General features: G+C 43.3%; 2 protein-coding genes and 1 long non-coding RNA gene across 17 annotated transcripts in view; 2 read left to right on the forward strand and 1 right to left on the reverse strand.

Moving 5' to 3' along the window:
• Positions 1–7286: 7286 nt before the first annotated feature.
• Positions 7287–42293, reverse strand: ATG4C (autophagy related 4C cysteine peptidase). Of its 3 annotated transcripts, none has more exons than XM_027883126.1 (12): positions 42211–42293; positions 41874–41965; positions 39788–39918; positions 38887–38970; positions 37993–38226; positions 34975–35311; positions 33045–33115; positions 32002–32138; positions 28868–28946; positions 28129–28205; positions 24652–24771; positions 7287–10910 (listed from the first exon to the last, which is right to left on the reverse strand). In XM_027883126.1, exons 3-12 carry the CDS (start codon positions 39861–39863, stop codon positions 10806–10808), a joined length of 1320 nt encoding a protein of 439 aa, XP_027738927.1. In that variant the 5' UTR covers positions 39864–39918; positions 41874–41965; positions 42211–42293; the 3' UTR covers positions 7287–10805. The 3 variants fall into 3 exon arrangements, with proteins under 3 accessions (XP_027738927.1, XP_027738926.1, XP_027738925.1); XM_027883125.1 differs by lacking the exon at positions 7287–10910 and adding an exon at positions 20192–21493 and having other exon boundaries at positions 39788–39915; XM_027883124.1 differs by lacking the exon at positions 7287–10910 and adding an exon at positions 20192–21493.
• A 449-nt stretch (positions 42294–42742) lies between these two features.
• Positions 42743–44851, forward strand: LOC114057173. Its single transcript, XR_003571144.1, has 2 exons — positions 42743–43012; positions 43762–44851. It is a non-coding gene; the product is annotated as an uncharacterized LOC114057173 (long non-coding RNA).
• Positions 44852–49456: 4605 nt separating this feature from the next.
• Positions 49457–71409, forward strand: part of DOCK7 (dedicator of cytokinesis 7) — a 96941-nt gene continuing 74988 nt past the window's right edge. For all 13 annotated transcript variants that reach the window (XM_027883072.1, XM_027883073.1, XM_027883074.1 and 10 more), the window contains exons 1-2: positions 49457–49570; positions 58748–58853. In XM_027883072.1, the coding sequence (XP_027738873.1) occupies positions 49533–49570; positions 58748–58853 (144 nt within the window). In that variant the 5' untranslated portion in view covers positions 49457–49532. The remainder of the gene's footprint in view (positions 49571–58747; positions 58854–71409) is intronic.

The following is a 71409-nucleotide window of genomic DNA, read 5'->3' on the forward strand; positions in this document are numbered from 1 at the left end:
GAGCTGTTGGGATGATCTCTGTCTGTCCAGGTATCTCAATCGGAGAGGAAATGCTGTCAGTCCCATTTTACAGATTGAAAAGTGAGATTTAGATTAAGTGTCTTGCTCAAATTCACAAAGGCAATCTTTGATACCACTTTGGGTCCTGCATCCTATTTCTGCCTCTTCACGTAACTACCCTTCCCTTCAGTTATTGCAAGTCCTCCATCCATTTATTTGACTTTTCTGAATATTGCAAAATTACTCACTTCACAACTGAAGGGAATTCCTGGGGTTAAATAGCCCCAAGACCTTCTGCTATTCCAACATCTAAACTAAAAAATACATCAAATATTTTGTTATGATATTATGTGTTCGATCCAAGAAATGTCAGGATACAGCGAATCTCAATGGGCACGCTCATCTCACATGCACAATTCCAAAATCTTTTGGAGTAGCATGGTCAGGTAATGTTGTTACAGTGTAATTTTATTTAGTGGTGCAGCAATCTATAAAATGGCATTAAATCAAAAATATCCCAGAGTGCAAAAAACAGAAAATGCTGATGAATGACCGAGGTGTGCTTTGCTGGAAAATGCAGAGCTGTTCTGCTGAGGAGGAATGGATACAACTATTCCATATTTTTCCAGATTTTTACCTATATTCAGGTCTATTGAATTTCAGTTTTTTTCATTGAAGGATCAGCTTCAAAGGCCACTTGAGTGAATTCAAGGTAAACGTTTCTATTTTTCTTTTTGCAAAAAGAACTGTTATTAAATCTGCTGTCTTGAAGCCATTTAAATTATTTTGTCATTAAAATAATCACCAAAGTACGATAATGCTTTACAGACTACTACAAATATGGGACTTCCCTCTGAGGTTTACATTTTGCATATGAGGTGTAGGATGAATGATACCATTCTCCTGGCATTTAAAAAAAGGGAAAATCAGTGAAATGCCTGCTCGAGGTGTATAAAAAAAAGATACAGAGAATAAGACATTACTCTGCATCATTTTAAATTTAAAGAGAAGAGTGTCAGTCCAAGTACCCAGAGCCAAAAATAAACCCAGCAGAAATAAAGGCAGAGCTGATCAGTCTCATTTAGGTGTCTAAAATTACTGAAATGCAAACAATAAATTAGATGCAGGTTTTAAAGGAAATTAGATATTCAAAATCCTGTTCAGTGCCAAAAACTATGGGTTATTAGGAACAAAATAGGCAAGATAATAAATTATTTCAGCATCATATAAAACCTCCCTGCTAGCCTTAGATCAAAGGAGGAAAATACAATGATCTACCCAGTTCATATCTTGAATAAGAAAATAAAGCCCCTAATGGGACTTATCATTTCTGAACAGAGATTCACTCGATGCACATGTTCCTTGTGATCCCTTCAAATGGCAGTGTTGCCTCAGCAGGGAAAATGCAGGCGTAAGTTGCACTGTTTTTAAACATGTTAATGTTTTAGCAAATGCTACAACTGAATATTCTGTGACCAAAACTGCTGCACGCAGGAAAAAAAAAAGGCCCAGTCAAGTCTTGCTTCCATGTTAATTTGGGTTTATGTGGTTGGTTTACATATTATTAAAGCCACCCATCTGATCTATAACAGCAGCCCTGCTGACACTGCCTGACCCAGTGTGACAATCTGGATAGAAATTGTAGGGCTGGCTGTTCAACGTCTGTGACTTTAACAGCATTGCTTTGGGCCTGGAATCAATTCTCTCTGTTTACAGACCATTTCACAGCCCTTTACCTGCAACATCACTTGTGTCAGTCCCATAAATACTTTGGTGTATATAATGCTTGAATTAGCATAATGGTTTAGGCACAGAGCTTTAAGCACAAAGAAGGACATGTCAACATGTTCTCTTCACTTAAGCAATTAAGAGCCATTATGCTGCTTCAGTGGAAATATCATCAAGGTTAAAGACAATCCCAAACACCCCTCTAACCTTTTTATTCTAAGTCTAATAAATGAGGCATAGAAATTGAAATGTTAGTAAACAGTGCTACTTGCAAGCTCTTTTTGTATCACGTTTAATCAGACCTCTCATTCACCACTTGTGAAGTGTGAGGGAATGGGCACGTTAACCACAAGTCAAAAGGATTATGTATCCTTTTGCAAAAGCTCACCTCTCTGCAGAGGTTTCTTTTGCATCGAATGTCTCGTTCTGGATGCTCTGACATGGCAACTTAAAGAAATAAAGTAAAAGTAGGCAAAGGTAACTCACAGATTGAGTCACAGAGAGAAACACACAGAGAAATTCTTGCCAAAATCTTTCTTTGTGTAGGTGGGTAATATATGATTAATTTTGTTTTTTTTTTTTTGTGTTTACCCCAGGCTTTGTATTTTTCTCTCTCTGTTACTTAGGAAGACAATCCAGTGGAAATGTGTTACCACAATGCCTTTGTTTCTATTTTAAGCTGGGAAAATCCAGCAGAGGCCAGAACAGTTGCTCGTGGGTAATTCTGGTGAGATGCAGCAGGGGGGAACCGAGGCACTAGATTTTCAGTGCTTGATTTGGGGGTGTCTGGGGATCTGTTTGTTCTAAATTCATTCTCAGTACTCAGTGCCCTGATTCTGAAGGCTTTGAAAAGTCTTAGGAAAAACTGGAAGTTTTAGGAAAAACTCTGTGAGAGAGAGAAAGCCTTGGTAGGGAAAAGCCCAAACAGCACAGAGAAGACACAACACTCCAACAACTGTGTTTGTCTACCAAACACAGCTAAATCCTTCTTTTCCTGCTGCAGGAATTGGAGTATTTCATGTTTGGGAAATTCGTGAGCTCTGTTGTAGGTTAACATAAATGTTAGAGATGATACAACTTTTATTAATGCTTTGATGAATTTTTAATTTTTTTATTAATGCTTTTATTAAATTTTTAACTAATGTTTTAGTCACTTCCCCAAATCTTTTGGAAAAAGAGAGTGGGTGGGCAGTGTAGGCTCCTTGGGTTTTCTGAAGACTGTAAAAATTAGATGGGAAGCAACACTTTGAAGTGACACCTCCAGACTCAGAGCTTCTTTTCCCTGTTTTTTTTAAAACATATGATTTTTATATGCTTTGAAGAGGACAGTTGAATCCCTCTGATATCAGTTTTCAAGAACCTCCCCATGGTCCGTGGGAACTTGCTGAGTTTCTGTGTGGATCAACTCATCTCACCTGCTCTCAGCTCCATCCCCTCCCCGATGCCACTCCAGGCTGGGATATGGCAGCAGCTGGAAATGGTTCTTTCACTCCAGGAGAGGTTTAAACAAATCTCACCTTCATTTCAATACTATCAGCTGAAGCTGCAGACCCAGCAGCCTGGCAGGAGGGAGTTGTCTCCCTATGTTATGCCATCCCTCAGGACCATCCTGAGGTTGCCAAGTTACAGCAGAGATTTCCTATGAACCAGGCAGAGCTGAAATTAGGTTGGGTTCACTTTTAAAGAGATCCAGCTATGGCAATTTTATAATTGAGCCATTTTGTTCTGCTCTCAATCAGCTTCAAAAGGAAGGACAAATTGCTCAGGTTGCAGTTTAAAATCTGACAATAATAAGTAAACATTAGAGCCTGGCTGGATCTGCTCCCAATCCCGTGTAATAACTTCCTTGGAAGGGTGGTTTGAGATACACAGGAAGGCCTGGGCCTGAGGACTTGATTTTGTTCTCACAAGTCCTGTGATCTGCAATCTCTCACTGTATATCAGAGGGTGCTTGGCAGCTTCTCATGACTAACCATGAGCATCAGCCCATCCCTCAGGTGAGAGGAGCAGGGAGCGTGGCCAGGCTGAGCTGAGGCACCAGTGCATGGCCATCCACGTTCCATTAATCATAGGGTTGAGAAAAAGTTGCAGATTCCTCATTCCAGGTGTGCAGTAGCACCAGGGTTTCAGTTCCACATTCAGATCTCATGAGATCTCTCTTACCCTTCCCGTAGAGTGATGTTCTTCCATTGCAGGTGTTGCTCCCGTGTTTCCTGAAAAAATAGGCTGGAGGAGAGTCACTGGGTGGAATTTGGAGCTTGGTTGGGAAAACTGTTGTAGAGAGATGAGAGCGACAGAGAAGGGTCAGTGCAGAAAGGTCTCTGCTCTCAGGAACAGAGGCAGGACATCACTGCATTCCTACGGCACTTTGCTGACACATCCCTAAGAGTCCCTTTGCTCTTCCATGTTTAGAGCTCCAAGGATGGGGTTTGGTATTTAGTAACACTTTAGCACCTTCTGAGGATCTCAAAGCAGATGTTAATTAAGCTCCCAAGCACTTTTGGGAAGGGAGTAAACAGACCAATTGCCACTTTATAGGAAGGAAATGACTGGCCAAGGTCATCCACTGAAGCTGAGCTGGGAATAACATGGAGGTGATAAAACAGGGATGACACAGTTGCCTTTTCCAAAGAGACATGGCCTGAAATAAGAGCTTACCTGAACTTCTACTCAAATTTGAGGGAAAAAAATGTGCAAAACAATCGGTAAGAATTTTCCCATTTACACCACAAAATCTCTTATACGTTTTCCAGCCCTAAATCTGATCCCTCTCACTTCATCCGAGATAAGGCCTGTGCTTGATGAATGAACACAGTAGATATTGTACTCCTGGTAGGAGGCTTTGATTGGTAATGTTATTTTACTCTTCTAGCCTGATTTCCTAAGACAAGATAACGTTAATTCTAACATGTTTTCTGTAGCTGAGTATTAGCCTTATTTCCTCATCACCTTTGCTAGGACCAAAAGTCCATGCTGGAAATAAAAACCAGAGCAACCTCTGCCCCATTCTGGGAACTGTTTCCTCGGGATGGAAGTAGCTCAGTAGTTACTTTCCAGGGTTGTGGGACCTACCACAACAAGTCATTCCACCGAGAAATTGAGAGCAGGCACAGCCACTACCATTCTCATTATTTTATCTCTCTCATTTGTCATTCAAACACCCCTGTCCACTTTCACCATCTAAAAGAAATGATAATTGAAATCATGTTCGTGTGTTCTGAGGCAAGAGCGACTCCATGATCATTTGGCTCTATCCAGGCTGTAACAAAGGCTGCCACAGATGCTTATTCCACCTTTTTTTTTCTGCACAAAGAAATAAAGAGCAGTTGCACAAATGACATGTATGTCAATCTTTAGGTCACAATACTTCCTGCAGTTGTATCCCAAGTAGGAAACATCAAGCCAAAGGCATTTAAGAATTAACAGTCTGTACCCACGACAGGAAATGGAGTTTATAAAACAGGTGGATGAAAACCAGTATTCACTTGCATCACATTAAAGCAAATCCATTTATATTTTATTTCCTATACACTGCCTTGATGTGCATTTTTACGATAATCCAGCTCTGCAGTTCCTGTAGGATTTGGAATATTTGCAGGTGGGTTGGTATGGCCTGGTAGGACTTCAAGGCCAGGTTGAACTGGGCTTGGAGCAATCTGGTCTAGTGGAAGGTGTTCCTGCCCATGGCAGGGGGTGGAACTGGATGGGCTTTAAGGTCCCTTCCAACCCAAACCATTCTCTGATTCCATATTGTGATTCTGTGACCTTCCATGAAAGAAATGACCCATCACAGGAGAAAAGGGAGACACTGTCCAGAAAATTCTGTGCTACGCCAGCCAAGGGTTGTCTTTCTACCCTGAATCCACACACAGGTCATAGGACTCTTTTGTAATGTCATAAGTTGTACATAAATCCAGGGAAAAGTTAGTGCCTGGTGCTCCAGGCAGTGGCAGTTCCCTGGATTTTTGTCCAACTGTTCCCCTATATCAGTATTGCCATCCTGGGTGCAGATTAACCGTGATTGAAACAACGCCCATTGGAAGCCTTAAAACCTTAACCACCAGTTTTACTTCTAAAATAAAGTAAACTGCCAAAAGTTCTGATAAAAGTGACAATTTATATTTTTAAGTAGTACGTCCGGAATTTTCCTATAGCTGTAGACAAAGGAATTCTTACCCAGATAAGTATAAGAGCACCAATAAATTTAAGGTAGCTTATGCAAGTTAGGCACTAATGAATGTCATCTTCTGTTTTGTCATGAAAAAAGATCTTTCTGCTGCTAAAGGAGACTGATTTAGATTATGAATAGCTGTAGTGATTTGCAAAAATGGCTCCAGAGAGATAGACTGAGATTCCATACACTCATGGCACTTGAGGTTTCTGCCCTTTTTGTTGAAAATTAATTTGTCCTGTGGGTTATTGGATTCTAGCTCAGCCAATGTATATTGCTCAGTCATCACAAATTTACTTAAAATTTAGTGTAGCTGAAGTTCATTCAACAAGACAAAAGTCCACACTTGAAAGCTTCTAAAAATCTTTTTAAAAAACTGGCTGTTGCTGTAATTGAAAGCACTGGGGTTGAGGTGGATTTACAAAGTGTTTTGCAGATGTCAATAAATGGTTCATTACAATAGAGAGACTCTCCAGTTTCCCCTTCAGATGGTGAAAACAAATGGGTGGTTTCTGTCCCCTTGGTGCAGGGGGCTTTTAGTGCCTTTGCCCCACTCTTACATTCCTAAAATGAGAAATGCCTGGGAACACATACTGCAGCTTCCTACACTATTTCTTTAATTTGACACATATTCTTTTTTATATAATAGAGAGAGAAACTCTGGTTATAAAATGTCAAATGCCTCCCCTTTCATACCATTTCTTTCCTTTCTTTGTTCACTTCCATTTTTCCCCCCTTTCTTTTCTTTTTTTTTTGCCTTTGATGTATGAGTAGAAATGTCATTTGTATTCTTGGAATCCCCATCTGAGTTTTTACTCTCACTTTTTAGGATTAAACATTGCCTTTGCTTGTACATTTGATGTAACAAATAGGTTAAGGTTAAAAAAAAAATTAATTCTGTTCAAATCAGCTTCTTGTTTAAATTAAAAGGCTGTAACTAATTTGATCGATGGATCCAAGTCATCTGTTTGCCCCACTTGGTGAATCTGTGGAATAGGGACTGGGGGTAAAGGTTTTCAGACACAAAACCATACAGAGGTAACTGGGGTGCAACACCCACGTGGGCGAGGATATAAAGAGGGTGATTAAAGAATAATCAGATATTAAACACTCACAGCAAAGTGGCTTTTCATTAACTATAGAGATAAAAATCTCAATGAGGAATAATTCTCCTTATTTTAAGCTTTATCAAAAACAGTTTCATGTCTCTTTTAAATTATGGGGATTTTAAAAAAGAAAAATATAAAGGCAACTAAACCTGGTGGCACATGGGAAAAACTCATTTTGTGCACAGCCCCCATGGACAGTTCCCAAGCAGTGAGCCTATAAACACTTTCTTTGTGTTCCTTCTACCAGGAATTATGGATTTAAAAAGACAAACAAGGACTTAAAATTCAGTTTAAATTTAATAATAAAACCACTTCATACACATCTCAGTAAAATAGGAGAAAATGGGAATAAAAATCCTCACAGTCAAAATCTCTGTTCAGGTGGCTATTTTTTATATTTCATTTTTTTTCACTGGCTCTAGTGATAGATCTGAACACAAGTGATCAAGTTTAAGCTCTGAGACTCTCATCTGTTTGCTTGATACACAAGGCTTATACAATTGCAGGAAATGAAATACAGCGAGATAACCAAATCATGACACAATGGACTGGAAATTTTAGATTAATAAACCTCTTTCGGAAGAGAACTAAATAACTTTTACAGTTTTATCTGTGGCTATTTGTTTCTTTGAAGATTTATGGTCCTTGCAACAGATATGCATCTTATCCTTCACTCTTCAGATTAAAGGCAGATGATTTTAAACAGGCTCCTGACTGGCATGAGCTGGAATTGCAGATGATTTTCCTTTAAAAAAATGCTAAAAGTGAACTTGCAAGTCAAATGAGAATATCATCGCATATGAGGGGCTGAGGATAAAATCTACATCCAGCTAAACAAGATCTAATCCTTATTATCACAACCAGGGATCCTCAGGCAGAGCTTTACCAGCCACGTGCAAACCCTTAACGAGGAATTACAACTTTTCCTGCTGCTGCTGCTTTAATTGATTGATGCTAAAAGTTTAGAAACTCAAATCTAAGGCGCTCTCACAAAGCTCCTTTAACCAAGCCTTCCCTTTGAAAGCGGGCTCCTCAATTGGAACTGGCAGCCCACATTTTTAGGTTTCAAGCAGCTCTGTCATTCCAGGAGGAATGTGTCTGCCACTTCACACGATAGCCTGGGCTGAAAGACATGTACTTTGAATCAGAGAATCAATAGAACACTTAATGGACAATTAGGAGAACAGCTGTAGGACTGTCAAAGGCCCATCTGTACAGGGCTCCAGAGCCTGGGCTGGACAGCGAGCTCAGCTCAGCGCCCCGGGGGCACAGCCCGGCCCCCTCCCACCCACAGCTCCTGCTGAGAAAGTATTCCTGTTCCATTACAAATTTTAACACGTGTAGAAAATTATGGAAATTGCTCGGGCCATTTGTCAACTTATATCATGTGAATTGATCAATAAATTTCGCCACTTTGTTGTTAATGTAGATAAATTTTGGCATTTAATTAAGCCACAGCGAAAACGCGGCCACTTTTAATTTCGGCAGATGCTGCCTTTTCATCTGTAATACAGGGGTACATTGGCAAATACAATCCAGCTAAATATTTATAGACAATATGACAATTCCTAAAAGAGTTATCATCAATGATCTTGGTTCTGAAACAATTAGCATTGTTTGAAGGAGCTCGTGTGGAAAGCTGGAATAAATTCTGAGCAGCAGATGAAGTTCTGGCTATGCAGGTACATTTAATACATAAAGCAAATAAATCTACTTGTTATAAACACTTATGCCCACACTGATTATTACAGGAATACTGTTCTACAGCATATATGGGCACAAACATGGAAATATATGTGCACCAACACAGAAATTCTGATAAGCCAAGGTACAAATTCCCACATCCATAAATATTTGTGCTCTCCACATAACATGTTTACAGATATCTCTAAATTAGACTCGTATAGTGATATTATCTTTTTTCCAAAAATATAATGAGAGAGACTGAGCTCAGGAAGTCACATCATGGAAGGAAACATTTCACATATAAACACTTTTTGTAGGAGCACTAAGAGTTGACAAAAGCATTGCCGTTCATAACTATAAATGTATTTTACTTTTTAAAATAACAACTAAATTTCTAAACCTCGACAGTCAGGGATCAGCCTTTAAACTTCCAGATATTTTTTAAGCACACACAGGTTTGGCCAGACAATAAGCAACATAAATGAACATCTTAGGCTTTCTATATGGCCTTAGGGAGCCTGGGATGAAATCCTGCCTCTGACAGCCAGAGGCCCCAGACACAGCACTCAGCAGCAAGACTTGACATGATGAACTGCTGAGGCTCATCTGAGTGGGGAGGGGGAGTGGGCCTGGTGCTGATATTTCCAGTGCCCTGGGGGTAGGAAAAGCCTTGAAATCCCACTGCTGCTTCCGCTATAATCCCCTGACCGAGCAGGCTCCCGCCCTGACCTGCAGTTTTTTGCTACAGAACTTGTTTATCATTTAGAGGACACTGGTGCTGCAGCAGGAACTTGTGTAGGGAGAAACCAGGGAACAGGGAAATCAGTGGTGCTCACACCCTCTGATCCCCCTGAAGGACAGTTCAGCATCTTCCCACACTGCCACAATCCCATATTCCAGCACCAGGCAGAGGGCAGACATCCAGCACCCCTGTAGGTAAAATTCCTTTTGTTTGACTCCATTGTGGATTTCTCTGTTTTCACTGCTGGGTAAAATCATCCAATTTGACAAGAAGAAAAAAAAAAAAAAGAGAGCACTCAGACACACCAATCATTTTTTAAAGTGGAGGGTCTGGGTTTGTGGATTTGTCACTACTGCAGCGTGGTTTGTTTTCAGGTTTTCAGAGAAACTGGTCAGCAGATTTCCTGAAGTTGCTGGGGAGTGCAGGGCAGAAGACTGGAATACTGTTCAGACTGAGACTAACTGGCTTTTAGCCGAGAATTTCCAATTCACAGAGAGAGAACAGGGAATCCAAATGCAGTAACTGTGTGGTATTTGAAACACAGGGAAATCTGGACAGGACAGAATATACTCCATAAATACAGAACATTCTAACCAAATCTTGAGTCATTGAAATTATCTCATTGGCCTTTCCTCTCAAACAGAAAGCTTTGTCTCAGCTTGCCAAGGCTTTTTTTGCATTTCACAGCATTGCTTTTACTCTTCCGGAACTGGATCAACACGAGTTCATCAGTGCATGTCCCAGATTCCTGTTCCTGATGGCACCACGATGCAGGACCCCCTCTGGCTCAGGGAAAGGTTTCATGTCCAGGCTCTCAGTGCACAGGGATGGGCTCTCTGTGCCCAGCTTGCCTGCACCGAGATGGGCTCTTCTTACAGGGATACACTCCCCAGACCCCCACCAAAGAGCCTGTGCATAGGTACCTACAAGCACCTGTACACCAGGAGGAGATCCAGAGGATGGTGATGGGTCTCTGCAGCTTCATCCCACAAGCTGTAACTTCTCCATGACCTGATGTGGAGAGAGGCCTGTGGAGATGGTCTGTGTGAGATAATTTTTTATCTTTTCTTGTGGTCCATGCATCTAATGACATGTGTTTTTTTCTGCTGAAATTAGAAGAAATTTGGACAAAAAGCAAACTTAAAGGTCTAAAAAATTCTCCCTGTCATCTGCTGCAGTTCAATGTCACGTGCTCCTGTAGTAGGTTAGTGGTGACCCCCAGTGCTGAGCTGTTGTGACACTCACCCTCTGTCCCCATTTCTGCAGAGCATGAAAGGACCCATCCCAATCCCTGGCACAGCACCAAGCCCCTGAACACCTACCTGGCAACCACAGATCCATCATGGAAGTTGGCCTTGCTGTAGTGTCCTCAGGGTTGAGGTGGAAAATGCTTGGCAGTTTGAGGCAGCAGCGCTTGTTTCTGATGCAATATTATGGAATATTTATTAAGTTCTTCATGGTGAAGACCTAAACTCTGGATAGGAGGGGATCACACCACGAGGAGCAACAAAAAAGTCTATTAAACAATCTTTGTTTTTTAAAAAGTCTCAGTAACAATGACCCCCATTTGTCTGTTTGACCAGTGGAGCATTTTTGTGGGAGATCCCTATTTATCTGATTTATTAGAAATGCTCCATTGAGACAGAAAGCATTTTTCTAATAAACCTAGAGGTTAGCACCATTGTTTGCAGTACAGCTGACCCTTGGATTTGCTGTAAAACCAGAATCATTAGAAATGCTCCATGGGTTATATTGGAGCATTTCTAATGAAACAGAGGGTCAGCTCTATTGAAATAATGTAAAATACCCAGATTCATGAGAAAAACTCCATTGAAATGCACGGAGCGTTTCTAATAAATCCAAATTTTAGTGGAGCTCAACCCTGAATCCATTAAAACCTTATGAAAAAATAGTTCCTGAGCATGCACCTGAAGGACTTTTTTTCTGTGTTAATCTCTCATTTATTTTAAAATGCGTTGTAAAAATAGCAAAAGGCATCAGTGAAAATTTGTTATTTAAAGTCTGCCATTCCCTCTCCTTACACAGGAGCAGAGCCACTGCTGGCACCAGGACACAGCCCTGGAAACACAGAACCTCAAGCAGCTTCCAGGAAGAGGGATGAGGAATAACAGACAACCCTGGGTTTACTGCAGTCTGTCCCACATCAGGCACATTCCAAGTGGGAATAAGTGTTGTGAGAGTTACAGAGCTCCAGCATGGAAGTGTCCAGAGAGGAGCTGCTTTTTGAGAGCTCCTGGGAATCTCAGTCTTTTCTCAGTGTGGAATTGCAGGAGAGATCCTGGTTTTCTCCACAGCCACTTCACTGGGTCTGGAGCATTTCTGGTGTTAATTCCCACAAGGTTGTTTCCTGGGAGCCTGAAGTGTCTTTACTCATAGTTGTAGTAGAGGATCTCTCCATGGTTTAGGAAGGAGCATCATAACTAAAAGCCTCACTAGGAGATACAGGTGTGATGCACTTTGGGCACATGTCCTGGGATGAGGTCCCAGGCACGTTGAGGCTTCCACAGTTTATAGGTGTAATGTCTGATGGAGAGATTACCTTGTCTGCACATAAGAGAAACCACAGCTTGCTTTCCCCTGCAAGTCACATATTCTTAATTTAAAATCACAAGGCCAACAATAGAATGAGATTTTTTTATTACCACCGAGCTCAATTAGCTTTCTGTACCATTTTTACTGGACAACACTATTCAAAGCCTGGTGGGCTTCCAAGTTTACTTTAAGACAGATTTAATCTTCTAAAAGTATGTCCTAAAGATGAGATGGTTTAATGCAGTGTTGGGCTTTGTCCTTGCCACAGAGCTAAATCACACACCCATGGCAGGGTACACCTTTAACCCACAACATGACAAGGGAGTTGAATGTTGGCAGATTTATTTTAAGGGCTTGCACGAGTCAGCCCCTCACTGCCTCCCTTGGATGGTCAAACCCCACCTCAGAGCAGAGTTGAAGAGAATTTTGTCAGTTTAGCAGATAAACTCCTTGTGAAAGTTGCTGTGGCAAGTTTCCAAGATGATGATAGTGATGATGACGATGACTCTCACTTTTCTCTTTTTTCTAAGCTTATACTTTATTTTTGCACCTCTTACCTTCCACCTGCTGTACAGGCACAGCACTGCATGTACCAGCCAGGTACAGCTCTGGGGAAGAGTCTGGAGAAGAGTTTGGATCAGCGACCTTCTGACAGTCCCCTGCCCTCAGGTAACACATCCCAAAAACTCTGAAATCAAAGGCCAAAGGGATGACTGGATTTATGGGCTCAGCCAGTAGACCCTGAGTGAGTGGGTTCCTAAACCTGCTGCAGGAGGTGAAAGAGCTGGATTGATTCAGCCAGGATTGATCAGAGCAATGTTATGTTGGGCTGTTTCTGGCTGATGATCGTGATGATCATCTGAAGGCAGGGTAGAGGAAACACCTGGAGGTTTGGACATTACTCTGTAAGAGAAGCAGCAGCATTTGAACTGTAAAACTCTCCCAGCAGCACCAAGAGTGGGAACTGAACTGAGTCCTGAGCCCTCGGGGGACCTGGGGACATGGGTGGGCTTGGCAATGCCGGGGGAATGGTTGGACTTGAAGGTCTTGAAGTGTCTTTCCAACCCAAAAGATTCCATAATTCTATGGTTCTAATCCATGGAGCTCTGTAGCTCAGGTCTCAGCTTCAAAGACATTGTAAGAAGCTTTTTTTCAGCTCAAGGGCACTGAAAACCAGCAAACCAGTTTTGGACAAAGGAGCTGTGTGACCCTGACCCTCCCATCCTGCATGTCCCAGGGGCTGCCACAGCAGGGAGTTGTGAGCAGGACTGCAAAGTCCTCAAGCACCTTCCTCCTTTTGCAGCTTTACAGACAACCTGAAATGTGCTTCAGAATAGTTTGCTTAAAATTAGGCATGGGAAGACAATACATTCACCACATCCCCTTACAAGGCTGTTCAAGGAACTGGGCTTGTGTGTGTCGTAGGGTTTTATAGCAGCATTCTGTCTCCTGCTTTCAGCAAGCAGCAGAGGAGCTGGCTCACCTCACCTCTGTTTATTTTATGAATGCACACACTCAGCTTGTCAGCTGATGGTGCTGCTCCTTTTGCTGCTTTATAACCACCCACACACATAGATATAAAATGTATATGAAAAGTATATTATTATAATTCTATCTCAACAGATTTAATTCTTAAATGCTACATATACTTGTTTAATCTCTCATTTTAGAAGTAGGAAAGGTTAGATTATAACATCAGGTTAGCTCTCTTTGAAGCAGGTAATAATTAAGTTGATTCACTGTTGCAATTACTGTCAAATCCCCCTTAATTACCACGGATTTTATAGCAGCTTCATTATACGTCTGCTGTAATGCATTGTGGCCCAAAGGAGAAGTGTTGCAGGAAATTCTGCATAGCATGTATAATTCTAACCTGCAGTTAAAGCTTCTAGTGAAAGCCTCTGCACTAAATTTATCTTTTTTTGACACTTTCCCCCTTATTATTTAAGGCAGTTGAGCTGGAGTAACACCACTAAAATATACCCCTAACTTCCTAAGTGAAAATTGATCTATTCATAGGTATTAGGGATAAAAATGGAGAAATGATAAAATTAGCAGTGACTTATCCTTGGGAAACTGCTCAGCAACAATAAAGATCACTTCTGATCTGGTGTCATGGGGGGAGAAAACTTCTGTCCCATCCTGTGAGTCATGTACCCCTGAACATCCACTCCTCACTGGAGAAATCCCACTGAATACAGCTTTTAAGGCAGTAAGAATTTGCTGGAGCAGTCTGCTATCCATGAATATTTTCATCCATTGTTCCTTTTACATTTTAGAAAGTGAATTTTCAAAGCAACTCTCCTTTTGAACTGACCTTCCCACTAACTTTTGGAACAACACGGCCTCGTGAAACTGCTGCTTTATGGCTCATGTGTCACTGCTTGTTTCCATTGGAAAAATCTTTACAAATCAGGGGCTGTAAATTGAGCCTGCAACAGTTCAAAACAGATAACTGAATAATGTGTCCCATGGATTCTCTTGCAACGAAGGAATTTACTCCCCAGCATACATTAGATGCAGAAAGGGCTCCAGTGTCAGTGACACTATTGGCAGCTGTGTTAACAGTGAAGGAGCTGGCTTTGTACAGCAGCACAGTTATTAAATTTCTCCAGAGACCATGACTCATTAATCAAATATTCATACATCTCTGTAAATACACACTGAACAGAGAATACCCTCAGAGCTGAGCATCCCAGCACAAGTGCTCTTTCATGTCCCTCTGACAGAGCCCTGAGAACATGCGGTCATGTTTTGCATTTCTAATGCCGTGTGTGCTCCGGAGCACCCCGATCCCTAAAAACAGAACACAAATGATCTTACTGATCCCAAGTGTTACACAGGCACAATTAAAATTGCTTCACTATGGCTTCATACCATCCTTTTAAAAGTGAGGACAGTGAATCAATTCTTCTGTTCTTTGTTTACCATCAGACAAGTAACTTTTTCCCATACGGATGGAGAAACCCAAGGCCATGCTCCTATTAACACAAGAATTTGTATTAGCATGGAAACAACAAACCAATGGTTGGACTGGGAAGGCCAAAACACTTGATATATTTGCAAAGACATGAGCTTGGATTTAAAAAATGCCGTATTTTGTGTTCCCCTACTGCCATGCGGAGGCACATCTCACCTGCTCCAGGGCAGGCACAGACACAGCTGAAGTTTCAGCCTTGCTGAGGTTGAGACCATATTTCAGAGCTGATGCATCTCTGTGATCAGCTGAAGCTCTTCCCCATAAGCCTTTGAAACAATTCAGTTTTCTGTTGGAATTCCCCATCCTCATTCCTGTCCAGGACTTTGGTTTTGACTGTTGCAAGTTCTGATTTACTCTCCTGATTCAGGCTTGCTGTGGTTCATAAAGGTTTTTTTGTAAATGGGGATGAATGTAGGTTTTTAAAATTCTGTTGTGCTCTGCTGAACTCAGGGGAACAAGGGAATGGAAGGGAACAACCTGAGTCTTCAAGTCCAACTCACAAGAAGTGTGGTCAGCACAGAATCCCAAATGATCTTGGTAAGAGTAGGAGATTTACAGATAAATCCTGGAAAGAGGTGAGTCTAAGATTATATTCCTTTATAGTTTTTATAGGCTGGGACATAGAATTCACCCCTGGAACCAGTCCCTAATTACAGATTTTGAAGGGAAATTTGCATAAAATCCTTATTGCCTGGTTTAAGGATTGAACTCTGATCCAAAAATACTTCCTTTTTTAGTTCCCTTCCTAATAAATACAGATGCTCTCACATAAGCACCTCCACAGTTCCTACCACATTCATTTCAGTGCATTTTAATTTTCTTTAACAAGGCTTGACATTTACATTTTAGAAAGAAAATCCTCTCCTATATTTAATTAGGGCACTGATTGAGACGGGATGGCAATAACCTCCTGCCCTTCAGTGCAAGACAGAAGCCCCACCTTTCTGCAGGAGCCAGCACGTGCCAAAAAAGCTGTTTTGAGTATCTGCTGTGTGCAAACAGCACGAGGTTGTACTTACAATCCCCTTTGCCTCCTGTCCTCTCAACCCTGGGCATCCTACAAGTGATCCCACTCCCCTGCATGACCTTATCCACTGACCAGCAAGATGCTGCATGTGGATAATACCTAAAACATTGACTTTAATAATGTTCCCTTGGGGCACAGGGATTCACCAGGAGGATCAGAGTGTAGGAAAGGAGGAGATGCAGAGTAAGAGTAACGTGTGAATGCTGAGCAGAGCTCACAAAGCTTTGGTTTTAACACAGCCTAAACACCCACCAGAGCTGGGTGAAAACAGCAAACATTTATTTGAGCATCTTCTTGCATAAATAAAACCCTGCTGATTTGCTTTGATGGCATTTACGAGCACATTTATTCATAAACATTAGAGTGAGCAAGTTTTTATTTGCAGGAGTGTTCATGGAAAACAAAAGCCTCGTGAATTCTGGTGTGAATAAATACCAGAGAGCTCTCACTCGAGCAGGGCTCCTGCAGTCATTAAGTAAAGCTCTTTTTACTATTCACACCGTGGATCCAAACAATTACAGCTGCCCGTGAACTGCTTACAAACAGGGAAGGGAACTGTTTGTAGAGCTCAGCTCATCCAATTAGGCAACAGAACCATCTCATGGAGACACCAAATCACAGGGTCAAACCATGAGGGCCTGATCTTGACTCGCTCAAATGCCTCTTTTCATGTTTCTGTCAAGGCAAATAAGACACCAACACTTTAAGATCCCTTCCTATAATGCTGGCAGAGCCTAACCAAGCTGGAGGGAGGCTGTAACACCGTGGTGCTGCCAGAGGCTCCAGCCACGGGGATCCTGTGAGGAGTGCTGGGCTGAAACCCTGCTGAGCGTTGTACCCAACTGTGCCCCACAGCCTCCCATGCAGGGCTAAGGAAATGCATCCCACAGGAATCAGCTGAGGGTGCTAAAGGGCCATGAAGTAACCTGGCATGTTTGCGCTCTTGGAGGCTCCTGTGGCCCAGGGAGAGCTGGTGCTGCAGCCTTCCCAAAATGCCCACTCACCTTGGATGGAATCGTTGCACAAACAGAACACGGGTGGGCTGGATTTCAAATCCGCTGTTTGTGCTCATTTGTGGCATTATTGACCTTTCATAACTCACTGATGGTCGCTTTTCATCCCATCATTCCCTTTAAAGAGATTGTCAATAACTCTGGAAATAAATCAGGTCTCTGGAGTGAGGCCATTTTCCTACTGTAATTAAGGGAGAACAGGAGATCCCTTCCATGCCTCCCCACACGCCCTGTTGTGTCCTCTGGCTGCACTGGGCACAACTGAACTGCTCTGGGTTTGGAAGGGTGAGTTAAATGAAAAAAAAACTACAAAAGACACTAACAAATCCAGGTGGGCTCAGTTTTCCAGCTTTGCTGAAGCACAGGCAACAGGAGAGAGGGAAATGAAGTCTTTAAAGAGATGTATCACAAAGCCCCCCCTCCCCAGAAAGGGCTTGGAGCCACTTGGTCTCATGGAAGGTCACCCTGCAGGGGGTGGAACAAGATAAGCTTTAAGATCCTTCCAACCCAAACCAGTCTGTGACTCTGTGATTCTGTGAAATAAGCACTTCTGCTGGTACCAGGCTCTGTTTCTCTCCAAGGTCAGCTGTGTCTACCAACATCAGTCAATAAATCCTTCTCGTAAATGGCCATTCTAGAAATTTCCATATCATGGGTCAGGATGGGGCAAAACCAGCCTTCTAGTCTCTCCCAAGAGCCATCCCTTGTGCCCCATGGAGTCAGAGCAGTGCACTGGGCTTCTCCCCCAGTCTCCAGCCCAGTCTGAGACTCCGTGTTGGAAAGTTATCAGGAATGAGCTGCTGCTTTTGGTGAGGGCCCACAGAGTCCTGTTTTTAAAGAGTTCGGCTGGAGATGGGAGTGGCTGCAGAGCACACCGGAAAGGGAGGTGATGGCAGGTTTTTGCCCACAGAGGAGCTGCAGAGCCAGGTCACATGTGGAGTGCTTCACCCCACACCACTTGGGCAAGCTGAGCTGCCAGGACAGAAACCACCACCCTCCTGTCAGCCCTGGGAGTATGAGGGGGTTTGGGCACTGCTCAGGTGGAGTCAAGGCAAAGAGAGCCCTGAGGTCTCTCCTTAGTTTGAAAAATGAGGCCAATATCCTTGCTAGAAGTGCCAGGTAATTATTGAGGGTCCTGAGGTTGTGACAAGCTGGGTGTTTGATACAATAAGCACACAAAGAAATGTTCCTTCTAAGGAAGAAGGCAGAAAATAAGAGAAGGTGGTTGGGTGATGAAAAGCTCAGACTTTGCATCTCCCACCATGGTTCCAACAGGCAGGGGAGTTATCAGACCATGATTTGTGGAAGTCTTTTAAGAAAAGAGGCCACTGCTGGGTGTGTGAGTAACTAATGCTCATTTGGTTTGTGTTTGAAGGCAGCAGCAGCAACAGTGATGACACAAATTAATTGCCTGGTTTTCAGGAGCTAATGCGGACGAGGTAAAGAGAATTACTCCACGATTAACATAGTTTCCAATTAAAGTCCCCTGTAGTTACCCAAAAACATTAATTTCTAGTAACTCGGTAATTTAACTTGTGTCACCACTATACACGAGTGCACCAGGGCAGCTTGTGGGCTTGTCTGTGCTTCAGCCCTACAAAAAACATGAAGAAGACCCCCCAAACTAGCCATTAATTTTTAACAATTATTTGTAGCAGGCTTCAAATAAAACCCACTGTGGTTTTTATCCTTTGTGGTAAACCGATTTCCTTTATTTTAAATTTAAATCTAAATTTAAATTAAAATTTAGTAAGATTTAAGAATTTAAAAATAAGATTTAAATTTAGATTTAAATTTAAATTAAGGGACCAAAACCCAGCTACTGTTCTAGCACTGCTATTTTTCTTGCCCTTAGTCAAAAAGGGGAGGGAAAATTCCACTATTTAAATAAATTCAGCAAAGGTATTTCAACTATTACATTTCTTTATCAAGTTGCCAAGAGCCTGGGACAAGTGAAACTACTATTTCACCCTTCCAGGGAAGTTTGCTGTTGGGATGGCAGAACTACATTTCTCTTTTTAACATTTCCATACTACAGCTTTTATATTTCCATTTGAGCATTTCCGTTATAATTCCAGACCCAAGGTCATTCCTGCAGACACGACCAGCTTAGATGGGTCTGTGCATGTGGGATTATTTTAAGGTACCTGAATTCAAGCAGAGTTGTGGAAGAAGGGAAATTCCTCCTTCAGTTCCCATCTGAGCCAAAGCTCCTGTTGTGCAGTGGGCTGGGTGGTTCATGATGTACCTGGGAGTGCACAGCAGAGAGGTACAAAGATTCCTGGACATGGAACATTCCCTCCAGCTCCTCTCCCACTCAGTGCACAACCATTACATATTTGTAAACTGCAGTACTTCCCTCCCTCCCTCTTCAGCTGTACAGTAACAGAGCCACAGAGCTCCGAGTTAAATCTTCCTTAAATCCATCCCTGCAGGCTCCTGATGGTTCTCCCTCTTCTTCTGTGCGCTTCAATCACTTACTGCCTTCCTGGGGGAAAGGGAAGCAGAAAGGAGAGCATCAGCGACACCAGATTACCCCAATTATCCCCCCCTGCTCTGTGACAGCTTTTAATGATGCAGCATACGACTGCTTTGCTTTTTTAAAATGGGAAAGCAAAGTACAACTTCATGTCTAATTTCCTGGCCACTGTCACCCAAAGGAACCACTCCGAGAGTTTGCATTGTTTTTGCTAAAGCTACATTACCTTGTGCTCCACTAACCAGGAATCTCCTCTTTTTAGCTCTCACTGACACTCACAATTCTCCTCATTTTGACATCTAAATTCCATAAATACGTTGTTTACTCCCTCTTCTGGGCTATTAATGAAAAATATTAAGACCAAGCCAAACATCCTCACACACAGCTTAGAAGAAGTAATATTATTCCAATTATTAGTAGGATTCGGAAGTGCAGAGGTTACTAATTTAGACAAATGTTATGTGGGGTTTTTTTTAAGCTTGAAAACAAGTGAACACAATCTCATTTTGGCTTTTTGGAGTATTAATAAATGCTGCTAAGGCACACACAGATACAGATCTGATCTAGTTCTGCCTGAAATCAATCCATTAGTCACTTCTTCCTCATAAAAGGTGTTTTAATGAACGCATGTGATGCTTATTATTTGAATCAGCAACACTTGTGCCTCTGCGCCTGAACAGCACTTAGAACAGGTAACATTTGGTTTACAACACAACAATAAAACCTGCTTTTATTGCAAATAAACAGAGTATTCACACCTTACAATATTGTTTTAGATGCAGGATTATGATTAGATTTAGATCCTCACTCTTAGAGGATCTAATATTAATATAAAAGGCACACGCACTTCATGTTTCCACACCTTTTTTATTTCCCAAGCAGCGTTAATACATCTCTTAAATATTGCATTTACTTTGTTAAAACATTAAACTATTTCTGTACATTTGTTTGCAATCTGAGAACACACACCATCAAGTAATCATTTGTACAGTAACAACACGTATCAAAACAAAAAATCATAATCATAGCCCAGAATTTCTCACATCCACCCCCCCTTTGCCTTGATTTAAAAGCTGCACTAGTAGGAGAAGCCTCACCATTATGGTAGTTGAAACAGGAAACAAACACTGCTCTCCTCTAATAATTGTCTGGAGCTGCTTTGATTGGTTGCAGTTAATATTAATAGTATAACCTTTAAAAATTGTGGGGAAAGGTAATACTTTATCTTCTCTCCTCATATTAAGGCTCCAAAGCAAGTTTAATGAGAAACCATTAGAAAATCATACTGCTAAATAGTACCTTAACTCACAATTCAGCCTTTATAATTATGCCAGGATTGCAGCTGACAGTGACTCCTGATCCATCAGCCTCACCTTTCCCGCATGGAGCTGCTCAGGATGTGTCAGGGTGGCAGCAGCAACTCCTGCTGGGGCAACACAGGGGACCCCTCCCACAGGATACAACTCCACTTCTGCTTACAAACAGGAATAATGTGGTCTCCAAACCTCTGGATATGCACCCAAAACCCACCAGGCCTTGTCCTGGACTGAAGGACGTGAGGGATTTAGGGAATGGCCAAGGTTTTTACGAGGGGAAGCCCAGGCTCACCTCAGCACACCTGGTTCTGAGCAGAGTGAGCAAAACTAATCAGTACATACATTAGTAAACAACATTTTAAAGACAATTAACATATAAAACATTATCATCTTTATGAAAATAGACCAATTTGACCCAAGTTTGCCTTTCTGGGGGAGGAGGACACTTTGTACATTTTGATCTTTTCAAAGGCAAGTGTTCTCCTGGACAGCTGCCGATAATCTCGTGGAAAATGTCCTTAAAGCAAGACAAACTCCTCTGTACTAAATCTTTTTAATCTCTTCTTTTCATCCTCAGAGAAAAGGTCATTTTCTTCATGGAGTGGACTGGAAGCAAAGTCATAGTCTTTAGAATGACCCTTGACAAAAGTAAACAATGGATATTTCTCCTTGGATGAAGATTTCAGCATCTGCAATGTCAAACACAACCCCCCAAAAATGTTAATTGAAATTAAGAAATTCAGTAAGCAGGGGTATTTATCTGATGATGACTGCACAGTAAAAAATGCATTGTTTATCTTTATTATCTCATTAAAACAAAAGCATTGCACCATCTAAACATCTCCTCCTCCTATTAGACAAACATTTACTTCCATTTCTTCTTCAGGCAGCTGCTGATTTCATGCCTAACCCTGTATTTTGTTCCTCACAGATCACCTGTACCTGCTGTTTGATTCAGTGCAAGAAAGATAAAGATAAAAAAGATAAAAGATAGAAGATAAAGACACCTACAAAATAGTTAATGGCCACAAGACTCTCCTCAAGCACAGGTATGAATTCAACCAAGTACCAACCAACCAACCAAGTACCTTGGAGAGGTGTTTTTATTGTAGGATCAGCACATAATCAGTGCTTTTATTCAAAGTTTAAACACATACCCCCATGTAAATAAGCCAGTCAGGAGCACGTGGCTCAAACCAGATTGATGACAGTCACAGGCTGAGGGAACCAGGGTGCCCAAAATCTACATTTATAAAGAAGGAAACTGAGCATGGAGAAAGCAGGTGGTGATGAATGATAAATACTGAAACAGATCAGCAAAACACCTTTAATAGCAGATAAAAACCTGCCAAATACTAAAAGACATCTCAGCCTTTCAGGGTGTTTTGTCCACTGATTTATTTTTTTTATTTGTTTTACTTCTTACCTGCTTTGAAAATACAGCCCAGTGTTGCAGTGACATACAAAAAGACATCAGCCCAGAGATACACCTGAGTGGAACTAAAAATCACTGCACATAATTTCATGAGAAGAACTCATCTAAAGCAGTAAAAAAAAACCCTACACACATCCTTATAACTACTTTTAAAATGGCAGTCAGGGATTAAGTGGATGTTCAAAAAAAAATGAAAAACAAAAATACCCCAAACCAATCAGAATAAAATCCTTCATTTCTAATGTGATATGAAGTTTTTTATTTTATTCTTGTCTATTTTAATTGCATTTAGCTGTTGTAATGTTTGGAATAGAACACTCATCACAAAGCTTCATCCCAGTGCCCAATCCACCACGGCACCTTCAATGACGGGCCCTCCAAACAAGGGCAGAAACGCTCCTGTGGTTCCACTGCCTGGTCTGTGCTCAGCTTTCCCTGAAACTGCCTTTTCCACAGGTCTGTGTGACATCCCTCCATGTGCCAAGGGAGGTGATGAAACACTAAGGACAGAACATGAACTGGGCAGGGAAATGCCCAAACAAGAGTGGATGGGACCAGGTTCAGATTCCTGCAACTGCCACCAAGCCACATCTCACCAGAGAGCACAGAGAATCTGAAACGCTGAAGAACCTGCAGAAATCATCACAGTGGTATCTAAAGAAATGTATTGATAAACATGAATATTTTCAATATTCTAGACTGTCACTGTTGTCGCCACTACAGTTAATTCTGAACCTAATCCAAGTTCAACCTTCCATCAGTCCAGTTCTTGGGAAAACCTCTCATTGGTGCTAAGAACCTGGGCAGATGCAGCTGGATAGCAATCCCAAGGAATTATTGATTTTTTGTCATGGGTTTGGATAGGGAAACAATTCCCAGAGGGTAACCTCAATGTGGTTTGGATGGAGTTTCACCCATCACTCAGGCCCTCAATTTCCAGGCCCTAATTTCTCTACCCCTGAATAATGTTTATCCTCAAGTACCAAAAGCTAAATCTTTTGTCTCACCTCTTATTACCCAAAAAAGCAATGAGAACTTGCATTTTTTAGTCCAGCCCACATAGGGCACTGGGAATACCCTGGGCTTTGTAATTCAAGAGTTACTGCACGGAAATTGCAAACAAAGGGAAAGATAATGGAAGAACAGGAAAACACAAAGGATATGAAAGAATGATTGAAAGATCATAGAATGTTTCTCACATTGTATCTGTATCCAAACTTTATTTTCAAATTTATAGTGCTGGGAATATATTTATATAAAATAAAGTCACTAATATTAAAGAACTTTTCTAAGATAAATAACAGATCCAAGAGTTGGATCAGCCATGAGTATTTTCACCTACATATGTTCAGAAAACTTGAACAAACAGAAAGAAGGAAATAAGAGAAAGAGAAGTTCCACTGGAACCGATTTTGTAATTAGATTTTTTTACCATTTTTACTTTGTGACAGAACAGGAAAATACAGAAGAATAGAAACTTCACTATTTAAACTTTCCATGTATCTGCTTCTTAGGAACTTCTACTTCTTTAAATCTATTTTCTACCTCTCTGGGTAAGTACCAAAGAAACAACTTCAGCATAAATCAATACCTACAGAAGACTGTAAACAGTTTTAAGTTTAAAAAAACGCCTTTTTGGCTCTCATACTAATACCAGTTAACAGGACATTCCCGATGCTGTACAAACATTAATTCCTTGTGCTGCTGTGATAACTGCTGTGGTTGATATTGTGCCCATCTGCTGCTGCTGCATCCTTTTAACAGACTATTTTTAAAATCATCATTTTTTTGCTGCCACAGCTCAGAGGACAAATTAATGATGCTGCATTTCAGTCCCTTACATAATGTAATAATCAAGGAGGGAGAAAGTTAATTACATTTGTACCCAAATGAACCTGTATCAGTGTTTTTCCAGGATCAGACAGGTTTTCTGGGTGACCCCTGATCCACAGCCCTCAAACTATGTTCCCAAACCATCCCCACCCTGCCCTTAAACGCCATCAGAAACAGCACTTGTGCTAACCAGGAATAATACACACCTGGGCTGGATCAAATACTGCCATTTCCAACCCCATCCCTCCCGAGGGATGAGCTGCCTCCTCAGCATCCCTCCCGGGCCGGGGCATCCCTGCTCGGCAGGGCTGGCTCGGGAACATTCCCACTTCACGAGTGCCACCTCGTGGGCCCCTCCTGCCGCAGTTCCAGCAGCAGCTCCCACAGACACCCCCAGCTCTGCCCAGCTTTACATGTGCTGAAATCGGATGGAACGAAAACCAACCTCGATTTCTGGGTAAAAGCAGCAATAAATATCCCAAAAAGAATTATGTCTACTTAGAAGAGAGAAACTGATTCTCTTCCCTTCCCCACATGCCATCGTGGCCAAGGAAGCAATTTGGGAACCCGGACACCTACCTTGGTGATTTCTTCAGAAGCCTTCTCAAAGTCCTGCACAGTCCGACAGTAAAATCCTATTGTGCAGCTCGGATCCATTTTTTTGAATGACATCTTTTTGGGAGAAGGACAGTGGAATGACTGCAAGTTTCAAGATTAAAAAACATGAAATACACGGTTACAGTTGAGAATGGCACAGACCAACGCATTTACTTTCCCCCTTCCAACAGCTTAACATCCAATTCCCTGCATCACCTGAATTAAATCCCAGCACACATTTTTGGAGTCATTTCTTCCACCCCCCAAACATTCAAGTAATTCCACTCTTCCCCAGACACATAAAACCTCCCGCTGTTTACGCTGCATTCCCCAAACTTGCTCACACCACCAGGTTAGTTTGGAATCTGTCAAAGGTCTGCTGCTCCCAGCAATACTTTATGAATATTCCCAAGGCAGAGGAGGTGAGTGCTCTTCTGCAAATTGAATTTGTAACAGCTTTTGCACTATCTTACTGCTTTACTACCACCGCCCAGTGCCCCCTTCCCTCCCCCAGCCTCTATAAAAGAGACATAATGGAATAAACCAACCTCATGCATTTTCCTTTAGTAAATGAAATGGGTTCAGAAACCCACAAAACCCACAAAAGCAAAACCATATTACAATGATCCACAAGTAGGGAAAAGCCAAACAACATGCCCTGCTTTACAAATGGGTTTTTCCTAACGTGAAATCTCTTTCCATGACAGATGATGCTCTGGCAGTGCTGGGAACTATCAGCAGCCATGCTGTAAGAAAAAACAGACACAAAACCCCCTTCCCCATTCTGCTCCTCGTTCAGTTTATCAGAGAAAAAAAATCAATCTATATCTACCCTGATCCTGTGGGTTTTTATTGCAGGAGTTTTGGTGAAGCTCATTGTCCAGTGACTGAAATTATTTCATGACCTGTCTCTCAGAGGTAACCAGTCCTCTCTATTCTGCCTCCAACCCCGCCATCCTTCCTCCATTAAATCCCCAGCATCCTGATCCAGCTTCTCCACACCACACGGATCCCGCCGGGCTCAAACGCTGACTATGGATTCCAGGAACTTCCCCCTGTGACCAATATTGTCCAGGGAAGACTCTGTGCTGTTCCCTTTCCCACTGCCAGGGAAGCTGTGCGTGCTCAGGCTGCTCTGGCAGAGCTGGATGGCACAGGACCGGGACAGGTCTGAGCACAGCGGGACAGAGCGAGGCGGGAGAGCTCTGACCAGCACTGCTGGGTTCCCTCTCTGAACAGAACTAACAACTGCTGCAATCTAACTGGGATCAGCACCAGCATCACACTGTCTGCATGTTGGAAACCCGTTTTGTCCCTTTTTATGCCCATCAGAAGAGTCACCCTACAGAAGACAGCGCTGGTTACTGAATCCGAGTGTATCGGTAACAGCTTTACACAACAAAATATATTCCTTTTTCCTCGTGCTTACAGACCTAAAAGATATTTCTGCTAAACCTCTGCTAAAAAAATAGGAGCAAAGATAATTGGTTCAATTTGTACAACACTGATTTTAGCTACTGTTTATTCTCCTCACTGTTTAAATTTTCTGTACATAAATTCTACTTTTAATATTAATTCCTGAGTCATCAAATGCATAAATCAAACCTCGCCTCACACATCCCATTCCGGCAACAGCCCTGTCCCTACAGTCACGCTGCACTGTCAAGGCAGGAGGTTTAATGTTACACAAATCACTGCACAACAAAGAGAAGTGGGGAGTTTTTTTTTTCCCACTCCTCCAAAAAAAAATGGATGCTGGAAGCCAATACAGAGTGGATTGATTTCCAACTTATTCTGGACAATTTGTCAATTTTGAAAATACTCCCTACAGATAAATCTAACAAGCAACTATCCACACTAAGAAAGCAATTTCTGTTTACTTTTGACATTTCTGGACAAAGATATAATACTATTAAATGCACCAAGCATTAAATTGCAATCTATTTCCCGTCTGCAGGAAGCATTAGGATGCAACCAAGCCCAGTTGGCAGCTCACACACCTTCAAAATACAGTTTAAAACCTTATTATTATTTGAAAGTTCATATTAATGCCAGTCTGCAGCACAATCTGGAGGATGAGTCATGGCAATAGAGACCAAAAAGATGGGTATTTTTTGTAGCTTGGCCACTGAGCTATGGAGAGACCTTAGGGAAGTCACTTCAGCTCTGCCACTTTGGGCTTTTCCCACCTTTTGTCTGGTTTCCCAATTAAACTGTAAAACCTTCAGAGAGGCACTGTAGTAAAACAGATATTAGCATAAAGGATCTATCTGGGGTACTATCTCTGGCTGCTGCCACAGGGAAACAGGTAGAGCTGGGACTCACCAGCTCTTCCTCCAAACACCTCAGCAGGGTAAATCTAACAGCAGCTCGAAATATAACCAAACTTCCTGGCCAGCATATTTCCCAATGTATTTTGCTGTTGTGTTCATTTGCTTAATTCAGAACATTCTCATTTTCTAGAGAATCTTACACTTCTATATTATGCAACATGCTAACTAAAGCATTTTGTTAAGCATAAGTAATGAAAAATAAGTAGTGTTTGCTTTATGTTGGCCCTAGGACTTGACATTAGTCCCTTCAGATATCTATCTATCTATAGATAGATGCATATACATAAAAGTGCTTTCCCTAAATACTATTTGATGGTCTTTTGTTTAAGGTATTAAGGTATTAGCATCAGAACTGCAGATGTACATTCCTCTTCCTTATTTAATGCACTGTGTTGTTTCTGAAGCCGTATTATTTCACTTCCCAGAACACCATGGCTTGAGGAGCAACTACCAACATCCAGCTCCAGCTCTGCTCTGGAGCAGCTGCTGCTGTCTGTGCACAGCCTGCTCCTACACTGAATCAGGAGCTGCTGGAAGTTCCTGTGAAGTTGGACACCAGACCAAGGAGGGTTTGTGTGGATGGCACTGAGGATTTCTGCTGTGAGTACGGGGGCTATTGAACACTTACTTGTAACTGATAATGTTTTCCCAGGGTACTTGTAAATTGAGTTCTCTAATAACCTCCTTTAGCTCTATCTACTTCCAGGTTCCTACTATTGAGTACCACAGTAATTCTCTCCATGATGCTGATTGCAATTTGAATTAAAAAAAAAATAAAATAAATAAAATGACCAAAAAGATAAACTAATAAACTCCCAATTTAAATAGGTTTAAGATCTACAAATATGATGTAAAATTACTTAAATGAAGTGATCATCTATTTTTGAGATTCTCTGATCATTAAAAAGAAAAAAGATGAAGATTAATGAAGTAAAAATTAAACCCCCATATTGAGATTTAACCTCTGGTCATTTTTGTTGATTATAGGCCCATAAAGAAGGGCAGGACATTGATAAATAACATGTAACTGTAAAACCATAAAGCTGCAGCTAGCTAGAACATCTCTAAATAATTAGTGTTTGATTCATATGGGAAGAAAACAGTGCCAGGTCTATATCCACAGTACCTCAAGAGGGAAATCCTTTATGCTGACATCTACAAAAGATTGGCAGTAATGAGGATCCATGTAAATCAAACTGTCATCTACAAGGACAAAACAGAAGACAAGTAATTCAAAAAACACCTTATTATTACACTGCTTACAATCCAATTTCTATGCAGAACAGCTGGAAAAAAAGCCAGCGAGTAACTGCTTGCCAGGCTGATACTCATTGACTGAAGCATTGGTTTTTGCAGGACAGATTAACTTTTGCATAATCAAATATGCTTGTATAAGCAGAATTTTTATAAAGTGATGAAACTGTCATTTAATTTTTGGTGATAAAATTACTTTTACAAACACACAATTATATTCTGGAGTTTGCGTATGAAAAATGTATCGCGCTGCTTCATCCTGACAGGGAGAATATATTGCTTGTCATTTAGGCATCAACTAACACCACTTAAAGCAGGGAAGAGCAAATAGGTAAATAAGAACTGCCAGGCAGGAACAGCAAATGCTCCTCAAGTTTGGTGAAACAGATAAATTATGCCTTGTTTATGCAACAACGGAAATTAAATGTACATTTTAGAGAATCCAATTACTCTGTGGGGTAAATGACAAATGGCTGGACTTGGGGAGATATGATGAATTAATAAGGTACTCATTTTGCTATTTTAATCATGCTATTTCCCACTGGTTTGATATTAACTTCCTAACTCAGAGAAAAAACTATTGAAGAGACATAACACATTAAAACACTAACCTTGGAATCCAGCAAAGTAATACGACTGCTTGGGTCTGCCACCAATAATTCCAACACAGTACTCCAAGCTTAAAATTCCCTACAAGAAAAACATTATATCATTAGGACAGTGTTAAACAGACTGAGTATTAAACAGAGTAAGTATTATACTTAAATATTTGCTCTTAACTTGTTTTAGGCAAATAATTTCTTTTATTTATTTTAAAAGACTGACTTCATGACTTTCTGGGGCTTGACCAAAGTGAAAACACGTACAAGATATTCCAGAGAAAGTCCTCCCTCTTTCCAAGAGATGCCCACACACTGAGAGAATTGGCAGTATTATTTTTGAGGAGGAGATAAAACATAATGTTGTACACATTGAACACAACTTGCTCAGTCAAAATATACCCAAGTATTGAGATTTACAGCTTTCATAAACATTTACATTCTGGGGCCCTGGGGACTCTTCTTTTTGCATTCAGATGGACAAGTCTGGCCTGAGTATCAACTTCTACATCAAATGCCAGTTGGAGCAAGACTAATTATGAGATCCAGCTCTAAAAACAGCCACCCAAAATCTGGGGAGGAGAGACAAACACACAACAGACAGGCCCCATAAATCTCTCTGGATGTTGCCTGTGAGGGCAGAGGAATCAGAACCATCTGTAGTAGCACCTTTGGGAAAGGGACAACACAAATACACCTAATTTAAAGGGGTGAAATACAGGAATTGTTTTAGTCTGGAGGTGGAAAGAAAGGAGTAGACTCCTCCACTCATGGCAAAACCAGGAGCCACTAAGGACTGAAAAAGCTGGGGTCTCAACCACGGGCTATAGTATTTCTGCTCATCCAGGCTGAAAAAGGGTTGGGGTCAACTGAGCACACCTCTTACTTAATAAAATGCTGATTTTATGGATATACTTGCCAGTGCTGGGGAGAAAGATTTACCCGTAGACAACAGTTTTGCCAAGCTGAAAACATTTCTGCAGTTTAACTGACTGAAACACAGAATCCAAGGAAAATGCCCCTGGTCGCTTCTCTATCACAAGGGATGGATGAAGGGACAGAGGACCTTCCTCCTTCTCCCTTCAAATGATCCTACTCTTCTCACTTCATGAGGTTCATTAGAACTTTTGTGACTCTTCAGTCTTGGCTTAGCACAGTTCTCCATCAGTTGTCCCACATTCTCCATCAGTTATCCCACCAACTCCAGCAGGAGCTGCATTTTGCCAACACTGAGCATTTAGGAAAGCTGAGCCCAACTGTCCTCATGCCAATTAAGCCCACGACTATTAAATACTCTGAAAACTGGACAGCCTTTAAATGTCCATAAATCACAGAAGGTTTCTTGTAGCACTGGCAAGTGTTGGGTCCAAAAACTTGGATGCTGGCCCGAACTGGGAACACAATCCAGAAGACTGTCAGTTGAGGCACAGGAGATCTTCATTAACTGGCAGACATATCTCAATCCTCTCCTCTAAGAGATCAACCACTCAAAGTAAAACCATCACATTATCATTGTGTAAGTGGGGAACATTTCTCTCAACAAAAAGATTGTTATTTTTACATTATTAAGACCAAAGCTTCTCAAGATGAAATCTTCCCTGCTTAGACAACGATGAAGTCACTTAAAAACCTCACCTGACATGCTACAGAGTCAAATTCAGGATGGTTTATATGGGTTAAAAAAGTGATGCTTATTTAAAATATGAATGAGAAGGTTTTTTTAGAAAATGCTCCTTGAGGGCTGAGAATCACAGAACATTCAGGCAGATCAGAGGCAAAGGCTCAAACAGCCAAGAAGACACATCCTTTGCCAGTGGAACAGAGAGGAGCAAAGCTAGCCAGAGTAATGGATAACCGCTTCATCTATGGGAAGCCTCCTGTAAAAGTGAATTATAAAAAATTTATCAATTTTCATCCATAAATATAAAATCCTTTGTAGAAATTACCTCTTGTGCTACACTCTAAAATCTGCATTTTTAACTTAAATCCAGACTCCAAGAAATTCAGTCACTTCTTGTGACCAGTCAAGGCAGAGTGACTAATTCAGGCAATTGAGAGCCCTCTTATCACAGCCTCCATCAGCCTGCAAAAGGCAGGAAAAGGCCTGGGAAGTGACAGCAGGAATCACACAGTGAACCAGCTGCACTGGCTAAAACTAAAACTTTTCCAAAACCAACTGCCTGAAAATACAAGGAAAATAATCAGGAAAGAATAACAATTTAGGTTCATCACTTAAAAGGCTCCGCTGGTCTGTCTTCCCATGCCAGTAAAAACCAAATGTTTTCCTAAAATTTTACATTGAAGAGACATACACAAAAAAATAATAATACAGACTCGGCTTTTGCTCTTGCTACTACGTTGTGGCATTTTAAAAATGAAAACAAGAATTTAAAGACAAATAAAAAGCAGTATAGAAATTGAAATAAAAGCAGCAGGGCTAAGAGAACAAGGTCTTCCCTAAGAGAAGGAAGAGGCAAGATTGTAGCACATCCTCAGGTGTCAGCAGAACCCCTGCTAGAAAAAGAAAGGACAGCACAGACCTTCCTCCCCTCTGCTTTCTCCTTGAGTTTTCTTTTGTTTCCAGTTCATTTTTATTTGTGGTAACTGTTTGCTACTCCTGGATTGCTGCCCTCAAACATTCATCCAGATAGTGAGAAAATACTTGAGTAGTGACTAGAGATATCAAGTAACTCCATCCCCTCTCTTAAGGGGAAGAAAAAGACATAAGAAAATGTGAAGAACAGACAAGCAACAACTAAACCATTTGATATTTAAGAAAATAAGAAGCAGAGTAAGGGCTTGAGTATATTTATATTTTAAAACACTGCCTGATCCTTAGTTACATATGCTATTAGAGTCGTGCTATATTAAATTACCATTTGTAATTTGAGCCACTGCATTAATGCCTTTCCAGGTAGTGCTGCAGGAGCAGGACAGTTATCACTGCTTCACCAAGGGACATCATGTGCTCTGCAATTATGTCTGAGCTTGTAATAGGGAAATTTAAAATCTGTAAAGTCAAACTTTACAACCTTCAACTGTAAAATCCCCACCACACGTTTAATGGGGAGAATTACCATCGTGGAGCTGCTTTTCATATCCCCCTGTGCTACTCTTTGAGAAATGACTGAACTCTCATTTCATACCTTTACAAACTCCAAGTAGTCCGTGTTTGTTCTCTCTCCACCGAGTCTCACAGGAACCAATATAATTACAGCTTTTGTGCCTGCTTTTGCAGAGTCCATGAGAGAACACTGTCTGTCAATGACATCGGAGCTGTACACTGAAAGGAGACACGTGAAAATACCCAAATTTCAAATACAAACCTCCAGTTTTAGAGACACACCTACAACAAGGCATCACAAAGTCTGACAAAATAAAACTGCAGCCCTTCCAAATCTTCCTGTGCTACTGAAACACAATCCTGGCTGAGTCTGATCAAAACCAGTGTTACATCTCCTTGTTTTCAGCAGTTTTGTGGAATGGCCATTGCTGCTGCTAAGTTACATTGCCAAGGAAATGCAGAAGGGTAGGTTAGGAAGAAGCCAATATTTATTCACTACATATAAACCTCTAAAAGGAATAATTAAAACCTGAAAGCCTACAACTAACAGAAACATCTGCATGGTGAAGGAAAAAAGGCAATAATTGATTTTAATCCACACTCAAGTTCACTGCCTAAAGTTAACACAACACAGTCATTGAAAATGGGGGAAAAAAAATTAATGCTGTGTTATTGCTTATCCCCTCCAAACTGAGAGAGATGGAAAAATTATCTCAGGATAGAGAAGGGAAAAACTAATAGAATTTTAAGTTTCACTGTCACTGTAAGTCAGGTGAGACTGGTTTGATTAAACTGTATTTTTAAACCAGTTTGCTGGATTCCCCAGGGATGTGGGTCCTCTCTGCCCTATCCCAGGCTCAGTTCTGATAGAACTAAACCTGTGGCAGCTGAACTTGGCTCCTGAAGGAACACACTGTGCTTGGATTTGAGACTGTGAGATACCAAACAAGGAACATACAAAGACAATCTCCATATATCAAGAACCCCTTTGTCTACGTAATCTCAATTTTGTGGAACCTTTTTTTAGTTTTAATTTTCCTTTAGAGTTCTATTGTTAAGAACTTACTGAAAGGCACAAAAATCATCTAAAATGTTTGCAAAAATCCACAAAATCGCAACATTTACCTGTACAGTCCTGAGCAACATAGACTGTTACTCCCTGCAGCTCAGGGTCTTTTGCTTCTTCAACAGCTTTTCTAAGTAGAAACACAAACTATTTAATTAATCTCTCATTTAAAAAAATTAACAGCAAATAAACATAATTTTCTTTTAGAAACAGGTGGGGTTTAATTGTTTGGTAAATGGTTTTTTTGTTTGGTTTGTTTTTCTTTGGAGGAGGGGTTGTTTTGTTTAACTCAAGATAAATACAGACGGAGGATGGGTTTTTTGTTTGTTTTTAAACACTGGATACCAAGTCAACAGGTTTTACCCAAGCAAAGATGACAATGAAATAATGAAAACCACAAAAAAAAGCCCCAAACCCCACATTAACTTAGAATGGAATTCCTATTCACTGTCTCATTTCCTTCTGTTTATAACAATTTTTTGTCATGTATATTGATGATAAAGCCTAAGTTTGTTGACAAAAATTTTCTTCTCTTTATTTGACCTCAGTTTATATAACCAGCCACAAAATAGCACCCGGTGTCTGTGGAAATAAAGATTAGACACAAAAAGCTGTAGGGTCTCACCAAAACTTTCAAAACCAGAATTACAATATTAGGCTCTCCTCAAAAGAATAAATGCAATGGGCCTAAAAGCTAAAAAAATAAAATATATGTTGATAGTCAGAACCATGGCCATCAATCAAGGACAACATTTGTAAAGAAATGAAACTGCTCAAAATAGAAGATTAGCCTTTGACTTCAACATATACTTGCATTAAATGGTCACTATCTCTTTATTTCACACTATATTTTGAGGAATCTTTTAACACAGTCGTTCCCAAGTTATGAGGGAGCTGTACATTGTTAGTGCTGTTGTAAGAGAGAAAAATCCAGGAAAGGAAATCTTTCCAGGGCTGGAAATCACCACTGAGGTTGTGGTGAGTGTAATTCTGCACCAAATCCCTCTCTGCTCCCATTAGGGAAATGGGTAATTTAATAGGTAATTTATTAAAGCAAGCAAAAAGAATTCTGACAGCTTCCATCACCAGAAAAAAGCAGAATAAAACACATTAATAGTGCTAAACTCCTACATCCCTGTATGAATCTGCAGGTGTGACACATATACACCTCATCATTTCAGTTCAGCTGCACTTCAGATTAACATACTTGTACACTAAATATAAAATTTTTCTATTTATATATATATGTATATATAAATGTATGAACTTTGCCTTTCGCTGCTGAAATGACTTAGTAGTGGTTCAGTTTATGGGTAAACTGGAACCCACTAAGAAAATAAGCATATAAGACTATAAAAAAACCCCAAAATATTCAAAGAAATGGCATATCAAGGCACACAGTATAGAGAAATTTGACTTTCCCTTTTTTTTTTTTTTTAACCACACTGAATGTCACAGACCCTTTACTTTTACTGGGATATAATTATAATATTAATAGTCCCATACATTTACAGTTTCACAAGAATTTGATGTGTGCAAAGAAATGCTGAAAACATCAATTTTAGCTCTGACATTTCATTACACTATCAGTACATTACAGCCCCCAGGTTACAGTATAAAAAAAAAAAAACCTCTAATGTTATGCATGTTCCAAGGTTGAAAGAGTGGTTAGTTTTTAGAACATTTCATTAAATGCAGCTCTATTGAAAAGGTTTGTAAGAGATACTTGGGATTGCACAGGAAAACAGGAATGTTGTCTTTTTTCCTGAAATAAGACTGATAAAAGCTCAGCAGCAGGTGCAGGGACTGAATGCTATTTCCCCACCTGCCTCTGGAAAATCTCCAGAATTGCTTCTAATATGGGCATTTTACAAAGCCAATAATGACCAGTTTGATGCTCAACTAGGCTGAAGTAATCTCAGGACAGCCCGAAATGCTTCTCTGTGATGTAACAAAGAAAGGTAACAAAGAATAAAGGTATTTTTTTACCTTAAAATGTGAGCAACGACGGCCGGGCCGTACCAATCCCCCGCCATTTTCCCGGACTTCTTCCCATATTCTATCAACTGGTGCAGGCCAAAAGCTGCCAGCGGGGAGTCGCCAAACCAAGAGATTATTTTTCTGTGATAAGCTTCGTTTCTCCTCTCGTTGACATCCCAGTTCCTCCTGGTGCCCCGCTGGGGCTGTGCCTGTGGCTGGGGCAGGATCTTGGGGTCCCTCTCGGCCGTGAGCGACGCCTCGAAGGACGCCGTGAGCTTCCGCACCGTGTGCGATGTCCACGACTCCGAGTCCGAGTCCATGTCCAGCGCCTCCGGCCACACCCAAGCTGCAGCACGGAAAGCAAGGTTAATCAGGCTTAATACTAACTTTCTGCTATATTAAGTAAAGCACTTCCCTTTGTTCTCCATGCTCTTTAAACAAATAACATGTATTTCACACTCTGAGCTGTAAATGTTGCTGTTGAAATGTAAATGAAGAATTCTAGCAGAATAGTTTCAGTAATTCTGGTTTCCTTTTATTTTCTGCTGAATGACAGGTGAAATAAAATAACCCAGTTGTTGTTAGGACTTCTGACACAGGTCAGAAGTCTTTTACCTATTAAAAATAGGAACATTAGCTATTCAGTACTATTCAAAAAGAGAATCACAGAATCAACTAGGTTGGAAAAGAGCTCTGAGATCATTGAGTTCAACCTTTGACCTGACACCACCTTGTCTACTAGACCATGGCACCAAGTGCCATTTCCATTCTGTTCTTAAATACCTACAGGGACAGAGACTTCACCACCTGCCTGGGCAGCCCCTTCCAACCTTTTATCCATGTCAAAAAAGAAGTTTCAAAAGCTAGTTTCAATTCTTCTGGTTTGTCAGTTATTAACAAAGAAAAACAGGCAAACCTGAGAAATTATTAATGTAAAAAGAAACACTCCTTCCTGGCAAAATGTCCAAGCAGATCAGAAGAAAAATAGGCAAGATTTCCTTGTTCACTAAATTAGTGATTTTGGATTACAAGACAACCTTGTTTAATGCTATTCAGCACAGGATCTAGAGCCTGCATTTTTAGCTGAGGGTTTCTCTAAGGATGCATCTTACACAGCATTCCTCCCACAGCAGAATGGGGTTCAGCAGATCTAGAGAACAGTCAGATGTCTGGAATTGTCTCTCACAAGTTCAAACAACTACTTGTAACACATACCCAGGCATGCATAGCTCAGTGTAACATCCTCACAGGACGTCCCTGCACTGTCAGCTTCGTCTTTCAGTCACTGTCTTAAGCACAGGCATTTCAAAGCAAAACCTACCAGTGCCTCAATATTTAAAATAAAACCTCCTTTACAAGGTCATTCAGCAATATCTGGAACATTCCACATGGCAGTGGAAGTGCAAGTATCCCAGCTAGAAACTGCAGGCAAGTTTTGCTTTGTAAGAGAAACATCACCATTAAACCAGAATGAAAATATCTCTGGGAAAAGAGAAAACAGCCATGAAAAACTTCGTGTAAACACTTAAATATGTTTCCAGAGCTGCCCAGACCTCATAAAAAGCTTTTCAAAAGATAATTCACCAGCTGTCAGAAGACCAGGTGAGGAGCAAAGTAGTCCAGAAAGACCATCCATACTCCATTTTCCTGTGCACTGGATTGCCACAGAATCACTTGCACTCTGGAATCACCTCATCACTTTCCAAATTAGGATGCATGGGGGACAGTGCAAGGAATTCTTTGGAACCATGGATTTTAAAGATAGAAACCTGGGGCTTTTTTGTTTGGGGTTACTTCAGAACGAGCCATTACACACTCCTGCTCACAGGGAGTCTTCTGATCAGGTTCTGAATTTTTTCGAAGAGTATGTATAACAAAACTGATATTTAAGGGATTTGTGTTCTCAGCAGAAGTATTTGCATACATTTTGATATCTGCAGTCAGTTGCAAGAGATAATGAATGTTTTATGACTTAAATATCTCCAGCCAAAGGAACATTCAACAAGCCAACCCGACAGTTCTGCCCCGACACTGCCGAGAATGGGGACTTTGTGGTGCAGCTGGTTGGGATCACGTTCACAGCTTACATCATATTTGCACAGTAAGTGCAAAGTATTATCAAAACAGGCTTTCAGAACCATCTCCTACTGAAGTCCTGCCGGGATCCCACAAATGGCTGAGCAAACAATACCCTGTGTTCTCTCCCACACACGCAGGTTCAGGCCCCACGCCTTGGATCAGTCTGACAACAACCAGCGGGGACAGAGAACATGGCTGAGTGTTTGAAAGGGGCAGTGTGGGAGAACAGGAAAGGGATTGGGAAGGGGATGGAAAGAAGAACCTAAAACACCTCTCTGCAGGCCGTAGCTCAGCCTGGGAGGACATGCAGACTCAGCCTGTGACAGCAGAAAGTGCCCCACGGCTCCTGAAGCTGCTTCATCTGGCTGGGACTGAGGGAGTGTTTTGGATAGACAATGGCAAGGAAAAATGGCAAGTTCCTCTCTAAGTACACGGGAGAGAAGGGAGGAAATGACACAGTGACAACTTCCACACAGAGAATGATGTATTGAAGTTAGATTAGAATCCTTCCAGGAACTCAATATATTAATACTAGGAGAAATTCAATAACGTACAGCTTTAAAACTGATAAAAGATGATAAAAGAAACTGTTCACTTTTGCCATAGCCCACAGCTATGGGCTCTGCTATTCATTCCCACATCTTGAGTTCAAGAAATGACCGAATTTCCTGGTAACTGGATATGTGCATGGATAAGGTAGAGGATCACAAAGTTTTTGTGATATTTTACTCCACAGCTGGATACTGGAAATACCACAGAAGCTTCCTTTGGTTTTCCCTTTTTCAGAATAGAAAGGTAAGACAAGCTCAATCACTGATACAATGGGACAATTCCAAGATTGCAGAAGCAAAGCCAGCTTGCCCTTCAGGTTTGGGATACAGCAAGGCCACGGTGCTCTCACAGAACACTCGTGCTGATCCCACACACAGATCTTCCCCCGTAACTCACCTCTCCCAAGAAAATGAAGCATAAGGCCCTGAGCCAGCAGCATCTGCCCAGTTCTCAGTGTGCAGCCCCAGCCACAGTCTGTGGTTAATGCAGACCCTTTTATCTGAGGGAATTCCTCTCTGTACGTCAGCCAGATCCGGGAAATAAAATCTTTACGAAACTCCTCAACATTTCCCGAAATCTCTGTGTTGATTTTATCAAAATTGGACCCATCTGTAGAGAGCTCACCAGATTCTGGAAGGCACAGTTTAAGTTACAAGTTGATACAGCACTTCTATTAGAAAGCAAGTAACAGATATACAATGTTCAGTTAGAAAAACAGACCAAATCTACAAAAAGTAACAATTGCTTCAAATACAAGAAAGGAAAACTGGAAAGCAAATATAACAGAAATGGGCCAGATGAAAACAAAAAAGGGAAAAAGAAAAAAAAAAGCAATGCAGACCACCATGCCAGTGGAATGAATCACTGACCTGCAAGTAACAGCTTAATTCGCCCAACTGTAAATGGTCCAATAGAGAGAGAGAGAGACTTAGAAAAGTGCACACTGGGAAATGATAATGAAGGTGTTGGTGTAGTGACTCCTGGTACAAGTATTGCCACCATTTCAACCAGGAGGTTTTTAGAAAAAAAAAACCCAAACTGATGGTAAATGAAGTAAAGTGCAAATTACAACACTAATATTCACATAAAGAACAAGGCTTCAGTGCAAAATTGAAATAAATCAGGATGGGTGGCATTAGTGGCGGACATTTCAATGAGTATTTTCTAAGCTTTTCATATTTACATTTTTAATTTGATCGTTGTTAATGACAGTCTTTCTAGAAGAATAAAAATTCATCTACAGAGCTCCTGCTGAGTAAGGCTGGAATAAGGGAAGTGCCCTGTACTCACCCTCAGTTTTGAAGTGGTAACATTTTCCCAGCAGAAAGACTGGAGAGTTTCTACTGAAGTAAGTTTTTGTTTTCAACACCCAACCTAAAATAGATGCAAAACCAATACAAATTTGTGACTGAAGTACTCCAAAAAGGAATTGCTGACAGCATCTGGTTAAGCCAAACGTAACCCTTGAAAGAGGAACAAAACAAAAAAGTAATGAAATGGGGTTTTGGTCTCATAAAAAATCACATATAGGGTGCAATGGCTACTATTCCCCTTCAACCACGTGGTAGACTTAAAGAAAGTAAAAAACAAAGTATCTTTTCATCTTGCCAGACATTTCGGAGGCTCAGTTATGAGAATAACAAAAGTTATCAGAAACCTGATGGTAAATCTGAGCAACCTCAGTTCTAAAGGGAAAGCAGAATAATGAAGGACAGATTAGTAAAGGGCACACTCAAAAACTTGGTTGTTCATAAATAAATTATTGATGTTCAGCTGTGGAAAAGGACGTGACTCAAGGGTGTGAAGTAGATTCTTCAGTGGAGTTTCTATCTCACACACTGTCCTATTTTTTCCAGAAAAGTACATTTAAAAATAAACTTTATGCAGATGATTCCATATTATCCCTGTTTAAAAGCCTATGCAAATCAAGCATTGTTTACATAATGTATTTACTGTTTTCAAAGTAAGTAATTTAAAAAGAAATTATGCAAATCCATTTGAAAAATGAAAACCTAAAGAAGTTTTTTAGTCAGGCTGTTTACAGTATCAAAGAAACAACTGTTTCAAAGGCCATATTGCCTTTTTATTATTAATTAGTTATGTTTCTGAATCATGATCCCATTCATGTCAACAAGAAACATTCCATTCCTTTGAATGGAGACAGGATCTTACCAGACACTGCTCCACTTACTGTATTTCATGTTGTGCCATGCAGACATAAACTTTGATTTTATCTTTTCTACTTCATCTGTCCCTGTGGCTTCCATATTCAAATCCTGGAGAAAAAGCCATCTCTGTCTTGTAAGGCTTTCAGTTCTGCTGCTGGAAAAACACAAATACAAACATATCCATGGGCACAGCATCCCCCACTCAGGTACTTAAGCACAACATGGCCAGAAACAGCAATAAACTCGCAGAATCCTCCACTACCAGACACTGAGAAGCAATCCCACATTCCATGAATAAGTAATAAAATAATTTAATTCCAAATACACACCAATAAAAGCACTACACAAAGCTAAATAAAATATAATGTTCTCCAACAGCTCTCCCTTGCACAGCAAGCTGCTGTAGAGCACATAACCTGTGCTGGCACACAAAAACACCCATTTTAATCAGCAGTGAGATGAAGATGCATCTTTCTGCACCTTTCTGTAACAGCAAATTTGCTATTAATTAACAGATTCCTTCACCACGTGTATTCTGTCAGTGGTTTACTTTAAATTACTTGATACAGGTTTTCCAGACGATATTTGGCAGCCCAAACCTTTACACAGACAACTGAAAAATTAAGAGCTCTGGCCTCAACAGGAAGTCCTGATAACACCAGAGGATGACGTGAACAAAAGTGAATTATCTAATCTAATTAATAAACTGGGGCCATGAGACAACCTCCTTACTTTAAAAGGACAATCTAGAACTGTATTTACCTTTCCATGTGTTATTCCCCATTGAACTGGGATCCAGAGCAGGACACAGACTAAACTGTGTCGCTTCTCTCCACTGGGAGCCCAGTTTAAGTAAAACCTAATCACTGACAGTGTAATTGAAGAGAGGGTGAAGATGTCAGGGTGGCAATATCATCAGAGCCTGAGGGTGCTACACAGATCCATTGTTTCACTCTGCTGCCCAAGCCCTCCCTAGCGTGTTTTCCCACTATTCCATCATATTATTTCACCAAAATCTGCTTTTTGACAGAAAAAGAAGCAATGCCAGTTCACACATGTGGGGGAAGTCTGCTTTTTATTTTTTTTTGCCAGTGAAAATAAGAAATGGCTACAACCCTGCTGTGATTGGCCTTGAGTCAAGCTGAGATTTTGTATGGGAGAGAAGAAAAGACAATTTCAAACTGGGTTTTGACTTCTTGCCTTTTTCTCCTCTCTTTTTCCTTTAGGAAGAAAAGACTGTCTATATCATCAACTCTAGATGGCAAAACGAGTAAGATGAACTTCTCCAGGACGTGTTTGGTCCTGTCTGTCCCCACATGATCCATCAGCAACAGTCATTTATGCAGAGGCCACTGGTTGCCTTAAAAGCCAATTCCTATAAAAGCTTCCTCTGGCTAAAATTAAAAATGAAACAAACTCTACACTTCCAAAAGGGCCTGAAGGCAAAATTATTTAAATGAGAAAGCTGCTCATTTTCCTGCAAAAGACAATGGTCAGTGCAGCACCTTTATCTTCCCTTCAGTTGCATTTCTTCCCCGGTATTATACTAAAGATGCAAAAAGGGCTTCCAAGAAGAATGGTAACACAAACCAGACACACTTACTCCACTGGGAAAAGACAGGCTCTTCCCATCAGTAGAAGGCGGCATCAGTAGGAGTTCCATTGAAATTAATGGAACAGCATCAGGAGACGGTCCCGAGGAATACAGATCCAAGCCCAAGGGGCACAAAATTATTAAATTATTTAAATCTAAAGCCAGTGGTTTTATACTGATAACTCTTGTAAGAAGTTATCTGAATACACATTCGCAGGACGATGTTCGCTCCCAGAGCAGCAGGACACACCTACAACGGAAACACGAATTCCTGACCCCTGGGAGCCCCCTCTGCCCACCCTCCGAGAAGGATGGTTTATTGACAGTGATGGAGAAACACCCCAAAACTCCCCAATAACAGGATTTGTTTTCATTAACAGCAAAAACCCAACGCAACCCGCTGATGCAACCGCAATGGGAGACGAAATGAAATGAATGAAGCCCAAACGTGATAATTATGAAAATAATTATCTCTATTAAGCAGGAATTAAGACCCCTTTGCTTTGGATTTCTACCTGGGAAGAACCTGAACCAGCGGCAGCGACAGTCGGTGAAACCCACACGGAAGAACGACAGCGAGGAATTCCCGGAGGTCATTTTTAAGGAGCTGCAAACACACATGAAGACAGTTAAAAACGATACTTTGAAGCCGCCGGGCGAAAAAAAAACCAAACAAACAGACCCAGATTATTTCTTTTCCCCGTTAAATCCTGCAGAAGAGATGGAACGCTTTACCCACGGAGGACTCACAGCCAAGCCGGAGCCCCCACACACCGCGCCCCCGCAGGACAAAGGCGATCCCGAGCCGGCACCGCGGAGGGTCCGTCCCGCCGCCCCCCGCTCACCGCTCACCGCTCACGGAGCCGCCCCCGCCATCCCGGAGCCGCCCGGGGAGCCAGCGGCCTCCCGGCGCTGCGCCTGCCGCGGCGGAGCGGCGCCGGAACTACAACTCCCGGCAGGCACCGCGGCGGGGGCGCGGCGGGCCGAGCCGGGCAGAGTGCGCAGGGCACGCTGGGAGTGGTAGTCCAGTAGGAGGGCGGCTGGGAGGCAGGAGGGAGGAAGAGGAGGGAATGAGGGAGGAAGAGGAGGGAGGAAAAGAAGAGAGGGAGGAAAAGGACGGAGAGAGGCGGCGGGGCGGGCTGAGAGGATCGGGGGGCCGGGCTGTGGCTGGAGGCGAAACCACAGGAAGGTGGGCGGCAGCGGGAAGCCCGACCCGTCATGGAATCGGCAGCTGCCCTTTAACAGTGTTTCTCTCTTTGTTTGGGTTTTTTGGGGGAGGATTTTCTGTTTTGCTGGGGGTTTTAGTTTGGGTTTTGGTGGGGTTTTTGTGGTTTTGTTTGTGGGGAGGTTGTGTGAGTTTTTTTTCCTGGTTTTTTTGTTTTGATTTTGGGGGTTTTTTGATCGTTTTTTGTTTTGATTAGCCATTGTATTTATTGATTTTTTTTTTTTTTTTAATTCGGCGTCTTTTGACTTCATTAGAGCAAAATGCTTCCTGAATCTCCACACTCCGGAGGACTTCAGTCTCCAGCCCACCCTCTGCAAAGATTATGCTCTCATTCAATTCACTGCTTTATTTCTTCTCTGAACCTCATGGGAGCCACTGCATCTCCTCTCACTCCCCTGAGGGATTTGGGGTTTTTTAGTGTTTTTTAAAGTAGGTTCTTCATTAATCTGTTTGTCTTAAGCTGCTTAAAAATACTCATTGGGTGTATCAGGAGCCCAGGGCTTAAAAAAAAAAAGTGCAGGATTTGTGAAGGATTGACTTGAATTTCTCAGCTGTCTGGAACTGGCATTACAGCTCAATATCTTATAAAAGGATGATGTTCCTGCTTTCTTTGTGTACTCATGAATTATGTTCATGAAGCAAAGTCAAGAGGTTTTTTTCCATTTTGTGATTTTACTGCCTTCTGCTGGTCAGAAATGATCAGGCTGAGTTTAATTTTTGTAATCAGCACATGATTGTAGCATATGATCTAAAATTTAGCTTCGGTGCAAATACCAACAGTAGATGTTTTGTGTATTTCCTGGTGGGGTTTTTTTGCAATCTCGTGGATATATTTCACATAGTAGGGTCAGTCAGTAAAGAGAATTGTAGGTATTAATATGCAAAGCAGGCAACATCATGTTTGAAAGGTTCTGCCTGTTGGCTTGAAGTGGGGACGTAGCAGATCACCTTTCTAATCCTTCCCTGCCTTTCAGCTCAGTGCTCACCATTTGCTTGCAAGCAAAGATAAATATTAAAAATAAAACCCAAGTTGCTGTCTGTTGTAAACAAAATGTGGTCCCACAATAGTGGGTGATCTATCAGGGCAGAAGGAAGTGGGCCCCCTGCAACCAGAATTTCATGATCTTTTTCAGGACTAATAGTTGTTTAAAGTTTTATCTTTGCTTTTATTCTCAAAGACAAAGATGAATGTGCTTGTCTCTCTGTGTATGGGCTCGAATGTGGAGAGCTGAGTAGATAACGTGGCTTGGAACTGGCTAAATGTTGAACAAAGAATTACCCAGTTCATCAAAGGAAATGGCTGTTCCCTTGCCTGAGATCAGCTGCCTGCACCTTCCTGCTCTGAAATGGAATAGCTGTGCCCTGAGTTGACACACAACATGCCATCTGGATATACACTGGAAATCCCTCAGGCAGGCAGGTTATAAAAAGGAAGGTATTTATTTTCTGGTGGGGTTTTTTTTTTTTCATGCAAAAGAAAACTTTGGTTGCCAAATAATCACTCAGATAACACAATTGTCTGTTAGAGAGAGTTTCCTTCACATCCACTAATGCCTATTTCTGTAGGAAAGATTTGCAAGGGGAGTGGGACAGAACTTCATTCAACAAACTTCTAACAAATGGCACAGAGTTCACACTTTCAGCATTTTAATGGCATGAAGACCATGCCAACCATCCTTGAGTTCCAGTTGTGCTAAATGAATGTAAGGAAATACTTAAAATGTATGTAAGGAAATACTTAAAATCCATGTTCATGGGAAATACAGTTCATTTTTGATTTTTTGAATAGGTAGACACCAAGTGGCCATGGCAAGACTTAAAATTAGAGGAGATACTCTCTGATTTATGGAGATACACAACATTATCCACCAAATACTGCAGAGCAGTAAGAGAACACTGGGCAGTGGAGAATGAAGCTCCTACTCCTGTATCTCCCACTGTCTGACTTGATCTGGGAATTCATCTGAGCACCATCAATAATCTACAATATATTTAGAAAACCTCATTAAACATTTGGCCTAATGTGCTTTCGCAAACACCCGTTTGGCTGCTGTCTGAGCAGAGCAGACCCTGGGTCACAGAGCTTGAGAGAAGGGAGTTTTCCCTCATTTATTTTTAGTTTCATTTCCTAGGGAAGTAAGCCATCTGTGATCTGTTTCCTTCTGGAAAGTTTTGAAACCATTCTGAAGTTTGACTTTGCAGAGGCTCAGAGATACTAAATACCTCCAGTTTTTGTGGAAGTAAAAAGAGATCCTGGAACAGGATAAGGGAAAAACATGGGAATCCAGGCTGTGTGAACTTGTGCCCCATCCTTTCAAGCAGCAATGAGGGTGGAAGGGGCAGTGTGTGCCTGCGTTGCTGCTGAGGTGGTTGTCTCTCCCAAATTAGCCAGCACACTTCTGCTTGTACCACTTAATCCATCCAAAACCAGATTTCTTTATCCCAGGATTAGGTAGGGAAGAGGAGGCTTCAGCAGGATATTTGTAAGAATCTGTCCCAGGCTGCCCCTAATGTAAGATCTTGGTTAAATACCTGGAAGAGGAAATAAAGGGCACATTAGTGGCATTTACAGAGAGTTAAACTGGGAGAGATTGAAAGCTGTGTTGGAGTAGAAACATAAACTGCCCAAAAATGATAACCATGAGCAGAAATTGATGGATGCTCAGTTGGGAAGACTGTGAGTCCTTCTCTGAGGAGACTGAACTTCATGCACCCATTTACTAAAATTAAGAGCTGTGAAGGGAAATAATTTCAGGAGGCAAAGAATAAAGGCAAAAGGGAGGCTGGCACCAAACACCACCATGTGAAGAAGGCTGTAGAAAGGTTGGGACAGTTCTGTGGATCTGTGAAGGAAATAATATAAATGTGAGGGATGTAGTGAAGGCTGTAGGCATTTGGAGAGTCCTCACTCCTCCTTTCCTCTCCTGGATCCTTGTTCATCCAGCAGAATTTGGGCACTGGGCAGACAAGGCTACTCCTTGTCTGAGAACAGCAACTTCCTTCCTCTTGCCACACATGTCTGGAGAAGGTCCTTCTGCTTGGGCAGTTCACATCACACGTGTAGTTCCTTGTCTTTAAACACATTATTTGGCGGAAGTAGCAGAGATTTGGCCCTTCGTGAGTGTGACTTGTTCCCTGTAGCTGCCAGGAGATGGCTCTCTGCATTTGCAGTCCCTGTTTACTACTTTGTTTATGGAATTACGTTGGACACGTTTTCCATGGAAAATGTTTTCAGTGTGTTTGCCTTGAGGAAGTTTACGTAAGGAGAACAAGGAAGCCATGGGCTGAGTAAATAGTCTGCTAACAAACAAGGCACAGAGTGGTTCGCTTTTGTCAGAATGTTTTATGGCTGCAACCCAAAGGGATTTTTCTTGTGCAGGACCTAATCTTATCACTGTAAGATTACATATATCAGGCTCAAGGAATTACATTTCTGTTTGCAGGATGCATTTACCAGATTTGATTAGAGCTGAGCAAAAGTCATTCTCAATAAAAAGAAGCATTTTAATCACGTGTTTCAAAGGATGCACGTGGTTCATGGACAGGTACCCTGGGGAATTAATCAAAATGCTTCTTCATTCCTACCCCTTCAGTGTAAGAGCTGTGGTTCCACAGCTCCAGGTGGAAGATCCCTGTGTCCACACCATGAACTTCCGGTGGGTGCTCAGCCCAAATTCAGCTCACAGTTGTAGACTCAACAGTTCATTCCTCAGCTTTTTGTTACATAGAGAAGACTAGAAGGTGACTTTCAACGTGACAGTCCATGTCTTGGTAAGTTGTTGGGCTTTTCCCCAGCCCTCAAATCAGCAATTATTAGTTGACTAAAAGGGAAGTGCAACAACTGCAGTGCAGACCATCACCTTTCACAGTGTTCCTCAACTCCCAAGGTTTTTTTGTTTTCTTTCCTGTGCTCCAGTGCTAATGCACCAATTCAGGTGAGGATCACTCCCAGCTTCTAAGATACCGTTTCCCTGGAGCAACAAATGCTTGTTAATGATGGCCGCATAGATGGACTAACTCCATTTTGGAGGCAGTGATGTCTCTCAAAGGCTGATGCACCGTTGGGATCCAGTGTAGAACAAATCAGGTTCCTTCTTTGCTTCCTAAAACATGGTAAAGAATTACAGTGTGTTAATGGAGAGATTCAGTATCCTCATAATGCTGATAAAGTTCCAGGCTTTAAATTGGTTGCTAGAAATATGTAGCCTCTATCCAAATATTAATTTAAATTAACTTGAGCTGTCTGGAGGTATTAATTGCAGTGTACACAGTCCCTCCACTGAGGTTGGTCTTTCTTTGTCTTCACCCTCATTCTGAGATACCAGACACCCTTGAGGACAATACAAAAGCACAAACAACTTCATGAAAAATAAGCAGTGCAATACTCCAAATACCTCATCTATTGCATACAATTTCACACTATTAAAAGAAAATAGTTCCATCTTCTGCAGGAAAAACTTGCCACACATCAGTTGTCTCTGAATCAGAGGGAGCTGTTAGTTCCTAAAGAGATGCCTGGAGAAATTTTTTTGGCAGACCAAAATTCCACGTAACCGGTCTCTGTGCTTAGTTGGTCACATTCTCTTCTTTGCAAAGCTTGAGTTTGTTTCTTCAGACAAAGCATTTCCTTCAATTAATTCACTTATAAGATGAGGAAACAAGAGGCAGGAGGGTTATGTGGCTCTGTGCCTGTCAGTGGCAGCACTCACCCTAGTACCCGAAATAACACCTCCTCTTCAATCACTGACTTACCAGGGATATGGGGGCAGGATTTGTTAACATGAGTTTTAATGTTTGGCATTATTGGATTTATAATGGTAAAAAACTACATCTTTTTTTTCCTCATATTTCTTCACTTTTTCTGTGACTTGTTTTAGTTAATGCTCCACACACTGCAAAACTCAGACAGTCTAGAGAAGCTCTTGGTTCCCTGTGCAAGGTCATGTGTACATTTCTACCAACCTCAGCGATCTTTTATTATTTGAAGTCACCTGTAGACTTTTGCTGGGCTGTTACTATCTGAAAAGTAATGAGAAGTGTGTTGTTTTTCTGGAATTCACTTGATGTTGACTATTAATTGAGGGATTTTGTTCATATTTAACCCAACTATATTGGCTTGAGCTCATCTGGCCCAGGTTTGAGCCTGGAGTGTTTGGAGCCGGAAGGGACTCTAAAGATCATCTCCTGCCTTGGACAGGGACACCACCCACTAGACCAAGTTGCTCCAAGCGCCATCCAACCTGGCTTTGAACACTTCCAGAGGGCACCCACAATTTCTGTGGATATAAGAAGGTAAATAGCTTATCCCATCTACTCTATGTGATGGAATTCTCTAGTGTGCAATCATCCACGCAGGCAGAAATTCCAGAGCAAAAGTCTTTTGTCTTGGCAGATACTGTGGGATATTTTCTCCCATCCCCTTTGGAGAAGAACATCCCTTTCTCAGTGTGTACAATTGGTCTTTGCTTCTCAGGATCTCCATCTGTGTAATGCACAACAGCACATTTCTGTCAAGGGTCACAATCTTACCCACGTGGGATTCGCTTGGTGTGTGCACAGAGCCTGGCTAAATCCACTGGGGTTACTCACACGTGTATGCATTTGCAGATTTGGGGGCCTGGCATTCCCTGTGTAAACACACACAGGAAAGCAGAGTAATTATATGCAGCTGGAAAGCAGTGGCTCCTGCGAGGGGAAGAGTTGGTGTCCTCAGTGTGTGGGAAACATTCACACAATGCAAACAGATGGAGTAGGGTGAATTAGTGCTCCTGCTTTTGGACACTTCCTGGGTTACTATTAATAGTTCTCTGGTTTAGATCAAGGCACAGCCTGTGCAGGGTAACAGTGACTTGGAATTAACTGCTAGAATGTGTCCTATGCTTTGAAGTCTCAAAATAGTGTTGTGGTTTTGTTTGTTTGTTTGTTTTTAATTCCCCATTCTCTACCTCCTCTTCCCATTGGGATGACCCCAAATACAGCACGTTTGGAGAGACTGGTAGTAATGACCTGTTTGGATGGGAAGGTGGATGTTACACTTTTCCAACCATCCTCTGAATCATCATTAGGGATGAGTTTTAGCCTGTCTGAAGGACAAGTTGGTACCATACAGGGCAGGACAGACTGAGAGCCCAGTGGTGTCCCTGCAGGCAGGACTGTGGTGGTCAGTGGTGTCCTCAGTGCCATGCAGGGTGGGTATGCTGATGGCCAAAGAGACCCGTGACATCCAGTGAGGTCTTGAGCTGTGCCAGGGGAGGTTCAGGTTGGACATCAGGAGAAATTTCTTCACAGAAAGGGTGATCAGACATCGGAAGGGGCTGCCCAGGGAGGTGGTGCAGTCTCCAACCCTGGAGGCATTTAAGGAAAGACTGGACGTGGCACTCAGTGCCGTGGTCTAATTGGCAAGGTGGTGTTTGGTCACAGGTTGGACTCGGAGATCTCAGAGGTCTTTGCAAACCCAGTTGGTTCAGTGGTCCGGTGAGGTGCCCCCAAGGGTCGGCACACACGGGACCCCTGCTGCAGTTTTGGGTGAGGGCCGGGATGAGATGCTGGGCGGCATGAGCCGGCTGAGAAGCCTTTTTCCCAAACCACCAGCAGGTCTCCATCAGTGCCGGGAACAACCCCACACCCGCTCCGTTTTCACATGGGAGTAAAGCGGCACCGCGGTGGGGACGAGAAGCACCCCGTGAAGTCTGTCCGAGCGCGGGGGAGGTCAGGGGGACGGGGTCGGGAATGGGAATGGGAGCGGTCCCTCCTCGCCGCGCCGGGCCCGCCCGCCCCGCCGTATATCTGCGAGGAGCGGCCCCTGCCCGCGCAGGGGGAGGAGGCGGGCGGGCGCGGCGAGCGCCGGGGGTGGGAGCTGCGCGGGCTGCGCCGCGCGGGTGCGCGGCTCGGCGGAGCATTACGGCGGCCGAGCGCTGGCCGGGCCGGCAGCGCGGATCGCAGCGCGGCCATGGCCGAGCGCCGCGCCTTCGCGCAGAAGATCAGCAGGTACCGGGGGCCGCGCCGGCCCGGGGGGGACGGGCCCGCTGGGGGGGCCCCGCCGCCGCCGCGCCCCGAGGCGGGCGGGCCCGGCGCGGCCCGCGGGCGCCCGCGCCCCGCCGGCCTCCGGGGCGCAGGGCAGGGTCCGCCCCGGCGGGACTGCGGGGCCGCCGCGCCCCCCGCCAGAAACACGGGGCCGGGAGCGGGCGCGGTGACCGCCGAGCGCGGGGCCGCCCCCCCGGGGCAGCTCCGCTAGGGGAGCGGGGGAGGGAAAAAAAAAAAAAAAAAAGGAGGAAAAGAGCCGTGGAATTCCGCTCCCGCTAACAAAGGCCGGCCGGGCGCTTTGTGCAGCCCCTCTCGCCGCACAATGGGCGCTTTCCTGCCGGCCCCGGCCGCCTCCCGGCCCCGCACCTGGAGCACCGACCTCCTCCCCGGCTGTAAAATGGAGAGGGAGCTCCCTTGGAGCGACGTCCTTTTGTGTGAGAGCGGAGCTGGCTCGCGGTGGCACAGCCCCTTGGGCAGGGCAGGGACTCGCGGGGGTCAGCATCCTCGGGTTTTCCAAAGTTCTGTTGTATTTTTAAGGAGGAGAATTTATAGAAAATTACCTGGTACTAGCAGGTTTCTGCAGGTCTGTGTTCCAATTTAGGCGTGTGGTTCCAGGTGGGAACACAGTTTTTCTATTTGGAGGTGAGACCAGGTAGCCTTGTGTGACTGTGGCCCCTCTCGTACCTGTAACTGGCAGAGGAGTGAAAGTGAGAACCATCGGTTTTGCCTGTGCTGCTCGGGAGACTGTGGACAGTAGTGAAAGCAGTATCATTCATGCCATTGAGTGAGAAACTGTAGGTACAAATAGTTGCAGTTACAGGAGCTGCAAGGGTCACGGACAAAGAAATAGGTCAAAGGAAAAGGCTGGGTAGGAGATAGAGGAGTGACATCAGTCCCACTCCACTCATGATCTGGAGACAGGGCTGAAAACGTTGATCCTCTCTCCTGGTTCTCTGCAGATTTTGTTGTGCACTAGCCAGGGGTTAATGTGACAGATCAAGGAATGGGGAAAGATGAATTTGCTGCCAGACCATTTTTCCTGCTTTTTGATTGTAGTCATAGAAATGGTCACATGAGAGACAAGTGCTAGAAGTGAGAGCGTCAGAGCTGTGCAGCCTGGCAGGAAGTTAAATAAAATGGCCCTGGGGTGACCACTGTGGCGCTCAGTGTTCCCGCCTGGTGCAGCGAGTTCATGGGGCCATAGCACAGAGGTGCCACCTCTCAGCACCTTTTGGGCTCATCCAGTCCACTCCATGTGTTCTCAAACCAGCCAAGGGGCAGCAGTGTGTGTGTGGGCAGAGGTGACCCTTGTGCCACATGTGGTTCACCACCTGTGGCTGTAGAAGTACCCAGGCGGTCTGCAATGAGGCTGCTGTATCTCCAACTCCTTTTTTTACACTTCTTTGTAAGATTGTTGTATTTCTCTCTGGGATTCCCCATGTTGCAGTGTCATAGTCAGAGAAACCTCAAGTTCCTGGTGCACGGGCTGCACGTGCAGTGCTTGTGAAGGCAAAAACTTGCAGTGTTGTACCCAGAGGTGCCCAGAGTGGGCTGTTGCCTTTCTCAGGCTGGGACAGAACATGCTGCTGTGACTGTTGCTGTTTCAGAGGATAAGGGATTTGAGCAAGCAGCATATGGAAGTCCTAGGAGCTGTGTTGGTGGCTGCTGGAAGCCCTCCCCAGTTCCATTGTTTAAAGGAGAATAGATCCATCCCATTTTCACACTCTGCCCTCCGGTTTGGCTTACTCATGGAAGTAGACATAGCATTTGTCTTATTCACAGGAAATAAGAATAAGACATGGCTTATTCTTGGTGCTGCTCTTGGTTTGCCTGATAGGCTGTGCTTCACATGGGATGTAATTCAGATCCATGAAGGTGAATTCCTTTAGTCCTACCTATCAAACAGCTGCAAGTCTCTAAATTGGTTGTTACTGTAGAGGTAGAAAAAGAAACATAAGATGGGCTGTCTGGTTCCTTGGGAAGACCGAGGACGTGGTCTCACAGCTCTGATTTACCACCTTTCTTCAGAGTGCTGCACCTCGAGGGTACATTCAGAATGACCATGCCTGGCCATTGCATCTGAGTCTTTAAATACTGGGGAGGGGCTATCAGTGATTGCCACAACAGTTTCAAAATATCTTTTTAGTACTATCTTTTACAAGGTATCTTCATGATTAGGGCCTGCTGGGTTTTCTGTTAGAAGGCTTTAAAAGCAGAACAGGTTTTTAGCCTGAACTTTGAACATCACAGGAACTTACTGATTCTTCTTGGCTCCATCAGAAGAAACTCCTGAGTTAAACTTACTATAGTGGGTTAATAATAGCTGAGATTTTGCCTGAAATTTCTATTTGGAGGTATGTTGGTAAGAAATTTTTTATTAAACTGAATTGGATCATGTCCCTCTGCTGTATCATAATACTTCTGTATGGCACATACACTGTTGTTTCCAGCTCAGTGTAAGGGCAGATGTTCTTCTGTTCAGTGCCTCTGTTCAGCTTGTGTGGTGTCTGGGGGACTTGAGGAGGGTTAGTGGGAGGCAGGATCCACACTGGCAGAAGTAAAGTTCACTCATTAAGAAGTTTCAGTAAAAAACAGTCAGTGTGTTATTCTTGAGGGGCAGGTTCATAAAATCCCAGACTGGTTTGAGCTGGAAGGGACCTTAAAGATCATCTTGTTCTCTGCCATGGTCAGGGACACCTTCCACTATCCCAGGTTGCTCCAAGCCCCATCCAAGCTGGCCTTGGACACTTCCAGGGATGGGGCAGGCAGAGCTTCTCTGGGCAACCTGTGCCAGGGCCTCACCACCCTCACAGGGAAGAAATTCTTCCCAATATGCCATCTAACCCCACCCCCTGGCAGTTTAAAGCAAAAACGGTCAGTTCTGTGTTCCTGACTGTCCCAGTCATTGAAGCATGTCGTATCCCAGCACTCCAGCCTTTCCAGGGCAGGCAGAGGAAAAGGTGTGCATATTCTTTTAGAGTTCAAATACAGAAAAAGAAGAAAAATCACCATTTAAACATCACACAACAAACACAACAAACACATACTGGACAAACACATGTAACCTTTCATCTGAACCCCTGACTCAGTGCCTTGTTGTTGCTCTTGGACCATCCTGAGATTAATTTATGTGGGGAATCCAGAGCTGCTTCTTTGGCCAGACCATCATCATTTTGGAAGTGTCTTGCCTTGAAAAGGGTTTTGGTTTTCCTTTACTGATTCCACAGTTAAAGAGGATTCTTCTGACTCGGAACAACACACCTGCCTTACCCTCTGCTTTGCTGCGTGTTTCAGCCTCACACAAAGCCCACAGTGTGTTTTTTACCACTGCTCTGCCTTCTCTTACTGAGAATTTTGAGTTTTCCTGTCCCCAGCTCTCCATGGAGTCTGGAGAAAATTGTTTTCACCTCATGGGTCCAGCCCCTTCCGAGGTGATTCTGTGTGAACAGGAACCCCACAGTGCCATGAGGTGTTGCTCCTTGGGGCTGGGGGGGTCTTCAGCAGAGCCCTGGCTGACAGACAGTCAGTGATTTGGAAGTTCCCCATCATCCAGGGTTCTTACATTGTAAATGGACAGATTTTTGGAGCAGACACAGCTCCTTGTCTTTATGGATTTGAATTGAGGGGAAAACACTTATTTCACTGCATTCAGAATGAGCATCTCATTTCTGCTGCAGCTCCCTTTACACCGATGGGGTGCTGTGAAAGGCACTTGTACATTTGTGTTCATTTAGAGCCCTTTTGCATCTCCTGTAGGATGTGCTGGGGAGGCTGGGGAGGCTGAGAGCCGCCTTTGCCCAGCCCCAGGTGCGAAACCTGCACCCAAGAAACCAAGAGCAGAGCTGTCACTGCCCTCCAGGAGCACTCAATCGGGACAGAAACCTTGTGGTCACAGCAGGATATTCATCACAGCTGGTTCTCTTCCCACATCCAGATGCCATTTGCATTGTCACAGCACTGTCATGGATAAGTGAAAGGATTTTTTAGCAGAAATTTCAAAGCAGCCATTTCCCATTCTCTCCCAAAGTCGTGTTGGCTGGCCCTGTTCAGCCACTCTGGATGTCTCATGTGGGAGTTGGCAGCACCCTGGGAAGCCCCAAAAAAATCCCTGACTACTTAAAGCAAGGGAGAAGACAGGGACAACACTTCGTCTCCAAGGCTGTGCTACAGAGCTGCTTCTCTGTGCAAGGCTTCTTTCTTTGGTTGTTTTTTTTTAGTGTAAGATGTGACTTTGATCTCCTGCAGAATCCAGTCCTGTCGTGATTTTCCCAGTCGGCTTTCTTGGGAGCTCATTCCCTTCGCTGCAGCCCAGGGCTGACGTTTCAGCCTCAATAATCAAATATTATCAGAAGAACACCACAGGCAGTGTTGTGTGGTGTTTTCTCTTTTAATCAATGGTGAGGAAAAAGGGAATATCTTATTGCTCATCTGTGTTAATTTAAGATCCCACACGTACCCCGCAGCAGTCAGGATCAGGCTGGGTATTTCCTCAGCTGTAAATCAAACCCTTTTCACTCCAAGGGGAAGGAGATCACTGGGAAGGAAACAGGACCTCGGGTTTAGGAGGGAGGATGAATCCAGGGCAGAGCGCTCCCTGGAGCAGCTTCCCTCATTCACCACGACTCTTACCTGGTGAGTCACCTGGCTGGAGCAGGGCTGGAGGCAGGACAGCCCAGGTGGAGCACGTAGGGACAGAGGGACAGGTCATCTCACTGCAGTGGCAGCACAGACACAGCCAGCCAGTGCCACTGGGCTTTGGGAATGCAGATCCAAGCTCAGCGACTGAGTATAGTAGGATAGATGCCTCCAGCCACGTGCAGTTTTACACAGCTGAGCAGAGGGTGATGCTTTCACTTTAAAAAGTAAACTGTGTGTAAATGCATTTTGCTCTGCTCCGAGGGAGAACAAGCAGCTTTGGTTGCACAGATGCCTCACTGTGCCAGGCTGTCTTTCTCAAGAGGCAAAGGGTCCCTGAGTGTGCAGTCCCTGCACGTGACACATGAGATGAAGAACAGGCAGGAGAAACAGTTTAGTAATTAGCAGGATGGGCAGGAACAATTTGCATTGCTTTTTCCGAGTTGGGAGGGCTGTGGAAAAGAGAGGCTTCCTTAGATAACTCAGTGGGTGATCCCGAGGCTGTGTCCTGACCCCCCTTTGCTGTGAAAGGGATCTTAACCTTGCTTGGCATAAGCAGATGAGTCTTGGGGAGCCTTTTTTTGGGAAGGCAGAAAGAAAAACTGGTATTTCCAGTGCACAGCTTAAGCTAAAAAAAAAAATAAATTAAAAAAAGAAGGAACAATTTTTGGTTCTGACCAGGCAAGCCACATAGAAACAGAAATGATTTCTGTGTGTAGTAAAGAACCATGGGAGTGCAAACAAACGGTTTCATTTTGGTATTTGCATCTCAGAGTACTTTGAGAATGACCAGTTTTGTTTTGCTTTAGAAGCCAGTTCCAAGGGGAATTTTTTTCCTCTTCTTTGTGTTGTTTTTTGTTTTTTTTTTTCCTATATGTGAACCATTGCACACACAATAATTAACCAGTGAAGAAGGTCAGAAATGAAGTGACTGGGGAAGATGTACTTCAAACACAGATATTTGAGAGGCTGTGGGCTGTAATTAATTGGAATGTTTGTCTGAGGATCCCAGGTTATGTGTTGAATATTAGATAGTTATTAAGGAGGCAGGTTTTTATTTGTCCTTTTAATTATCAAAGCTTTAATGGCTCTTTTGCTCTACCAAATTGATTTTTTTTTTCTGATTGGGTTTGGTGTAACACCAGTGTTTTTTCTGGTTAGAAATGGTGTTCAGGGTTATAGTGTAGCATGAAAGTCATGAATAGTTTGTCATGGACAAAAAACCTATAGATATTGAGGAGAAGGCAAGTGTGTTCATAGAATCATACAATAGTTTGGGCTGGAAGAGACCTTAAAGTTCATGTCATTCAAGCCCCCTGTCATGAGCAGGGACAATTTCCACTAGACCAGGTGGTATCAGTTTTAGGGAAACTGGGAACCTGTGTGATGAAGCAGTGAGGAAACAACCCTAAAAGTAGTCAGCTGTTTTTTCAATAGGAAGATGCTCATTTGGTTGTACAAAGGTTCTGCTCCTTGTCTGGAGCGAGTGATCAGGGTGAAGCACATCTGCTAAAAGGTGTGACTGCCAACTGGAACAAACACAGGAGAGCCAGCAGGGTGATCAGGGGAGCCCAAAGCCTGTTGCAGGCGCTGCCCTTGCTCAGAAGGAAGGCTGGGAGGGGAGAGGGGATATCTGGCAAGGGAAGAAGTGGGAGGAGAGCTATTGAACCTGATAATGTTGGCACAAAACCAAATGGTATAGATTACACATAAATACATTTGGTGATCAGATTACATTAGAAGATGGTTGCTAAATGTCAGACATGATGCTTTCCAGTAGTGAAGCAGGGTCCAGTACCTTTGTGAATGCAGTGATACAGGAAGGAGCCAGAGTGAGCTGTGGATTAGACTGCAGGCATGGAATAAGTAGTAGTAAGTCCTGCAGCCTTCACTCAGGAATTTTGAGGTTTAGACAGTATCTATTTGCTTCACGTGGAGAGAGGTTTGATTGGTACTTGTGGAGAGGCAGGAGTGCTTAAGACTTGAGAGTGATGATGATGTCTCGGTGAAACCCACTGGAGGTTCAGCTCTGACTTTCTGTGGTTATGTTTCAGGGCAGTTTTTAATATCCAGTGAGGTTATTAATGAGGCAGCAACATGGTTGATCAGTGCCAGCCTTCTGCTGTGCCACCTTTCTTGCCCTGTTGCACCAAATGCCCTCCTCAGCCGTGACGATGTGGGGCAGCACAGTCACAGCCGTGCGAGCTCCCAGTGCCCCTGAGCGACAGGAATTGCAGCTGGGCTTGGTTCTGCTTTACGCTGGAGTGTATTGACAGGCTGTGCTCCAAACGTGGCACAGCTCCCAGCTGAGCCCAACGGGCAGGAGAAGGAGGGACGGAGAACCCCTCTAGGATCTGTCCCAGAGCACGTCTCGGGTTCATGAGGAGCAGGCACTGAGTAACGTGGCTGGGCACGGCTGTGGTCTCACAGCTGAGGACAGGTTTCCTCCTCTGGCTGTACTTTCCATCTGGAAACAATGTCTCTTGAAAATGGGGAAGGATTGGCAGTTTTTCCTATGTTGTGCTGCGTGGCGAAATGTGGGTTCTGATTTTTCCTGCCAGGGCTCTCTGTGCGTCGTCAGGAGCGACACAAAACACACCGAGTGAGAGTCTGGTTTAAAGCAGAGCCTGTCTGCAACCCGAGGGCAAACTTTTAAATCATCAGCCACACATGCACGGTGCTTTCCATGCCAAGCTGCCATCTTAATACATTCCAAATTTTCCTACAAATGCCAGCAGCACGCGTGGTTTGTCCTCACGTGTGTGTCTGAGAGTGTGGGTGTGCACGTGGTGGGAGCAGGGGGGTGGTTTATTTCCTGGATGTTGTCTGTCCCCAGCAGGAGCTGCTTGGTCTGTTTTCGGAAGCCACCCTTCAGAAGTGAAAACATCAGCTCCTGTGGATAAAGGCAAACATGAAGGAAATGAATTCTTGCAACCAGAATACATAAAACTTTTTCTTTTCTTCCTTTTGCAGTCCACTTTTTTAAAAAGACAAAATAAGGCTTCCTCTGGCTAATCTTACGCCCATCCTCTGGCCTGAGGAAACATCTGATCTCCATGGTAGCCTTGGTTGTCCCAGCTAGTTCCCTCTTAGAGTTCCCTTCCCTTCCATGGACAGCAGTTGCCTCCATCTGCCTCCATTCCTGCCCACCAGCAATCCCAAAGCCAGGAGCCCACCCCTGTGTCAAGGTTTTGCTCAGGGGAGGTTTAACCATCTACTTGACAGGATTTTAGCAGCTTGTGTGCTGTGCTGGCACACAGCATGTTCCCCTGGTGAGATTAGGAGTCTCTCAGCCATCATGCTGCTCCTACAAAGGTCACTGATACAGCAGAAAAAAATCACCTGTGTCCTTGCAGCCTCATCATCTGTCCTATGGACTGGTTAGTGTCTCCTTGGATCTGGGAATTCTTCCTGGGAGCCAGAGTGGATGGTGCTGCAATGGGGTGAATGATGATTGGGAGTGGGTTTGTTACTAATAAATTGGTTTTGTCTCCTAGAGAGCAACACTCTCATCTTGGTGAGGTCCTGTAGGTAGTGAGCAGCTTTTCAGCAAAACACTTTTTTGTGGAAGGAATGTGGTGTTTTGGCAGGCTTTTGGAACAAAACCATTTCCACCATACTCAGAAGCTTTGCTATCCCTGCTGAGAGGAGCTGCAGCTTCCTGCTGGGCTACAGGATGGGTGTCTGGATGGCTGTGGTAGGGCTGGACCCGTGGCTCTTTGTTAACACAGTCCTTGACCATCAGATTTCCCTCTCTGTTGTGCTCCTTGTTCTTCCTTCCTCCCTCTGGTGGTTTTACCTACATGTTGTGTTTTCAGCTGTACCAGTGACCATGTGGTGTTTTGGGGAAAGTAGAAAACCCTGGAGGGACACAGTGTGGATTTCACCCTCCAGGCACGAAAGGACTGCTCTGTGTTTTTCCTTCCCGGTGAGAAAATTGCCCAGTGATGGGAATTCTCCTGGCAGAGACTGCAAGGCATTGTGACCTGCTAGCCAGTGTCCCTTCTGCTAATCACCACAGTCCCACCTTTACCTTTCCTATATGGAAAGGGAAACACTTTTTTGTTCAGTCATTTGATTCCTGGTCCCTTGTCTAACTGTGACTGCAAAACCCCAAAATAGGCAAGGATTGAAAATGCAGAGTAAAGGAGCAGCTGTGTGACCAGGTTTGGAACTGTTGAGGGGTGAGGAGAGCTCTTGGTAGGAACTGGAAAGACCCTGTTGGGAACAAGTTAATTTGTGCTTAGGGTCACATGCATTTTTTGCCACAGATGTGCACAAAAGAGCAGCTCACAAAAGGGAAGAAAAAGATAAATACCGTTAAGAACGTGCACATGTGAGAGTTCTGTGATTCCTGGGAATTCATTTTGCAGGATCTGTTCTCACCGGCCGATGACACCCTCATTCCAACCAGGTTTCATTCCAGCAGAGCTGTGAAGCATATCTGATATATCATCCTCATGGGGAGTCTTCTACAGAGATAATGCTGTCCCTGTCTCGTTCCAGAACTGTGGCTGCAGAAGTCAGGAAGCAGATCTCGGGACAGTATGGAGGCTCTCCACAGCTCCTCAAGAACCTCAACATTGGAGGCAGCGTCTCTCATCACACCACTGTGAGTAATGTCTGGAACATGGAGGGCTGGAGAAGGGCTGCACAGTTATTCTGGCTGCCATTTGGAAAGAAATTGCAGTGCTAGCAGGTTGTTGACCTGAGCGGTTCTGATAACAGAGGAAAATAATGCCATGCAAAACCCACTAATTTTGTAGGTCTCAGTGTTGCAAATCCGTTGGCATGGCTGGGACTTCGTGTTTCTGCAGAATCTCTGTAGGACCAGGAGCTCCCTTGGTCAGATGTTAGTGTCACCCTAGAACAACCTGGACTGGGCATTGAATTCCATGGGTGTGTGGTTCTCTCCATGGAGAGCTCTTTGCAAGCTCCTGCACTCAGGCTGCTGTTTTCCTGTCTTTCTTGTCACTCTTGAGAGTGGGACCACAGCAACTCATCTACTCTTCAGAGGTATTTTAAATGTTACTTTGCAAGTTGAATGTGGTTATTCCTCAGGAATGTGTATTTACTTACAAGTTTACAGTCCACTTTCAAGAGTGGCTGAAATGTAGGTTACATGATCAGAATCACCCTTTCTGAAGTCAACTTTTCATGTGTGGCCTGCCAGTAACCCTCAAAATTTATTGTGGTAAACATTCCAAGAGGGCAGCAAACTTTTTCAGACTGGAACTGTATTTTTGGAAGTGTTTGATTTTAGTTGTTGCTTCGGGTCATAGCAGTTTCTTTTGCAGCAGTCAACTTGGAAAACAAATATTACAGCATCTTGCTTTCTTCAAAGAGGCATGACTAGGTCGGGCAGGACTGGAAATGTGCCCTGAATTTAATAGTCTGTACAAGTGTTGAGAGTTTACAGCAGTTCTCTTTGGAGAAGGGTCCTGTAGTGTTTCCTCAGTTGTTCTGCCCTTTGTCCAATGTAATGTGTTAAACCTTTCTCCTGTGGAGCACAAATGTGTCCTTGGAGCTGCTGTGACCTCAGAAAGCATCTCTACATTGACCTCTGGCTTAGAAGAATGACTTCACTGCAGGCAGAGACTTTGACTCTGAGGAGATCCGGCTGTGCCAGAGGCACTGGGGATTGAGGAGGGCTGGAATTCCTGTCGTTTCCTGAGCATCAGCTGTGTGAGCACAGGGAGAGCAGGAGGCTGGCTTTGCCCAGCGTGGTGGGGAGTGAGCGCAGAGAGGAGGTTAATGAGAGTGGCGTGTCCAGCTAATGCCTTATCACAGCAGCTCTGCTGGGCTCTGGAGTCATAATGCAAAGCCCTGACTTGGCAGTTCTGGATGGTCTTTTGCATAATCCAGCATTAGAATAGGGAGGGACCTGTGCTATTAGCAGTGTAGGACTGACTGGAGCACTCAGGGTCATTGAATCCTCTTCCCTGCAGCAGTGGATAGCTGAGGAATGCACACTGGCTTTTGGGGACCCATTGGATGTCCATCCATGAGCTTCTGTGTGTCTCATGTGGTTTTACCTTGGAACAAGTTGGCTGAATTACGTTTCTACTCCACACTGCTTCCAGAAAGTGAGATCCCTTCTGTGAACCTCTCCAAGCTGCTCCTCACCCAGCCACGTTTTTGATCACTGTTTTTCCTTTATCACCTCCTTTTGCTCTGATTGTCTCTTCCACTTTTTCTTCCTATTTCTAAGGTTTTTTCCATTCTGCAATCATCCAGGTGTTCATGCTCAAGGCTTCAATCCTGTTGATCTTCACATGTAATTCCTAATGCAGGATCAGATTTGCTGGTCACGGTGCTGTTCAGTTCTGGTAGCTCTCATTATCCCATTGACATGGTGTTTTCTAGTAAATATATGCAAGAATCTATAAAAACACTGGAAAAGGTCATGCTGGCTGGAAGGAGGCTCTCAGCCTCTCCTATCAGACTGCATCGTGTGATGGCTGCTGTGATAAGCTCCTAGTTTGTCATATTAAATTTGGTGCTGAGCAGAGATGCTGTGCAGAAGCACGATTAACACAGAGTGATGGTTTGGAGAAGATAGTCTGGAGGAAAAGTCTACTCAGTTAAGTCATGAGTCTGTTTCCTGAGGCTGCATAACACGACAGAGATTTGCTTGCCTGAATTTTGGGTTAATTTCCCTCCCTTAGGCATTTGTCAGAATCTGCTGGGCCTGCCTGTCCTGGTTTAATAATCAGCATTATGCAGAGGAAAAGCATTGCTGCTGTGAAGCTGTGTTTACTCTGGAAAGGTTCAGCTTTGTGTAGCCACACTGGTTTGAAAGCCTAAAATAGGGTGCATGGTGTGGGAACAAATAGAAAATTCATGCTAAAAGATGTGGGTAGTTAAACAGTGTTGTGTGATTGGGTTGCACCTGAGTGTGTCCACAGTGGCAACACATTGCACTGTTGAGTGCACAGCATGGAACTGGGGGACTCCAGCCTGCCAGATCTCAAGGAGTGTTTGGACGTCACTCAGGCACATGATGGGATTCCTGGGGCTGTCCTGTGCAGAGACAGGAGTTGGACCTGGATGATTCTTGTAGGTTCCTTCCAACTCAGAATACTCTATGATTCAATGACTCCAAATGACAGTGCAGGTGTGGTCTCTCCTCCCCATCTTGCTCATTGTGGTGAGATAGTTCTGGTCCAGGTAAGGTCAGTGCTGATTCCCTGTTGACAGTTGTCACCAGCAGCTGCTTTTGGTCACTTAGCTGAGAGTCTTTATCACAGGGAGTCCAACAGAGACATTTTATGGAGAAATGGATATTTTTGTGAATGAAGAACCCTCAGCACTCTGCTTGGTTGGGCTTTTTGTTTCTTGTGCACTGTGCCAGTGCAGGGACATTCCCCGCTCCACAGACGTGCCTATGGTTGAACCTGGGATAAAAGCAAAAACCTGTCAGCTGAATTTTAGCAAGTCTCTTCTCTTTTGCCTCACAAGCAGCAGACAAAATGTGTCCAGAACTGTTTCTAATTTGGTTTCTAGTAGAGCTGGGGAGAAGACACTGCTTTCAAATGAGTTTATTATTGTCAGCCTCCGCCCTTCTGCCACTTCAGGAGCAGTTGATTTTAATTGCACGTTCCTCAAACCCCAGACACAGGTCCAAGGCCTTGGGAGGCTTTTCCTGTGTAACCTAACGTGCCGAGCTGGGACTCCTGGCAGGATGCAGTCCCTGCAGCTCTGAGCTTTTATTTTTGCAAACCAGAACAGAAGGCACTGACAGTTTTTGTTGCTGAGAAGTAGGAGCTGGTGAGCTGTGAGAGTTACGTGAGGGAGGGTTTATTTTTTGAAGTTACTTTTGCAAGTCTCTCTAAACCCACTGGTGAAGGGAGTGTTCATTTGCACCCTACTGTTTGTGCTGTGGGTTGTGAGCCATGTGCTGTGCTCATCTTGGATGCCTCCAGAGGTTCAGTATTCCCTCGTGGGAGCTGGTGCTTCTCACCATGAGTCCCCACTGACTGAGTGCACTGAAAGCAGAGAGGCTGCACTTCCTTTCAGAGAATTCCCCAGCATCTTGCAGGATGGGGAATTTGCTTTGTTTGTTTGAGGAACCGGACTGTTTACTATGGGCCATTATAATCCCTCATGACTAACCACTTTCTTTTCTTTCCAAGTTTGCTTTTTCTGTTGAGCAGCTCCTTGTGGTGCCTGTCTCCCTGCTGGATGCAGCACTGTGGCCAAAGCCTGACTGTTCTCTCTGGATTTCTGCAGTAATTTTACCTGGATGAAATTAGACTGTGGATTGCCAAAGCTTAGCAGAGTTACTGAGGAAGCAAAAGCTTTCTCTGAGTCTCGGTGTGCACACCTTGGTTTGGTGTTTGGTGTCTGCTTCTTGTGCTGCTTTGAATCACAGAAACAGAGAGTGGTTTGGGTTGGAAGGGACCAGTCCCAAACCTGCCATGGCAGGGACACCTTCCACTATTCCAGGTTGCTCCAAGCCCTGTCCAGCCTGGCCTTGAACACTTCCATGGATGGGGCAGCCACAATTCATGTGGTGTAAGAAGAGCAGAATTTTGGTTTGTATCTGCAAATAGACTCGTAGTCCATTTTTCCTTTGCGTGTGCTGTCCTTTCATGAGAGCAGATGATGCTGTCAAAGGACAGAAAATAATCATTGGATGTCAGGACCTCTCTTCACTTGGAGCCCAGCTGTTTCTTTGTCTTGTTCTGCATTCAGCAGCTTTTTTCTTAATGATGTTTATATTTTTAAAGTTAGATAAAGACTTATAAAATCTTGTATTTTTTTTTTCACTTCTGAGTGCCAAAGATAATCAGTGAGATGTTTTTGGTTATTGTCCAAAACTTGATTATTTTTCTTTTCTAAAAAAAGAAAATTTCCTCAATTCTAGAAAATCCTTAGAGGTCTTATTTTTTCTATTTCTTTAGAGGTATATTTTAATGGCTGGATGTGGCACTCAGTGCTATGGTTTAGTTGACAAGGTGCTGTTTGGTCAAAGGTTGGACTCAATGATCTTGGAGGACTTTTCCAAACTTAATGATTCTGTGATTTTATTTAGAAGAGCAGCTTTTCACAACACTTGCAAATAAGCAGAGTGAATGTATACTCAATTGTTTGACAGAAAAATCACAGCTGTTTCTAAAGGATTAGGGGTAGTATTTCCTGTCTGTTGATGTATGTTACAGCACAGTTGAATGTTAGCATGTAAAGGAACACTGTTAAAAGAGGTATTAATTAGTCTGGGAATAAAGGGGTCTGGATTCTTGGATGTGATGTGATCTGACCATGTCTGCTCTCAGCGCTCCATTTTCTCCCTGCAAAATGAAGGTGCTGACATTTACATATCTTTGTAAAGCACTGCTGGGTTTATGGGCATTATCTGGGCTAATTGAAGCTTTGTCTTGGATTTATTGGATGTCAGACTTTGGCCATGTGTTCAAAGATAGCATCTAATTATTCAATAAGAGAATATAGGTCCCTTTGTATATTTTCATTGTTTATTTTAACATAATTTAAAAGAAGAAGAAAAGATAATTTGTGCAAGTGAATGGGAAGCACAGCAAGGGAAAACATGACAGTATCTCATGTGGCACAGAAAAGGGCGTTTTGAAGTGTTCAGAGCCAAGTAATTTTATCACCAAAATCACTAAAATGAAAAGGAAAATGAGCCAAGTCTTAATGCTGTCTCAGAGCTGATGAAGGCTTAATAGTGACTCCCATTATATGTATTTCCTGGAGGTTTTGCCCTGCCTTGCTGAATGGTCTGTCCTCATCAGACAGGGGAGGATGGGAGAGGCATCCACATCCTCTTCCCTGCCCCTCCCATTGGGGATTGCTCACGGTTAATTCTGCTTTGGGGCAGGCACTTGCTTCAGGAAATTAAAACTGCTCCCTACTGTTGCTAAAACCAGCAGTGAGCCCTATTGCAGAGGTGTTTTAGATGTTAAGTTGGTGAGTGGTGTCCACTGAAAGGTTGTTCAGTCTCTGCAATAACCTAAACAGTTTATATATTAACGGAGATAAATGATCTTAACTAAATGTTATTATACCAAGCAATTTCGGTTACTTAAAATGACGTATTTGTGACAGACCTGTTAATAAATAGGTTGGGACAGCTGGGGGTGTTTGGCTTGGAGAAGAGAAGGCTCTGTGGAGACCTTAGAGCCCCTTCCAGTGCTTAAGGGGCTCCAAGAGAGCTGGAGAGGGGCTTTGGACAAGGGCCTGGAGGGACAGGGCAAGGGGGAATGGCTTCCCACTGACAAAGGTTAGATGTTGGGAAGGAATTCTTCCCTGTGAAGGTGGTGAGGCCCTGGCACATGTTGCCCAGAGAAACTGTGGCTGCCCCATCCCTGGAAGTGTCCAAAGCCACCAAAGGGCACAGGCAGCTCTACGTGACGCCAGCGCTGGCGTCCTCCTGTGTCATGTGGTTAATCCATCCATGCAGTGGATAAATTGTCCATGGATAATTGAGATGTGACTATGCCAAGTATTTCTCACTCAGAGGAGCCCCCATGCCCGTGGTTACCACGGTTCAGAGGCACCATGGTTTGCCTGTGTGAACCCCGAGGGTCCAGAGGGGTCCATCTCCACGGAGTGTATCTGCCAAAAGTGGGAAGTCTGTGATTTTTCTGCAATCTCTGGTCAAACTGTTTGACTTTTCATTTCTTCATTGTTGTCTCAGCTTCTGCTCTCAGTTGTGTCGCAATTTATCAGAGGACAACTCTTTGAGATCGGTCTCAGCACTTGCGTTTTCTGTGTCTAAGTCTTCGTGTTCTTCAAACACTCTTGGTGAAATTACACAGTTCTTAGTCATCAAAGATCTTATCCTTCTTCTTACCCATCCTTGGAGGCATAACTCGTGTTTTTCTGGGTTTGGTAAGAAATTGCTTTAGTATTCCCAGATAACTAATTAATCTCTGATTAATATTAATATTTCTATACCCAAATGGCTTCTTACATTAGCAACCAGTTATCATAGCAAATAACCTGGCAATATTTGTACATAAAGCATCTCACTGGTTTTGGGACTGACTGTTTCTAGTTACGTGTAGGATCCCACTTTAGGTAGATATGTTTACAAATATTTCACAGAATCCCAGAATGGTTTGGGTTGGAAGGAACCTTAAAGCTCATCTCATCCCACCCTTCCACCCCCTGCCATGGGCAGGGACACCTTCCATTAGACCAGATTGCTCCAAGCCCATCCAACCTGGCCTTGAACATTTCCAGGGATGGGACATCAATTTCCTTTTATTAGACACTTTTTCTAATTCAAGCACTATGATGGTACCTGAATTTGACACACAGTGCAGATCTCACAGTCTGTAAAAAAAATCCAGAACTTAATACTGAATATTCTCAGATCTTAAAAATAGAAGCTTCAGACTATTTCTAAAACAAGTTTTGTCTTAACAGAGAACACTTACAGCAATTTTGAGGCACGTTTGCAATTTGACATGAAGGACTTTCATCAGCTATTTTCTGTAGTAATTACGTCTCCCAGAACAGCATGCAAAAGGAGGAATAAGAGTCAGAGCAAAGCAGGAGATAGGGAACTGCATTCCAGAGGCGGTGGGGAGGTAATGACTGCACTTATGGCTGGGGAGGTGTCATCCTTGGTGAGGGCTGGGAGCTGTCTGTGGTTGATGGAAAGCAGAGATTGCCTAGGAATCTCCGTGGTTCATTTGAATATTTTCACATATTATAAATGCAGCCAGAAAATTAAATGCAGAAGTTCTCTGTGCCTACCAGTCACCAGGCTTGAGGAGTATGGGTTTTCTGAAATGCAGGGATGGCAGTAGACAAATGTGTGATTCTTTGAATTTTGATCCTTTTGGATTATTTTTGCAGTGTTTAGTTGAAAGAAAGTGTAATTTATGCAAGTAAGACATGTTTTTTAATTACTTGAGCATTGTCAGTGATTATTATTGCACTGCTCATGTTTCAAAACCTCTTAGAGTGACTTGCCTGTAGTTCACACTTAAAAATAAATCCGATGCCTCTGTTTAGCAGATATATTTCTCAAACTGTCACCTTCTTTAACCTGCCTGCAAATTTTATCGTTTTTTAGCATATTATATTTCCCGTTTTCTCAGATTTATACTGAGTTTTCCCTAAGGTGTATCAGCTTTGACTCCTGTTCCCTGAGATACCAGTATCCCTTTAAGGGTGACAGGATTTTGCCACAGCAAGAACAGGCCATCTGCATTCCTGACTGCTCAGCAAGGGAAGTGACTGTTTGCCCTGGAGACCCAGAGATAGCTGAGAGAAGGCTGGGGCTCAGCTTTGAAATGTTAATCTGCTGCTTCTGTCCTTCCAGGATTTTGCCCAGGGAGTCAGTGGGTGGGAAGTTGGTATTAATTTAGAATTTGAAGCTTTGGTGCAATCTGTTGCAGTTTTAGCACGTTATAAATTGTTTAATATTTAAGGAGGTCTTGAAGCTGAAATGGAACTTTGCCCTGATTTCAAAATTGGCAAGAAATTCTACCCTGATTTTGAAGAAGTGCCTGGCTACCAAGTAAAAATAGTAGTCAGGATCCTCCCTGTGATGAGGAACTCCGCAAGGTTAATTTTTCAAGGTCCCTTATCATATCCTTGCAGAGAGTTTTACTCCTACATAGGAGGCAGGAGGTACAACCTTCCAATCCTTGCCATTGTGATTTTACAGGGCCCCAAATTGTGCTGTGATCCTCACAGAGGCTGGGTCTCTGCCCTTGGGAATTAGGCATCTCCTTTGAGATAAAAGGAAAATTGGACTTCCATTGGGCCACAGGCAGCTTGGATTCAAATCCTTGTTCTGCCAGATGCATCCTGCCATGCCGTCGTGTCATAACCTCTTAAAATGCTGGTGTGGTTCCCTGCAAGATAAAGCATCTCGGGAGGGCAGAGGTGAGGGAGGGAGAAGGAAATGTGAGGGAATGTTGTTTTTCACGGCTGTGCTGGCATACACAAGCTGGAAGAGTCTGCAGAATCGTAGCTGGGATTTGTGTGTTGCTCAGAGCGTGTCCCACAAGGCCACTCATGATGGTCAGGACAACGTGTGAGTTGGGCAACAGGCTCTAGAAATACCAGCTATGCCCAGCTGTTTGTGTAGGAAGGGATAGGTTAAAGTCCTTCAGGCAAAAATTAGAATGCCAGTGGACATCAGGGCACTGTGCTCAGTCAGTCCCTGTGAGACGGAGATAATAATTGTCTCTTTTTCTGCCCTAGTTGTTACTGAGATCGCATTCTGAGCTGCTGTGCAGCGCCCAGGAGAGCAGCCCTGGAGTCCTCAGGTACCTGCACAGGTGTGATTGGCTCAGTAAGGCAGGAAATGAGGGAGAGGCTGCTCAGGCTGTTCTCAGGAATGCCACGACAGAGCAGCTCTCATCCAAATTTGCCTTTGCTTCTGTGGTGGGGTGGAATAATCCTGAGCTTTGAAGTGTGGTGTTCCTTGTGTGGCTTTCCCTCCATGTTATCCCTTTGCTCCCGAGTCTGTGGGATGCTTGGCCAAGGTGAATGGAGGTTTGTGTTACCCTCCATGGAATGATGCCACATCCCCTCACAGAGGCTCCTGCCCCTCTTACCAGATTTGTGCAGGTGCTTCTTTTGTAAGTGATGATGATGATACAGGTAGGTGTTCAAAAGAAGGCAATAAATAGGAGAGAGACATGCACTAAAGCTACAGCAAAATACAATGTTTGCTGTCTGGAGAAGGGCAAAGTCGATAGGAAACAAGATTTTATTTTCCAGCTTTTAAGGGGATGTAACAGTGAAGAATAACACAACCTTAAAGAAGAAAGTTTGAGTGTCCCTGTTGCAGGAGAGTTGTAAACCTTTTAAATAGAGGTTTGTACTGCAACTGCTGGGAGCCATAACCACAACAACATGGGTGCACCTGTGGAAACTGTGAATTAAATAGTCTGTAGAAGCCAAATCAAGCAGGGGGCGTCTTAGTTAACTGATGGAACGTGTGTCTGTGGTCGGGTTAAGGACATATCTTTCAAGGATTGTTATTTGAAAGTGATGGTTTTGATTTGGGGTAATTGGGCTGTGTAAGTCTGAAAAAGAGAGTCCTGTTTGATTTCTTCTGTACTTTCAGTTTATCAGGACTGTGATGAACACAGTGTTTATGTTGGCAGGGAGCAGGTTATGCCTCTCTTATTCAAACTGAGGTGCCCTTTCTCCCTGTGTAGTCCTGTTCATTTTCATAGCTCCAGAATAATGCTTACCCTCAGTGAGGTGGCAGTGTCATCATGGGATAAAGACCAAGTGAAATCTCTAAGGAATTGTCGGAAAGGTTGCCCAAAATTTCATCTGTAATTACAGCCCACACAAAATCAAAGAGTATATTTTAAAAGAGCAGCAGTTCTGGGAGCAGGTTTCCTTTGCATATTTTTAGCATGTATTTGCCATTAATTTAGATTATTCCATAGTCCTGGTTGGGAAGATGCTCAAGACTTTTGCACAGTGTGGTTTCTGGAGGGTATTAACAAACTCTTCTTGGAAGAAACAGACACCCTGGCAAGGATTTCTTATGGTAACACTCCAGTATTCCCTGGTAGATTTATTTGGGGAGATCTCATTGAGGCCTTTCAGTACTTAAAGGGGGCTTATAAAAAAGAGGGACAGTGGCTTTTTACATAGGCAGGTAGTGGTAGGACAAGGAAGAACAGTTCTGAACTGAACAACGAGAAATTTAGATGAGATATTAGGAAGAAATTCTTCCCTGTGAGGGTGGTGAGGCCCTGGCACAGGTTGCCCAGAGAAGCTGTGGCTGCCCCATCCCTGGAAATGTCCAAGGCCAGGTTGGACAGAGCTTGGAGCAACCTGGGATAGTGGAAGGTGTCCCTGCCCATGGCAGGGGTTGGAATAAAATGGGCTCTAAAGTACCTTCCAATACAAAACACTCTGGGATGATCAGCCAGGTGGTAGATGGGCTGCACATTTGCAAATACTTGACTGGAATTGTCTTTCTGCCTTTGGAAGTCCAGTGAAGAAGAACTGCCTGTGTTTTGTGGAGGAGGCACCTATTGTTGGTTCCTAGGAGCTGTCAGGAGGAATTGAAAAGGCTTTTCCTTGGAGCAGGATGAAGATTGCTTTCTGCAGCCTGCCAGCAAGCAGGGCTGTGGGAGAGCACAGCTTTATCCTCCTCAGCTGTTCCCCATTTCTGCTGCAGCAGATTTGAAACCTTTTAATGTGCAGCTGACGGGGACTTGCTATTCTTTGATAGCTGAGATCAGCTGTACAAAGTATCACGGTCGAACAGACTGGAGGAATCAGCTGTTGGGTGCCTGTCCACGTTTTTCCTGAGGAGATAAGTTGGGCTGGAGACTTGGAGGTGAGATGGCAGAGCAGGTTCTACTCCTCCATCAGTGGGATGTTGAGGCTGGGCAACCTGGTCGTTATCCGAACTCGTCCAACTCCCTCAGTGTGCACGTTCCATCTGATGGGCTCGTGTGGCAATTTCAGGTGACTGATGCTTTGGTAACATAGGAATGGACCCTGGTGTGCTGTGTGTATGTGTCCTTGTTCCCAGCCACACCTTCAGGGTGATTTAGGAGCGTGAAGCAGGACAGGGAAAAGGTTAAGCCATCGGCAGCAAGAGCCATGAGAGGAGCTCTCGTGGTTCCTTTCACACACGGGGACACCATTTAGGTTCATTTTCCTTTTGGCGCATTTATTCATCCTTCTTTCCTCCTCCTCCTCTTTCATCACTTCTTCCCCCACAAATATCCAAAACCTAAAATAATGTGCTTGCCTTTTATGTGCCAATAGTCTGACACCAAGTAGTTCCTCTTCATACCCATGAATTTATGTTTGGCCTGTTTACTCAGGTGCTAGACAGTATTTCTGGCTGCACAGATGGTGAGTCTAACACAGGCCTCTGGGTTTGACTTTTATGTTTGTTTACATCTTCACGGTACAATAGTTACCGAAGAGACAAACTGGAAAATTGTGAAGTGCAACCTTGGGCCTAATCCTGAGATGGTTGAAGGGCTTGGAAACCCCTGGAGCACATGAATAGCCCCTAAGCACTACCTGCCTTTCTGGATCCTGTGATTTTTAACTAGCATAGCCAGTTTATTCATCTCTTGTCCAGTGCTCATGTTGGACAAGTGAAATTTGAAATGTGAAATGCCAGGAATGAGGAAACATGGTGGTTTTTGGCAGTGACAGTCTCTGCCCTGTGTTTGCTGGGCCCTTTGTGTTCCTCTCAGCTCTGCGTTAATACCGGTTATTTTTCCTTGTCTTTTTGTGGTTTCCTTCTGTTTGTTGAGATGAGTGGAGTGAAAAGATTGGAGGGAGTGAGGGAGAGGTTCCTCTGTGTTAGAGAATCACAGGTAAGTGAGTTTGTGCAAATTAAAACACAACACTTGCATGGGCAGCTCAGCTTTGGAAGGTGCCTCAGCTTTGGAGCTGCCAGCATGGAAGGGAGGTCGGCAGGAGGAGTGAAAGTAAATCTTAAAATGTTATTCCTCAAGGATAAACTGTCACCCCTCAGTGATCTCGTGCCAAATGGAGCTGGTCTGTCTGTGTGTAAGGAACAGGGTGAGGTGGTGACATGTCAGCTGCGATGTGGGAAGGAGCAATGACAACTTCTGCTCATTGCAAGCGTTGCAGTGATGAAAACAGTGAAAAGTATCTGTTTGTATTCACAAAAGCTCTCCAAATCGCGCATTTTGAATCCATTTCAAGAGTTCAGGATTAGAAGGGGAAAAAGGGTTGTGGGGTCAGAGTTAAATAGATGACGATGATCATATTACATCATATTACATCATATCACGGTCCATGGTGTCCCTGCCAGCGGCAGGAGCTTGGAACCAGATGGTCTTTAAGGTCCTTTCCAACCCCTCTGGGATGATGCATTTCTTTACATGGAAATGAATTTATATCATTTACCTAAATTGCAGAAACAAGTGCTCAGTTTCTAGACATTGTATTTTTTTGATGAACCAGATTCTTATCTGGCGTAAAGTCATTGGTCCAACTCACCTGACTTCCTTGGAGTCACTCAGTTTTTCTGCTGAAGGATTTGCCTTCTGAGTTTCAAGAAAATCGGATTCATTGAGGGTGGTTGTGGTAGGGAGATTCCTTTAACACCCTCTGTGTTAGCCAAGTGTTCTCCTTGAATAAAACACTGATTCGTTTTAGAACTTTGTGGCAATAATTTTAAAACTGGAATTTGGGATTTGTATAGCAGTTTTTCT

The sequence above is a fragment of the Empidonax traillii genome, unplaced genomic scaffold (genome assembly GCF_003031625.1).
Source record: "Empidonax traillii isolate 1590-97213 ecotype Southwest subspecies unplaced genomic scaffold, ASM303162v1 scaffold118:size1038473, whole genome shotgun sequence".
NCBI lineage: Eukaryota > Metazoa > Chordata > Aves > Passeriformes > Tyrannidae > Empidonax > Empidonax traillii.

What these genes read in the sequence shown, in the direction of transcription:
- ATG4C (XM_027883125.1), bottom strand. Translation starts at nt 39,863, where the DNA reads ATGGAAGCCACAGGGACAGATGAAGTAGAAAAGATAAAATCAAAGTTT. An exon ending in GTCGTTGCTCACATTTTAAG is followed by an intron (nt 33,116 to 34,974) that starts GTAAAAAAATAC and finishes GTTTCTACTTAG; the next exon opens with AAAAGCTGTTGAAGAAGCAA. An exon ending in TGTTGCTCAGGACTGTACAG is followed by an intron (nt 32,139 to 33,044) that starts GTAAATGTTGCG and finishes GTCTCCTTTCAG; the next exon opens with TGTACAGCTCCGATGTCATT.